Here is a 72089-nt window from a genome sequence, read left to right as displayed (position 1 = left end):
GTTTAATGCTTGAATTGTGGTGCCAATGAGGGCATATTGGTTAGGCACTTAGGTTGGATGTTTTTAGTTTATTTTGGCATGTCTCAATGTGTTTTGAATAAGTAAAAATGAATGGAAATGGTATGGTTTGGAATCTAAGAAATGGTAGATGAAATGGCTTGGTTTTGAAATTATTTAAGGTGCACATGGTCTAGCACACGATTGTGTGCCACACATGGTCACCCTACACGGTTATGTGGCCTATTTGATTTTTGGTGCAGTATTGCCCGCATGGCCTCAGAGTGTTACACGGCCTAGTGACACGGTCGTGTGACCCTAAGTTACACGGACTCAGGTTGTTACACGGCTTGACCACATGGTCATGTTTTTGAGACACATGGTCTGGGCTCTGTCACATGGCCTAGCCACAAGACCGTATGACCCATATTATCTAGTGTTTCTACATTTTTATGTTTTGTTTCAAATTAGTCCCTATTTGTTTCCAAACTGATTTTAGGGTTATGTAAGCTCAATTTAAGACCCATATTTGTATATATGTTATGAATAATGATTAGTTATGAATATTTGATATTTAAATTCATATATGATTTTTTTATATTGTTAATGAATTCGTTATCTATCGTAATACTCTATAACCCTAATCTGACTTTAGAGACGGGTTAGGGGTGTTACATTTATAACACGTTATCAACATAATTATCTTCTTTGATTGGTATTAGGATAAATAGAAAATAAAGCTTAATCCTATGTACAATTAACAACAAATCTGAAATGTGCCTCCTAAACTATAAAGACCTATCAAACACCAATAGGTTTTTATTTTTGTATTAAACAACAGAAAAAGAACAAAGCTGATCAAATTTCTGTTCTTGTTTTATCCTTAAATTTCTATATTATATTTGATCATCTTATTAATAATAACTATTATGTTTATATTTTTAAATGCCAAAGCTTTATAAATATAATGTATTTACTTCTTTTTATTTCTCCTGTCTGTGATTATTATGATTTTTTTATATACATGTTTTATTGTAAATTATAAAAATTCACTAACTAAAAATTTATTTACTTCAATATTCTTAATATTGCATAGTTCTTTAAATATGTATGCAATTAATTTTATTAATCCAATACACTTATTGAGGCTCTACTAATTATGTGATGTTTTATATTTTAATTATCATTGTAATTATGTGATGTTTTATATTTTAATTATCATTGTTTTTTGCTAGCTTATATAATGTCAAATCTTGCAAAACTCGAATTTGCATATATTAAGCAAAAACTATTTGTTATGGATGCTAAATGCTGAAATTCACTTAGACGCTAAAGGTATTGGGAATACAATTATCTAAGGTATTGAGACATCTAAATAGGATAAAGCCCAAGCTATGTAATAGGCCAATTTAGCCCGGGTTCACAAAAAAATAATAAACCCAAAATAACAAAACAAAGTCCAAGTCCAGTATAAAATTATATAATTAGCCTGATCAGAATGACCCATTTCTTGAAAAGGTTGAATGTCCATCTACAAGCTTATGGAAACATAATCTTCAAGGATATGCAATCTTAGATATGATATATACAATCTTAGATATGATATGCAATCTTAGAAGATATGATTTTGTAATCTTAGAGATTTAATTTGTAGATACCCGTTAATCTTAGCCGTTGATGTAATTGATCTGTACCGTTGGATTTGGGGAGGCTCAACTATAAATAGAAGGCTCTCCCTTCATTGTAAAAGACGGGAGTTGGAAGTAATAATAATTCTTAATAGTATTCACTCAAATTTCTCTATCTTGCGTTCTTATTTTCTGTGGTTTGTTCTTATTTTGTTGATCTGTGTATAATTTATTTATTGATTTGTATATTGTTGATTTGAAATCTCTTTTTCCCTTATTATTCATTTTCAAATTCGTTATTTTCAAATTTGTTTACATTTTATTTTGCCTTATATTTTTTTATACTCTTTGTTTTAAATTCATTGGTCTTCGATTATTAATGCTATTTAATCCTCTATTTGTTATTTTAGTTTTTTTATTATTAAATTAATTATTTTAATATTATTAATACTATTATGTGGCATCATTAATCTTGTATCATTATTATTTACTTTTTATGCCTTTAAATTTCAAATTTTGTTATATATGCAAGTATACATAAATACGTTTTATAATATATACATATACGTACACATTTTTTAATTTTTATAAATATATATACACATACTTTTATATATTTTCTATGTTTCATAATTTTATATACATACATATATATATTTTTACATATTAAAATATGTATATTTATATGTATATTTTTTATTTTTTATAATTCACATACATATATATTTTTCTTATAAGTACATATATATATTTTTATATTTTATAGTTTTTATCTATTTTCTTTGTTATTATTATTGCTTTACTTGATGTTTAGTTATTTATTTATTCACATGATCATTATTATCATTATTATATTCTTTAAATGCTTCGGTTTTATTTGTTTATTTACTTGATATTGTATATACATGATTGATTTGTTTTTTATTTATTTATCTTTTCATTATTATTATTATTATTGTTGTTCTTGATCATGCTATTTATATTTACATTATCACAATTGTTACTCCATTATATAATTTTTACCCAAATTCGTATAAAGAGAAAATTTTAAAAAATAAGGGTAATACTAGGTATTTGGAATCTTCGAAAGGATTGAGCCCTAATGTATTGGGTTCCAATTCTTTCGTTGAATCTGAATAATCGAGAATGCTCTTTAATTAAAACATAAATAAAAATCTCATTATCGGGAATTCAATACGTTGTGTCCTAACGCATTGGATGTGACACGTTGATTTCTCGAGATGAAGATTTTTCTAAAAAATAATAAAGGCAATATTCAATGTTTAGAATATTGAGAAATTGTGCTGTAATATATTGGACTTTGATTTCTTCATCTGACTTAAACAATTGAATATCCTTTTAAATTTTATTGCACGAGTCTTTTGAACAAGTTTATTTTTGAGGAGGTGAAATATCATGCCCTAACGCATTGGGTGTGACATTTTCTCTCTCCGAAATGAGAGAGTCTTAATGAGTAACTTGTTTTATATAAGTTTTCACAAAGGATTGTATTTTAAATCTCTTCAAAATTTTCAATTCTCGACATTAAGACACTAATTAATCAACTAGGTACCAATTTTTGGGCGTTACGAGGGTGCTAATCCTTCCTCGTACGTAACCGACTCCCGAACCTATTTTTTCTAAATTTCACAGACCAAAAACATTGTTTTAATAAATCTAAATCATTTATTAAAAACAATCATTTTACGAGGTGACCCGATCACACCTCATCAAAAAAAGATTGGTGGTGACTCCCACATTCGTTTTCATTTTTCAAAACCCAAGTCGACCCTGTTTTATCAAAAAATGGTTTCGACAGCTTGGCGACTCCACTGGGGACTGGTTAGAGAGTTGAGCCGTAAATTGATTAATTTTTATCTTTCGGTCGAGAAATAAAAATTTGTTTTAAAATCACGATTCCCCTTTATGCATTATTTTCATGATTTTGATCATGGTATGTTTGTTTGGTTGGTCCAAATATGTTAATGTGTATTTTCATTTTGCATTGCATGGGTTGGTCAATTTTACCCCTCTAAGTGGGAGCAAGAAACTAGTCCTTCGTGAGGTTTTGACCTCCGTGTAGGATAGTGGACCGTTTTTGGGATACATCCGTACCTATGTCTTTGTGAGATTTTCATCTCCGTGCAATCATAGGGAAATGTATTCCCTTGAACTGAACTCGGTTCATATGCGCTTATAATGGGTGAGGATCGAGGAATCTGCTGGTTCGGGTACCTTTGCTCTAGAAGCCAAACCTCATATAGTGAACCTTAGAAACTCACCCTAGGTAGAACTACACTGAACCCTAGTAGATACCCGAATAGGTGTTTTATTATTTCTTGATTGTATTGGATTCTATGTTTATTCCTGATACTAACTTGTTGTGTTTTGTTTTGGCTGCATGACATTTTGACTGCATGACATTTCATCATAGAAAAGAGGTGTTGATTCATGTTTGGTTGCTAAATAGAGTGTTTGACATGGAAAATGGATTTCTTGATAAAGTGGAGGTCAATACGGTTGTTCGAATATAGTCCAAGAAAACGTGATGCGAGAAGTGTAACAAGAGGAGTATACGACCTTGCTGCGTTGCCTGAAGATTCAAGCTAGAAAAGATTCTTCAAGATTTGTCAAACATCCCAACCTTTTTAAAGAAGCTCAGGAGCATGAGTGAGCAAGGAGTTGCGACTTGGATCAAGCAAAAGGAGCTAGTAGATGTCTATTGAAAAATTCGCGAGATGCATCTTAATATCTGGATGATCGAGGGCGAAGCTGTATATGTATCCACTTTATGTAAATAGATCTGTTTTCTAGTAAAGTTGTTCTAGTAAAGAATTGAACCAGAATCAACGTCTCTTTTTGCCTTCATTTCATGCATTTGCACTACATTACTTCATATGCATTAAAATCTATTAAAAGAGTCTAATTGATTAAAGTTATTTCAGTTAATCTGGAAAGCCAACACCCTTACGGTACCCAAGCAAAGACTAAGGGAATGGACCAAAAGTTGGAGAAATTAGAGTGAACATAAATACAGATGCAGGAGCAACTGACCAAATTTTAACAGGAAATGAGAGATATGATGATAGAATTACAGAGAACTATGACGAGGCAGTTAACCCGATTGCTAGCTGGAGAGTTAGAAAAAGAGAAAAACCCAGTGGTCCACTTTGGGGATGATAATGAATACCCTGCTTATCCCTTAAGTTTTACTCCAATAAGTGTCCAGGTTCAGCCAGATGCACGTCCACAAGGGGCACTCTTTAATATCAGGCCTCAACAATATCAAACTGGTACATTGACCTCGACGAATTACTTGACAGGCCCAGGTTCTAATCTAAGAGGCAATCTAACCAATCCTGTTGCCCTTGATGATCCAGCAGAAACAAAACAGACAAGAATAGAGCACATAGATACTGTAAAAGCCCTAAGAAAGAAGGGGAATAAGGTGGATAATGCAGGTAGGTACAACAGGGGCTACTCAAAACCAATCACTGTGGGGTAGCCAAAGACAAAAACTACCAGCCATCAGGACCCTTTAAAGTAATAGCCTTACATGAGGACAAATATAGGAAAGCTTCAGTTCAAGCCTATACCGATGTCATATAGAGAGCTATATCAAGGCTTATTTGATGCACATGTGGTATCCCTTTTCTACTTGAAACCAATGTAGCCCCCATTTCCTAAAGGATACGATGCAAATGCCCAATGCGAATATCATGCAGGAATAACGGGGCATTCGATAGAAAATTGCACCACTTTTAAAAAGCTAGTTGAAAAGCTCATCAATAGGGGTATCATCAAGTTCGATGACTCATCTAATCTGCTACCCAATCATGTTGATAGTGGGGTAAACGTGAGGGCAAAAAGGGGATTGATTATTTCTGATTCAGAAGGAAACCATGGAAGGACAAGGAACCATTGTGAGTTTCATCACGAGAAGGGGCACGAGACCCAAGAGTGCGTGGAATTCAGGACCTTGGTTCAGGGCAGGACGGACGAAAAAGAGATAGAGTTCTGTGAGGAAATCAAAGAAGAGAGAAATATACACTTGAAATGTTGGGAAATGTTCACATCAATGCCATATATGAAGACACACTTGAAAAGGGACCTTGATAGATATCCATCCTTATAAACTTGGGAGTGTTCTAAATAATCGGATTGTAGAAGAAATCTCTGTAGCATCTAGAGCTTACTTAGAGTAATGTTCAGAACACACTTGTTGCTTTTAGCCTAGAGGCAATAAAAAATCCTTTATGAAATAGGCTTATGTCTGAACGTTGTTATTCTAATAAAATACATCTTTGCATTTATTTTTGAGCCAATATTCTTTCATTCTTTTCGAATAATTATTCTTTCATTCTTTTGGATTTTCTTCCACATCATACATTCTTTCGTATATATTTTTTGGTACTTACTATAGGTCCCCATATATCAATGACATGAGTGGCGCTGCTACAGACTCAGAATTTTTGTTTTGAGTGAGGCATGTGTTTAGAGGGATCTCAAGACTTTGAAAATGACATAGATTGTAGCCTATCTCCGGACTTGTTGAGGATGGTAGAGCAGGAAGGAAATTTTACCTCTTGAGGAGACAATGGAGATTGTGACCTTAAGGGAACATGCATAACCGGAGAAACAAAACAAGACCTTGTTGAGTTACCTCAAGAGTTCAAAGATGTCTTCACATGGGCATACCAAGATATGCCCAGGTTAAGCACTGACATTGTAATCTGAACAGCAGTACGACATCAGAAATTTGCAATATGATGTAGTGAAAATTCTTTGCCGGGGCAATGCCTTCTCTTTGACTTATCATAGCTTTGCCCATTGAAGTCGAGTTTCCATCTCTTTGCATTTTTGTTGGATCTTATCCTAATTTAAGAAAAAGATCCCAAGATTTTCGTCATAGTTAAATTTCACCCCAAAAGGCTCTGTGAGGAAAACCTGATACCAAAGAAGATCTTTTGCATATAAGATTAAAGTGGAAGATCTTATGTGGAAGAATTTAGAAAAATATTAATTTTGATCGAAAGGGATAACAAGGACTTGCCTAATCCTATGAGTTTCAAAAAATAAAAAAATTTTAAAAATCAAAATAAAAAAATGAAAAATGGAAAAGAAAGAAAAAGAACAGAAAAATGAGAGGCCAAGGTGAAAACCCGCAAAGGGCGCTTTTCATTATTATTATTATTATTATTATTGTTCTTGATCATTCTATTTATATTTACATTATCACAATTGTTACTCCATTATATAATTTTTACCCAAATTCGTATAAAGAGAAAATTTTGAAAAATAAGGGCAATACTAGGTATTTGGAATCTTCGAAAGGATTGAGCCCTAACGTATTGAGTTCCAACTCTTTCGTTGAATCTGAATAATCGAGAATGCTCTTTAATCAAAACATAAATAAAAAGCTCATTATCGGGAATTCAATACGTTGTGTCCTAACGTATTGGATGTGACACGTTGATTTCTCGAGATGAAGATTTTTTTAAAAAATAATAAAGGCAATATTCAATGTTTAGAATATTAAGAAATTGTGCCCTAATGTATTAGACTGCGATTTCTTCATCTGACTTAAATAATTGGATATCCTTTTAAATTTTATTGCATGAGTCTTTTGGACAAGTTCATTTTTGAGGAGGTGAAATATCATGCCCTAACTCATTGGGTGTGACATTTTCTCTCTCCGAAATGAGAGAGTCTTAATGGGTAACTTGTTTTATATAAGTTTTCATAAAGGATCGTATTTTAAATCTCTTCAAAATTTTCAATTCTAGACATTAAGACACTAATTAATCAACTAGGTACCAATTTTTAGGCGTTACGAGGGTGCTAATCATTCCTCAAACGTAACCGACTCCTGAACCTATTTTTCTAAATTTCGCAGACCAAAATCATTGTTTTAATAAATCTAAATTGTTTATTAAAAACAACCGTTTTACGAGGTGGCCCGATCACACCTCATCAAAAAAAGATTGGTGGTGACTCCCACATTCGTTTTCATTTTTCAAAACCCAAGTCGACCCCGTTTTATCAAAAATGGTTTCGACACTATGACTTTCCTCTGCCATCATCTTCATGAAGGGTTGAAAACAAAATATTTGACTATAAAAGATCCACTTGAATTGTGGAATAGTTTAAAGGAATATATGACCATAAAAAATAATAATTTTACCAAAAGCTCGTTATGATTGGATGATTGAAGGTTGCAAGATTATAAAATAGTGTGTGAGTATAATTCTACAATCTATAAGATAATGTAACACCTCGATACCAGACCCGATTGTCAGGTCCGAGTTACGATATGTCCCGTTTGTTGTCGAAACAACTATGATCAATCACAGTCAATTTATACCATTAACGCTTAAATTCAACCAAAATAAACATTTCAATTCTATACATAATTATACACTAGGAATTTAACACCTATAAACTAAACATTTATGATATACTATAGTTAGATTCTATGCAAACATACCATTTCATCCCACCACATTCACATTGCCTCCCTTTACAACCTTTTAAAACATATAAACAAATATTTTATAACACCTTTAATCATTTGGCCAAATATCACCATAAGGTACCAATTTCAAAAGAAACATTGACTTAGAAAGCAAACCAAAATTTGACTCAACTAGGTACATGCCATTTCACTAACAAAAGAGATTCATCAAATTTGTTGAGTCTAGGATTCTAATTGGATGTTGAATTTGATACTCAAGATCTCGAATTGTACCTAACTTGCACACGGAAAACAAAACTATACACTAAGCAATGAAGCTCAGTGGTATTTCTATAACTCAATCGATAAAATACAAGTTAAGTGAATAGAAAACATGTAATTAATATACAATTCAAAATGAGTAATAAATATCATGTTATAATGTGTCATCATACAATACAATTCACTTATATAATTTTTCAATTGACTAACATAGGATACATCATATAACAAGTGATTTTTCGAATCAAATTGAGTAATTCATCCTATTTTTTCATATCAATTCTTCGGATTTATAATTTCAATTCACATAATTTTTCAAAATAGTAATTCAATTTACATTCCATTATCAACTTTGCATTTCAATTCCCTATTAACCTGACTCTGACTTGAACGGATACACGGATCCAACCAACACACTAATTTGGCACCTAATGTCTCATCGGACAATCTGAAGTAATTAGATTACGCCCAACGCTCATCAGTATAACCAAAGTAAAAATTGTGTCAAACCCTCATCAAATTGTAGTTGAAGTAATCCGTAATCTATCTATCCTATGTCTTGCCAATTATATCTGACTCTTCCCGAACAATTAATGGTGTAACCAATTATCCAATTCTGAATATAGCTCAATTCCACAATTCATTATTTTCAATTCATCAACCAAATCATCAATTCATATGTATCATAGCATGAACCAACCCAATTCAAAGTCAATTTCATATTTTCATCAAGTTACAATATTTTTAATTCTATTCAATTTAGTCCTCTATCTCAATAATCAATGAAAATCGTATCAATTCAATTCAATCATTCAATTTCAACTCACCTTATAATCTTACCATGCAAAACATAATAAATATGCAACAATTGAAGTGATTTGAATTATAGAAATACAAACCGAAAATTTCAAGCTATTCATCGACGACTTTAGATTTTCCTTTCTTTTTTGAGGAATTTAATTCGACGTGAGCTAAAGATTAACATAAACATATATCACCATCAATATTCAATCGAATTTAGAATAAATTTTCATTTTATACTTATTTTTCAATTTATTCAATTTAGCCCCTAAAATTGGGACTAACATAACTTTCAATTTAAAACTCCAATTTGAAATCTGATTTCACTATTTTTCATTTGGGACTTCCAATTTCTTTTTTCTACAATAAAATTGACATTTTATTTAGTTTAATCCCAATCGTACGGAGCTATCAATTAAGCTTTATGATTTAGTCCTTTTTAATATCTAAGCTTAAAATCTATCAATTTAACACCTAAAAAATCAAGAAAACAACAATGGAAACTTTCTAGAACTTTAAAATTTTTACAAACTGGTACATGGACTAGCTAAATCAAGCTCCAAATACCTCAAAAACATAAAAATTACAATAAAATGACTAAATTGTGCATACCAAATTAATGCTGAAAGCTTGAACTTTTTCCTTAGGTTTTTCTTTCTTTTGCTTTGGGTAGATGAAGAAAATGATGGAAAAGATGTTCTTTCCATCCACTAATTTATATATATAGCCTAATTAGTTTAATTAACTATGTAATTAACTTTAATTTAAACTTAAAATTCTTTATTTAATTAAACTAATAACCACAGGTTTATACCGTCCAATCATCCATGTATATACTTGGTTTAATTACTATTTTATACCTGTGGTTAATTGCAATTTAAGTCTTCAATTCATTTTGAATTAAAAATTCTTAGTCATTGAATTTTACAATATAGTGCCTAGGCCCTAATTAAACACAATTTCAACTAAATTACTTATCCAAAATTCATTTCACTTATATAATAACTCTGTAAAATAATAATATTTATATGCTCGATTTAGGAAAATGGGGTCCCAAAACCATTTTTTTTGACACCACTGGAAATCGGGTCGTTACATATAAGTTCTCAATTAAAAATATGGGGGGAGAAAATAATTGATGAGGACTTATTGAAGAAAACTTTCTCAACATTTCATACATCTAATGTGCTCCTGTAGTAGTAATACCATGAAAAAGGTTCTAAGAAATACTCTGAATTAATCTCATGCCTTTTGGTGGCAAAGCAAGATAATGAGTTATTAATGAAAAATCGCAGTCGTGGCCATAGCCATGGATTTGATAACAATTATTATGACCACAAAAGAGAAATAAAATAGAAAAGAAGGAGAACGATGATAGTCCAAGCAATCCTTTAAAAGACACTAAAAGTTTGTGCCATCAATGTGGTATAAGTGGGTGTTGGTCGCGTACCTGTCGTATGCCTAAAGATCTTGTAAATCTTTATCAAGCCTCTATCCAAAGGAAAATGAAAGAATATTAAAACAAATTTGGCTTATGAAAATGATAATATAGAGGCTAATTTTGCTCACAATGATGGCATTTTTAAAAACTTTGTTGATATGACCCGTCTTGATGTAGATGATTTTTTTGAGGCTAGAAATCACGAGTTTTAAAATGTATAATAATATTTTATATTTCTTTGATGATTTTAGAATTATTATTTTCATATTTGTGTGACTTTAGTATGCTTTTAGTATGTTTTTTTTTATAATTTTTGAGTGTTCACAATATCTTTTATGATGTGTTTTGTTTTAATGAAGAATATAGATCTTTTGGTTGAAACCAATATCAAGAATGAAGGCACGTGTCTTGTAGACAGTGTTAAAACACATACTATACTTAAAGATGGGAAATATTTTTCTCATTTAATTGCAAGCAATGGAAATGTCAACACAATATCTGATAACACAAAATTAATCGAAGGCTTTGGAAGAACTACGATATTATTATCCTAAGAGACAATGTTTATTATGACTGATGCACTATTTTAATCAAAATCCTGGAGAAATTTGTTAATTTTCAAAGATATCCACGGAAATAGATACCATATTGAGAGTACAAATGAGAAAAATATTGAGTATTTGCAAATTATAATAGTTACATTAGGAAATAAATGTGTTTTAGAGAAATTACTTGCCTTAACTTCAAGCTTATATTATACAAATATTAGTACAATTGAAACATGTGTTATAGATAGCCAGAAGTTTACTGATTCAAATACATTTGCTATTTGACATGATCAATTAGGCCATCTAGGATCATCAATGATACGAAAAATAATTGAGAATTTACATAGTCATCTTTTGAAGAACTAGAAGATTCTTCAATTCAAGGAATTCTCACGTGCTACTTATTCTCAAGGTGAATTAGTTACTAGATTGTCACCATTTAAGATTGGGATAGAATCCCTTACCTTTCTGGTTAGCATTCGAGGTGATATATGTGGGATCATTCATCCACCATGTGGACCATTTAGATATTTTATGGTTTTGATAAGTTCATCTATTAGATAGTCACATGTGCGTTTATTATCAACTCGCAACCTAGCCATTTTTTAGGTTACTTGCACAAATAATTAAATTAAGGACACAATTTCTAGATCATTCAATTAAGACAATTCATCTTGATAATGCTGGTGAGTTTACTCTCAGGCTTTCAATGACTATTGTATGTTTATTGGAATAACAATTGAAAGACTTTTTTCTCATGTTCATACACAAAATGGTCTAGCTAAATCATTTATTAAACGCCTCCAATTAATTATTAAATCATTACTTATTATAACAAAACTTTCTGTTTCAGCATGGGGATATGTTATTTTGCATGCCGCAACACTTGCTAGCATTAGACCAACAAGTTATCATAAATTCTCCCCGTTGCAATTGGCTTTTGGTAAGGAGCCAAATATTTCTAATCTTAGAAATTTTTGATGTGCGATATATGTTCCAATTGCCCTACTGCAATACACAAACAATATTTAAGTACCTTGAACCAATGACAGGAAATCTATTTACGAAACAGTTTGTTGATTGTCATTTTGATGAAACAATATTCCCAACTTTAGGGGAGAAAGAAAATAATTGGTAAACGAAATTACTTGGGATGCAACATTATTATCTCATTTAGATATTCGAACAAATTAATTTAAACAAGAAGTTCACAAGATAATACATTTGCAAAATATTGCAAATCAGTTGCTAGATGCATTTACTGACCTAAAAAGAGTTAATAAATCTCCTATGCCAGGTAAAAGTGCTCCAATAAGAATTGATGTCCCTATCTACTAGTGCAAATGAAAGCACGCCCCACTTGAAGTGTGGTAGACCAATCAGTTCCAAAGATAAAAATCATCATAAAAAGAAATGAGTAAATACTCTAAATAGTCTTATTATAAATGCGAGTGACCAAGACGAGACCAAAGACATAACTGATCTAAAAACCCTAGAAGAGGTTCAGATACCTGAAAATAGTAATAATGAAGAGATCTCGATAATTTATGCCATTATAGGAAAAAGATAGAACTAAAAAGATATAGTTGTTGACAATATTTTTGCTTATAATATTGTTGTTGAAATAACAATAAAAAATGAGGATCTTGAACTTACATTTGTTGAGGAATGTAGAAATAGGAAAGATTGACAAAATTTGAAAGATGCAATCGTAATTAAATTCTCTTGCTAATCGTGAGGTTTTGGGCCAATAGTCCAAGCACTTAAAGATATAAAGTCAGTGGGTACAAATGAGTATTTGTGCGAAATCGAAATGAGAAAAATGAAGTTATTAGATATAAAGTACGACTTGTAGGACAAGGATTTTCGCAAAGGCCCGACATTGATTATGAAGAGACATATTCTCCTGTGGTGGATGCAATCACATTTAGATATCTTATAAGCCTGACAATACATGAAAAACTTGATATTTGTCTAATAGATATTGTTACAGCCTATTTATAGGCTTATTGGATAGTGAAATTTATATGAAAATCCTCGAAGGATTTAGTATCCCAGAAGGTTACAAAGTTTTCTGAGAAGATTATTTAATCAAATTAAGGAAATCCATATATCGATTAAAACAATTAGGATGAATATGGTACAATCATCTTAGTGAATATTTGTTGAAAGAAGGTTATACAAATAACCTAATTTGCCCATATATTTTTATAAAAAAGATTTGGATAAGAAATTGTGATAATTGTAGTTTATGTTGATAATTTAAATATTATTGGAACTCTTGTAGAGCTTTAAAATGCAGTAAATTGTTTAAAGAAATAACTTGAGATGAAAGATCTTGGAAAAACAAATTTTTTTCTCGGCCTGAAGGTTGAGCATTTAAAGGATGAAATCCATGTCCACCATTCATTTCATACAGAAAAAGAACTTAAAGAAATTTTACATGGATAAAGCTTATCCATTGAGTAGCCCGAGGGTTGTAAGATCATTGGACGTCAATAAAGACCCATTTTTTTCTTATGAGGATGGTGAAGAGCTACTTAGTCATGAAATATCATATCTTAGTGTTGTAGGGGCATTAATGTATTTAGAAAACAACACACGACCTAATACAATATTTTTTGTAAGTTTGTTAGCAAGATCTTGCTCTTCTCCAACATGTAGACAGTGGAATGACATTGAGCATATATTTAGATATCTCAAAGGAATAACTGATTTGGGGTTATTTTATTCAAATCATTTAAATTCTCAATTAGTTGGCTATGTAAATGTTGGATATTTATTGGATCCTTATCGAGGTCAATGCTAAACCAGATATATATTTACCTGTGGAGGTACAACCATGTAATGGATTTCAACAAAACAAATATTAGTTGTTATCTCTTCAAATAATGCAGAAATAATTGCAATGTATGAGGCTAGTCGAGTGTGTGTTTGGCTAAGGCTAATGACTCAACATATCCAAAAGATGTGTAATTTACCTCTGCAGGAAAAAGGCGTAATTATCTTATACGAAGATAATGCAGCGTGCATAGCTCAATTAAAAAGAGGATACATTAAAGGAGATAGAATAAAATATATTTTACCGAAATTATTCTTCACTCATGATCTTGAGAAGAAATGTGATCTTTAAGTTCAACAAGTTCCTTCCAGTGATAATTTAGCAGATTTGTTTACCAAGACATTAGTAACCACAACATTTGAAAGGCCGGTGTACAAAATTGAAATGCGTTGACTCAAAAATGATAAATGACATAATCATTAGGCAAGTCCAAAATATGTTGCACTGTTTTTCTTTAACCAATGTTTTGTCCAATTGAGTTTTCCTGGTAAAAGTTTTTAACGAGACAAAATGCGATGAGATGCTTCTATTCCTTTAATGAGGCACATAATTCTTTAATGAACATCCAAATGGAATGTTATAAATCACTTAAATATCGATATTCATTACTCTTAAACCCTCTTTGTGCTTAATTGAATGCAAAAAAAACTTATAAATTGCACCATTGTAAGTGAATAAAGATATACGAGAGAAAATTTTCTATGTCTTTCACTTATTATTTACTTGTTAGTTTTCTTTTTATTTTATTATTTAATAACAAATATTTAATTTCCAATGCAAAAAGAATTATTGAAGGCAAAAACTAAATGAAATTACTTAATATTTGTGTTTTTAGTTTAGATTTCGTTTTTCTCTTCATATTTTTTTGTAAGTTATTTTATAAGAAAATATATTTAAAAAATTACTATAATGGATTCTGTCTCTTCTTTGCTAATTATACTTACACAGATAAAATACATATACAGTAAAAAGGTGCTCATATATTATGTTCTTTTGTCAACATTTGGTAATTTTAAAAACTTATAATAATATTTTAGACCTCAACATTGCAATTTATCATTTTGATCTTTACTCATTAAAAGTATATAAAAATTCTTTAAAAATAAAAAAAATGTTTTTCATACTTTCACTAAAAATCCTTTATTTTTTTTAAATATTCATACATTTTAAACTGATTTTCATTATATATAAAAAACTTTATTATCTTTTTTAATTATTATCTTTTTTAAAGAAATATGTTATTTTTTGAAATTTTGATTTTTTTAAAAAGTTTTCAATTTTTTGAATTTTTATAAAATTTATAATTTATGAAAGTTTACATTATTTGTTAACATCACGTATAAGATAAAATAATGCCATGTTAGCAATCTCAAGCAAGCATTTGTTTATTTGATCAACCTTCGACAACTATCATGAAAACATAGCAGCGAGACAGTGACCTATGGAATAATGTGATGGAAGACCGTGATGTTAGACAAATTGAGTTTCTTTTGAATCTGTTTTATTCGCCAACAAAATATCATATTAACAATAAAGTACACATGAATTGTCACATAGGATGCTATGCTAGTGTCTAGCATCTCGCATTATAAATTTAACGATTTTGTTACAATTTTGTCATAATGTGCCCAATTTAATAAGAACTTTTTTACACAATGTATTCAATTTAATATTGTTGATACATGATATCAACGAGGTTGGAGAAAAAAGAGGGGTGTGGTGGTGTTGATGGACCGAGAGTCAAAAAAGTCAAAGAGTGTTAAGGTGAATAGAGAGAGGAGAAATGGAAGATGAGGGTTTAGCCTATTGGGATTCGTTGGGGGGAAAGGAGAGAAAAGGCCCCCATTTCTATGTTGTGCTTTGGGGGTAATTATAGGTGGGTGAGTGTTGTCGGGTGGTCCTTTTGAGAAGAGTGCACCCGTTAGTAACAGATGGCTTAACAAATGATCTGATAGGGTGGCTAAGGACGGAGGAATCACCCGTGAAGGTGTACAAGGCACGTGGATAGTCAACCACTGAGTAACCATCTGGATGGTACAAGGTGAGGGTCGTCTACAGGTCCCTATGGTTGGTTCTCGTGCTGCCACATGCCCCAATCGGAGTAGGGATATAACAATAGTCCTCCAGTCGAGAGGTAGGTTATACCATGGATGTGTTGTATATATATCATGGATACGACTATTGGAAATGTAAAGTAGAGGAGGTTTAAGTCATCTTTGGCAGTATAAAATATAATAGGTCTGCTAATTTTTTATTGGTGATATAAAATGCACAAACTATTGTTAGTGATATAAAATGTAAAATGTGAAAACTATTCATTAAAATATGAATAGGAGGACTATCCGTCATTATAAATAATGTAGCGAGTATAACTTTTGGCTTGAGCTTTTTACGAGTAAAAATTGAATTAGTGTTGAGTGTGTATGCTCATAGTTATAAAATTTGTTTTTTAACCCAATTTTGAGGTCGATCACTGCTCTCGTACATGGGGGAAGTGTAACAGCCCCAACCTGTATCCCTCGCTGAAACCGGGTTACGGAGCATTACCAGAGTTTACAGATCAAACATAAAGAAATTTCAAACATTTCATATCATCAAAACAAGTCATCAAAGCATCATTTTAATCCAAATTATAAACATATCAAATTCAAGTCAATTTTGCCTAGTTCATGAGCACTTAAACATAGAATTAAATTCACGTGCACCTATCTAGATTTAATTCAATTTATCATGCCATAATATGGCTTCAAAAGCCAACGCATATTTATATATAAAAAACCAACCAAAAATAAACTTATAACCTCATTTACAATCAAACCACAAAATAACTATTATTTAGGCAACCTAGGTACATACCGACACAAAGGATAAACATCACCACATTTGAGTTCGAGATCGTTGTTGGATGCTGAATCAGTGATCAAAAGTTAAGTACCTAACCTGTGCACGGGAAACAAAACCGTACGCTGAGTATAAACTTAGTGGTATTTCTAAAATCTGAATATTTAAAGATAATAAATTACAAATATACAATTGAAAGATAAACACATATTAATATTTAATTATTACAACAACCATATCATATTTCATTTGTTTCACAAATATCTCAATTCTCATACTTTCTATATAAATAGCTTTTCACAATTTATTTCACATTTCATTATACAATTGCAATATCCATTCCATAGTCATTTCATGAGTATATAACTCATATATTCCATATATTTGCAACATATTTCACATTCTATTTTCAATCCACTATTTCACTTTTAATTCTCATACCATACCGTTTCAAGATCAATTATAAAACTTTATTATTCATTTAGCCCTATTAACACTACTCGAACTCAAACGGAAACACGGATCCAACCAAAACACACCAATTTGGCATCCAGTGCCTCATTGGATAATTCAAAGTAATAAATTGACACCCAGTGTCTCATCGGCTAAACCGAAGTAAATTGGCACCTAGTGCCTCATCGAATTAAACCGAAGTAGTAAATTGACACCTAGTGTCTCATCAAATTGAAGTCGAAGAAATCCCTGAGCTCTTCCAATCCTATGGCATGCCATCTATATCCGACTCAATCCGATACAGTTAATAGGGTTTCAATTCACTTTTTCAAACACAACCAATATTCAATTAAATTCAAATAATCAATATATATTCAATATATATACCGATTCAATCAATATAAATTCAATAAATTTATCACATACTAAATCAATCCATTTCAATTGCAAAACACAATAATTCTCACCTCAACACCTACGATATACATTAAATTGAATTATAACAACTAAATTCGGATTATAGAAATACAAATCAGAAATTCCGAGCTATTCCTCGTCGACTTTATCTTTTCCCTTTTTAGTCAAGGATTCCGGTACAACGTTAGCTATGGAATTAAAACAATTAAAATTCATCAATACAATAAAATTCAATTTCATATTGCATATTTCAATTTTTACTCAACATTTGTCTAAATTCTAATTTAGCCCCTAAACCGAGACTAATTTTATTTCTTCACAATCAATTTTATATTTTCATTTAATTTCCACTTTAAACTAGATTTAACTCTCTAATTTCACTTAAATCCATAAATTTCAAAATTTTCACAATTTAGTCCCTATTACTCAAAATTTAAAATTTATTCTACAATTCAATCCTTTTTCACTCCTAACTTAAAAATCTATCAATTTAATCCGTAATACTAAAATTATTCAACATTAACAACATTTAAAAACTCAATAATTTCTAAAATTTTGACATGGGTCGGGTAGTATTTAATACCGAGATTCCAAAAACATAAAAATTAAAAAAGGGACTAAATTAACTAACCAATTGAGCTTTGAACGATTGAAACCCTTAGCTTTTCTTTCTCCTTTTTTCTTTCTTTTTCCCTTCTGTTTCGTTTCACTTTCTATTTCTATTTCTTTTTCTTTCATTTATTTGTTTTATTATACATTATTATATTATTATTTTGTTTTAATATAATATAATATAATATAATATAATATAATATAATATAATATAATATACTTAATACTTAAGTAAATATTATAATATATATTAACTTAAAGTTTTATAATGATTTCACAAAAAAAATCTACCTTATGCCGCCTCATAAAGAAACAATTGCATAATTTCTTCTTTAGTCCTTTTAGTTTTTCTTTAATTTATAATTCAACTTTCACCCTATATGTAATTTAGTCCTTATACCTAATTTACTTTTAATTCAAGTAAATTCACTTAACCAAAACCTAATTAACTACACAACAAGCTTCGTAAATATTTTTAATAAATATTTACAAGTTTGATTTACGGGAATAGAGTCTCGGGAATGCACTTTTTTTTAATTTTACGGGAATAGAGTCTCGGGAATGCACTTTTTTTAATTTGGTCCTTTTTAATTAATTAACCATCGAAACGTTAAAATTTCTTAACGAAACTTTAATATCACCTTAATGACACTCCGTAAATATTTATAAAAATATTTACGGCTTAGTTTATAAAAATAAGGTCTCGATACCTCATTTTTCAAAACCACTTGAACTTAATAAATCACTTATATAACATAAATTATCAAATCAAAAACCTTTTTAAAAATAACATTTGACTCGTAAATATTGAATAATAATATTTATGAACTTACTCGTCGGATTTGGTGGCCCCGAAACCATTGTTTCTAACACCACTAAAAAACGGGCTATTACAAGAGGGCTTACAAGGGCCTGCTCCAACACATGGAGGGATGCTTACGAAAGATACCATACATTGAGTGCACAACCGCTAAATCTCATAGACCAAAGTTTCATGGAGAGTAACAAATGTCTTGCTCTCGCACATCGGGAGAGGCTTGCAGGAGGTCTTGCTCTCGCATATGGGTTGAGGCTTACGGGAGGTCCTGCTCCCACACGTGGGAGGAGGCTCATGGGGATTTTTCTCCGCACAATGGGGAGGCTTACGAGAGGTATCATATGCTAGTCACACTATTGTTGGCTCTCACAAACTAGGTTACTCGAAGAGTAACAACTGTCCTATTCCCACACACAGGGGCAGGGTTATGGAAGGTTCTGCTCTCGCACATAAGGAAGGCTTATGGGAGGTATCATATGCCGGTCACACTATCGTTGGTTCTTGGAAATCAGAATTATTTGGAAAGTAATAAATGTCCTGCTTACACACATGGAGAGAGGGTTACGAGAGGTATCAGATGTTAATCGCATTATCGCTGGCTCTCGTAGATCGAAATTACATGGAGAGTAACGAGGGAGGCTTATGAGAAGTATCATATGTCGCTTGCACTACTGTTGGCTCTCGCTGATCGAAATCATGTGAAGAGCAAAGAATGTCCTACTTTTGCACATGGTGGAGGCTTATGGGAGGTATCTGTTGGAAAATCGGGTTCAGAAAATGCAATAGAAAATAGATTTGAGGGAAAACCAGAGTTTTAAATGTTTTTCAAAACTAGAACTTAGTTGTGTTATCTAAAGTAATAAACACTTAATCAAAATTGTACCTTTTCGATTTGTTTAGGATGAACGCTTTGACCGAGTAGCCCCCTTAGAGTGTAGACTCACTTCGAATCAGAAATTTTCCACAAAATTACCAGTGCGGTAATTTCACAATTTCTCTAAACTTTTGGGCCAATTTTTAAATAACAAAAATATCTTCGGAAATATTCTAAAACAATTTTTTAGAGAATTTTCACTCTATAAATTTCTCTTGAATTCAAATCTGTGAAAAATAATGATCCAAGACTCTCTTTATATAGGGAGAGTTTAGAGAGTTTAACTATAATTAAACTTAATCACTTTAATATTAAATTAATATAATACTTATCAAGATAAATATTAGATTAAATTTAATATTAAATCTATTAAATTAATAAAATATATTAAATTAAATTTAATATTAAGATAACCACTTTAATATTAACTAAACAAAATACAATTAAGATAAGTAATAAATTAAATTTAATATTAAATCTATTAAAATAATATCATTTATGGAATATTTAATTGAAATGAAAATCTTTGGCATAGTCTAGTAGGATTGTAATTCTTCCGTTGCTAAACCACCAAAGACCCACACAGTTGACCATTCATCGGCCACCGGAATGCTGTCATTGCAGTCATCGGTATCACTGTGTCCAGTGGTGCCATCTAGGTACGACACCCTCACAGCACCCTGAGCCGGTTTGGTATTACTGATTTGGTCCAGGCTAATGACAATCCAACCGGTTCGGGCCATCCACTAGTTGGATCGTCGGCTTAGTTCGACCAAATTTTTGGGTCTCGGTATTAGTTTTGGGTTTTTGGGCCTAATTTTTTATTTCGGATCTAATTTTCAAGTTCAATTGCCCATTGAGCCAATTTTCTGACTTGAAAATTAATTTCTAAAAATATCATACAAATTTTAATTAATTTGATTAATTTAATTTTACTTGATCAAAATTAATTGTCCCAAAATCACTTAGATTTTCCAAATTAATTTTTTAAGAAAATTGTTTAATCAGATTCTCTAGTTGAATAATTCTCACGATTACCTAATTTAATTCCAGATTGAATAAATTGACTCAATTAAATCATTTCCAAAGTCGTAGAATTTTCTTCTAATTCAAATGCAATTTGATCGAGCTTTTGTTGGGATAGAGGGGGACCAATCGGACATATAAAATTAGGCTCGAGTAATTACAATTATGTCCAGAAGCATCTTTCTGATAATTCAGAATTTATTTAATCATGGAGTTAGTCCACAAGAAGTACCATGATTGAAAACTCCTTATTGTATACTATTTATGAAAGCAATTCATCCAACTGCTTTGTCCATTGACCTCGTCATGTGTGTGTTACCCTTTTATAATATCCTTGCTTCCTTTGAGTTAAATTCGTTCACTCAAAACAATCTTATTTTACTCATTGTCACCATTTTGTCTTCTTAATGATTAATATGACCACTGTCAACAAATGACTGTGATAAATTGCTCATTCGAGAATAAGCAACTTGTGGTCACGTTCTATATTTATCAATCCACACAATGCTAATGAGAGAATATCGTTAACTCTTTAATCAAGTTACAAATTCTATTTTTGCTAGTAAAGTCATGCCATACACAAGTCATATACCCAACATACCAGCTATGGTCTCGATCATCTTTAGAGCATAAGCCTCCATTTATATCAAAGCATATGAGTTACGTACGCATGGTTAGTGACTAACTCAAGATTTAGGCAAATCACACCATGAACGTCAAAAGTGAATGAATTCATAAACGGATTCAGAATTAATTCATATTGGGTCCAGTCCAATGTTTCATTCTTCCAATGCGTACATTTATGTCTCTACCCTTTGGAGTCAACTACTCTGATAACCAAGACTAACCATCTCCCCAATTGGAATTGTAGACGACATAATAATCCTTCTAAGTATTTGAATCAAATGCTCACTTTGATTCTTTTAAGAGATTACATACTCATTCAGATTATCTACTGAAGTAAGTTGTCTTTCTTGCAATATAAAAGTTCTTACAGTGCCATTTATCATCAGTTTGAACTTAGACAATCAATGAGCTAATATTTTCTTGTCACGATTTCGTTATGATGCAAAACATGAAAGATAGAAACACAAAAGACATAATAGTGAAATGTGAAATTAACTTTATTTATTAATCGTTCAAATACATAGAAAATAATTATATGTTTACTACAATATGGGCACATTTCCCAATAGTATCATATGTCGATCGCACTACTGTTGGCTTTTATAGACCAAAATTATGTGAAAAGTAACGAATGTTTTGCTCCCGCACATGGGGGGAGGCTTATAGAGGTTTTGTTCCCATACATGGGTAGAGGCTTACAATGTCGCGTCGAATCACAATTTTCAACCAAGTCTACTCGGTTTGGATTTATTTGATGAAAACTATGTCAAATTACTACCATTGGCCAAGACTATTTATTTCAGATTTGCGTGAGGAATGAATGTTGAACTTTCCCATAGTGCATAGAATAGGTATAATCATTGTTGGAGTATAACCGTTTGTAGGGATTAGTATGAGCCTCTTGTGGGCCTTTTATTTTTTCTCTTGTCAATACATACATCTTGGGGTTCATTATGAATTCGATTTTTTAAGCACGCAATACAATATATATGTATAAGGTTTAAACTCCAACAAGACTCATATAACCCCAACCTTTGTGGAATATCACTCATACGCATGGAAAGTGGGTGTTACACCTTATAAATTTCATGGCACCACTCTTTTTTTTAATATATAAAGTAACGTACATGGAGTGTTGAACACCCTCAGGTTCACACCCCACTCGTATACATATTATATGCCAGCTTACTTTACTAATTTTCTTTTAAATAAACATAAGATAAGCATAAGGGATTGCACATTGTAGAGTCACCTTAATTGGGACTTACATTTACTGTTTTTAAGCTTATAATATATTTATATATATGTACATCAAGAGGTACCTTCATGGGGCTTCCTTGTTGTCGTTCTTCTTCAATTCACACATTCTTTAAAAAAATAAAAAATAAAAAATGTAGGCATACATTTGGGAAGGGTAACACCCTTTGCCTGGTCCGGTTGTCGAACTTTAGTTACAGGAGGTTACCACGCAAAACTCATATAACATTTACATTCATTAAACATTACATGGTAGACCATACTTGACTACCTCTCCCCTACTATTGCGAACGGGGGAGAGAAATCAATAAATAAAGACAATAATCGAATAGAACTAATACATACAGTGTCTATAAGTGTGACATGTCAATTGTAATATAATTGTACAACGGGGTACGAAGTACTCCGAGGATCAAACCCAAGAGAGTTAGTGATTGAACAATTTGTACTAATGAACATGAAAAATAAAGAGTCTAACCAACTAATCGCTAAACATTATAGTACAAAAAATCATAAAGTCAAGAATAATGACGCTAATATACAAGTTAGCTACCGAGGATTAAATTGTAAAATATGCAAAATTACGAATTAACTAATAGGTAACAAATGGTGGTTAATTGATTTTGATATGGTTCATCCATCCTCGAATTAGGGTTTTAATTTGCTTAAACCCCTAAAATGGTTCCATTTTACCTTTCGGTCACAATTTTACCAAATTAGACAAGTTAAGTAAATTTATCTCTCGATCTCATCGGCTAAATCGGGACTAACGAATCAATGCTCAATAAGATTTCCTCTCGATCGATGTACGACGCATCACTATAAACCACAAACTCTCGACCTGATTCAGGTTGAACCAAAATAGGAGCTTGTGTCAGAACTGACTTGAGCTTTTCGAAGTTTGACTACTGCTCATTAGACCACACAAACGGGGTGTTCTTACGCAATAGCTTTGTCAAAAGAGACGCAATAAAAGAAAATCCTTCATCAAACCTCCGATAGTAACCTGCTAAACCCAGAAAACTCCAAAGCTTAGGCACATTATTTGGTTGTTTCCACTCAACTACAACCTCAATTTTCTTGGGATCAACTTGAATCCCCTCGACAGTTACTACTTTCCCTAGAAAGGAAACCTCCTGCAACCAGAATTCACTCTTGCTAAACTTAGCATATAGCTGATTCCCATGGAGTATCTGCAGGACAGTACGAAGGTGTTTGTCATGCTCAGACTCAGTCGTGGAATAAATCAAAATATCGTCAATAAAAATTATAAGAAACTAATCTAAATACGGTTGGAACACTCAATTTATTAAATCTATAAATGCAGCCGGAGCATTTTTCAAATTGAAAGGCATAACTAGGAACTTGTAATGTCCGTAACGAGTCTAGAAGGCAGTCTTGTACACATCAATCTCTTTAACCTTGAGTTGGTGGTAACCGAAACGAAGTTCAATTTTAGAGAACATAGATGCTTCTCAGAACTGGTCAAATAAATTATCGATCCTTAGTAGCAGATACGTATTCTTTACTGTCAACTTGTTCAGCTAACGGTAATCTATACACATTCTCATTGATCCGTCTTTCTTCTTAACAAATAGGACTAGTGCTCCCCACAGAGATACACTTGGTCTAATGAACCCTCAATTGAAAAGTTCTTGGAGCTGAACTTTTAACTCCGCAAGTTCTTTCGGTGCCATGCGATAGGATGCAATGGACATAGGAGCAGTACTTGGTAATAAATTCATACTGAGCTCAACTTTCCTATCTAGAGGTGCTTCTGGAAACTTCTCGAGAAATACATCTAGGAAGTCCCTTATAGTACGAATATCTTTCATAGAAAACTTCACATGTATAGAATCAAACACAATAGCAAGGTATGCCTTGCTACCTTTCTAAACTAGCTTTTCAGCTACAATGGTAAAGATTACATTGGAGAGGTAATCTTGACGGTCACCAATAATAACAATCTCACTATTCTCATCAGTTCTTAGAGTAACTTTCTTAGAGGCATAGTCTAGACTGACTCGATGTTTAACGAGCCAATCTATTCCGAGAATCAGATCAAACTTGCCAAAAGGTAACTCCATTAAGTCAGTCAAAAATACCACACTCTGAGTCTCTAACGGAACCTGTCTATATACCTTATCAACTTAGATCGGCTGGCCTAGAGGACTAATCACAGAAAACTCCCTAGTAGTATTCTCAACAAATATATCCAGATTTATAAAAATAGTACTAGCTATGTATAAGTGAGTAGATCTAATATCAATCAAAGCAAAATATGGAACATAATGAATAAAGAATGTACCCGCTATAACGTCGGTGTCGTCTCTATCTTCACGGCGTCTCACCGCATAGACTAGTGTAGGCTATCTTGCCTTAGTCTAACTTGCACCTCTACCCAGTTTTCTTTGACCCCTACTAGAACCATTACCACCCCTGACCATTCCATGGCCCCTAGGGGGTTGTTGAGCGACTCTCGGAGGCTAAACGGGACTCGAAGCTGGATTTTGTGCTGCAATAGGCACCTGATCCGATCGACGAGGGTAATCTTGAACACGGTGCTCCATCGACCCACAACAGAGGCAAGCTCCCAATTTCCTCCAACACTCGCCCTGATGGCACCTCCCGCAGTCATTACAAAGCTGAATCTTAGTCAGTGCAGCTGATAATACTCTAAAATGATATACTTTTATGTGTTAATTAAATATATATTTTGAGTATGATCCTAATAATTTGGGCTATTTATGGTTTTTTATCTTGTAGAGACTAAATTGAAGGCAAAAGGAAATTTAGGGGCAAAAAGTGTAAATTTAAAGACAAATTGGTTCAACATGCAAAATAGGGAAGAAGTGGTGCCGGAAATACAAGTATGAAAGACTTGGGACAAAAATTCAAAGAAGAGATGCAATAGCCTAATTTTTAATGGTGTTGGAAACATTGGTTCGAGATCACTAAATCCAGCGAGTGAGCTCGTAAATTTTATTATTTAATATTTATGAGTCAAATATGGTTTTAAAAAAAATTTTGAATTAATAATTTATGTCTTATAATGAATTATTACATTTGAGTGATAAAACCTTGGTTCAAGTGGTTTTAAAAAATAAAGTAATAGGACCTCAATTCTATAAACCAAGCTGTAAATATTTTTATAAATATTTATGAAGTGTCATTAAGGTAGTATTAAAGTTTGAAAAATTTTAACGTTTTGACAGTTAATTAATTAAAAAGAACTAAATTGAAAAAGGTACAAAACTTACTAATTATAATAAAGTGACTAAATGGCTTAATTAATAAATGAGGGAGGAATTAAGAAATAATTACGCCAAAATTAAAAGGGTGAGGCGGCATAAGGATGGAAAATAATAAAAAAATGGCATTCAATGGCAAAATGGTAAATAAGTTGAAATTAAAAGTAAACAAATTAGATTTAAAGGTTTTCTAGACATATCTTTCTCAATTTCGGTTCAAAAATAGACATGGGAGAGCTCCTTGAGCTGGTTCTTCAATTTTACTTCATGTGAGTTCAATTCTTACCCGTGTCTTGTAATTTTTATGTTTTTGAGATTGTTACAATTAAGTCCAACTAAACCTTACCTTTGTTTTTGATTTTGTTAAAGATTTTGGATGTTTCCATTGATGAAAATATATGATTCTTGATGTTAAATTATGAAATTGAGATATTATTTTTTAATTAAAAGTATTTTATTAAGTGATTTTTGATAAATTTCTCGATTAGGGACTAAATTATTGAAATGGTAAAAATACAAGAGTTTGTTTTGAAATTATTGAAAAAATGGGCTGTATTGAATGCCATGAATATTTTTCTAGCTTTAATTTGTATTAAAAATGGTTAATTTGCATGTTTTGTGTTCAAAGACTAAATTGAATAAAAGTAAAACTTTAGGGGTAGTTTTGTAAAAATGTCAAAAATGACCAAATTGTATGAAATGAATTTTTTTCTTGTATAAATTAATAAATTGAATAAAATTATTAATTTATATCAAAATTAGGTGGAAAATCGAGGAAAATAGAAAATTACCAAAATTCCCCTAAATCTTGGTATTTCTACAATTTAGCCAGGTAAGTTCGTGTAACTAAATTTTGTATATTTATATGTTTGAATTGAATGTTGTATTTGTGAATTTGTGTAAATGTCATATGTATGAAATTGATCACATATCCGATAATGTCTGATAAATATAAAGTTCCGTTTGAACAAATGAAATTCGATGGATATTGGGTTCCCGAATTGGTTGTGGTCCTGCATATGTTGCGGACACACCACAGCTCGAAAGAGCATCCCGATATTTTCCCTCTCGAGCTTCCCGTTGATAGCTCTTCGGAGCATCCCGATCGGTTGTGATCCTGTATGTGTTGTGGACACACCGTAGCTCTTATGAGCGTCTCGTTATATGGCTCTTCACGAGCTTCCCAATTAAAGGCTCTTTGTGAGCTTTCTGATTAATGGCTTTCCGAAGCTTCCCGATATGGCTTGCTTTAACTTCCCGATATGTGGTTATCTGGAGCTTCCCGTCAATGGCTCTTCGGAGCTACCCGTTATTGGCTCGCACGAGCTTCCCAAACACATCTTCAAGTAATCCTTTTGGTTGTACTGAAGACTTGTCAGCGAATTGTAGTGTGATATGTGTGTTTTTAGGTTCCTCTAACCCGAGTTTCTTGTATATAAATAAAGACATCAAATTTATACTGGCTCCTAGATCACATAGAGCCTTACTAAAGTGAATATCCCTTATCTCTATAGGAATTACAAAATTCCCCGGGTCTTTCAGTTTTTAGGGCATTTGTTTAGAAATTATCGCACTATGAGATGCGTCTATAGTAACTTGCTCTCATGTTTTAATTTTCCTATGCCTAGACATGATTTCATTTAAATAATTGGTGTATTTAAGAACATTTTCAATTAATTCGATTAGAGGCAAGTTAACATTAAGTGACTTGAATAAGTTTAGAAAACTTACAAAATTTGCTTCACCTCATTTCCACTTATCCTCTAATTATGAGGGGAATAGTACATTTGTTAGTGCGGGTTCTTGTAAACTCTAAACTATATAGAGTTTTTATAGTTGTTTATGACACCTTTTACTTAAAAAATTATGTTAATACCAAATATGTGATAGCTTTTCTGTATTAAATTTATGCATAATTTAATTATTTCATGCTACATAATAATTTCTTGTATTTAATTGTTGTAGTAGGACCATGAAATTAATAATTTGTGAACCTTATTTTAATTTTTCTTGGACATAAGCTTTATTTTACCTTAGTTGGATGACAAAGGCATGCAAATTGGGTCAAGAGGAAATCACTTTGATCCAATTAAAGATGATTTAATTGAAGGACAAGTCTGACAACTTAAAGGGTCACAAAACTGTCCGAGCAAGAAGGAAAAAAGTCAAACTCGGTAAGGGAATCTGAGTAGCCCAAAATATACTTTTGGGAGATTTATTCAGAGGTCTCTACACTTTCTACAATTCATGCCTAAAATCAAGCATGAATCAAGCATGAATGAAGCAACCAACAACCTCTCTTTTCTACAATTCATGGCCGGCCAAGAGTGAGAGAAACCTAAGGGAATTTGAAACTATTTTTAGTAAACCTGTTAGCCATCCCTCTATTACAATACCACCATTTATTTCCCATTCGTTCATCCCTCATCATTCAATAATCTCTCAATCCCTCACTTCACATCTTTCCTTTCCTTCTCACACATAAACTATCTCATTTCCGTTAGCTAGCAATTTCTTAAGAAAATTCTCTCTTGGCTGGCCACATTGAGGAGCATAGTACGAAAGAGTAATTACAAGGATCGAAAGAAGCCATCACGACCAATTTCCGGAGGACTGTTGAAATTTCTTCAAAGTTTCTTCTTCCTTAATCTTTATTATTGTTCAACATGTTTGCAATTTGCTTTGATTTTTTTTCATTAACAATGATTGCTTAATTTTGTTTAGCTAGAATGATTACATTAATTTGATGAAGTTCATTTGAATTATGTTCATAATGTTCTGTACGTCAATCGATCATGCTTTCAATTAAAATCATACACGTATTTCATTCATTAAGATGTGATTGAATGTATTAGAATTAGTTGGTCAATCCTAGCTAGATGATGATTAATAGATGCAATAATTGAAAGGTGCATGCTTAATTTAGATCCTAGCCTGATTAAATTAAAGGTTCGTAATAACTCGAGAGATCTCTATTACCTTGCATAACTTTTAGATTTGAGTGATTAAATTGTTTCAAACCTAATCTGTCCCTGTTACTTCACATAAAATCTAAGAAACCCTTACTTAAATATGATCATGATAGTATGCATGTTTTTCTAAGTACAAGATTCTGAAAGGACTTAATACTAGTTTCAAAAAGTTCATGAAAGAGTTGAGTTGACATGGAATATTTTCTGGAACGGTGACCATGATAAGAATGAACCAAGTCAAATGATGTAATTACTTTAGCCTATTCATGTTATCATTGTTGAAATCTTGTGAGTTCTGATGCTAAATCCATCTAATCCATTTTAATTAATTACACTTAGGTAAATTTGCATTAAGGATCATTTTGCATCTATTTATTTATTTTTACATCCAACAAACAAAATTATTATGTTTTATTACCAAATTATAAAACATTAATTATGCAAAATATTGATTAACATATACAGTCCCTGTAGAGACGATAACTCTTATACTTGATAACGACTATGTACACTTGCATAAACCCAATGCTACAGTTCTCTGTTTGGCTTAACTACCGACTCAGCTGTCGACTCGGCTACCTACTCTGGTTCATGTTCGACATCCTTGTGTCGAAGAGCTTTTTCTTGAAGATCATCGACATCCTTCTTGTCCTCCTTGTAATGCCTTCAAAATTTGATTGTTGGCTGTAGAATTTTGTCGTAGTCAAGTCTCTATATATGTAGTTAAGTGCTTCATTTATGTGTTCGAGGTTAAGGGTTTTAGTTGCTCTGTTGAAAGATCCTACTATTTTATTTTGATTGAATCCCTATCCCTGATCTATCAACTTAAGTTTAATTCTGTGTAAATCTGTGTCAAGAATGAGTCTGCTGGTTCTACAGTTAAGCTTCTATATTCTATCCAGTCCTATGTTCGAGTTGCAGAGTGTGCTAGAAGAAATATTTTACTAACCATCAGAATTTTCGTTATTAGTTTTAGAAAACGTTAGTTACATTCCCCTTTAATTTTTTTCTTCTTTCCTTCTTCCTTCTTCTTTTTATTGTTCTCTATTTCTATTTTTCTTTTTCTTCCGTTTGGCTTTGATAAGTTGTAACTGTGTGTGATTGAGGGTCCACACTGTTTTCTGCTTCGATTGGAAAGTAATTGAGTAAGTTTTGTCATCATTCCTTTCTATTTCGTGAAATGTCTGTTGGTTTCGTTCATGTGTTAAAAATTGGATATTTTTCTATTGTTGCACTTGAATTCTTTGTTAAGTAATCGTTGGTTTTCTTTTAGGCATAAATACCAAAGATAGATTTCTCCCACGTGTTAATTCAAGTTAACTCCATTGATTCTTCGGTAAGCGTTAGTTTCATTAAAATTTTCATGTCGAGGTTTTCGATATAGATTTTTAAGTGGAACTGTGTGAAAATTTTCAATTAAGTCTTTTAATTGGACATTGCATGGTCATTTTAGGTTACGAGACTTTTTCGCGTTATTCCGCCGTCAAAACTACAACAGGTGCGTTCTAAAAACCCAACTTTTTGTGAAATTTGAACTCTAAAAAACATGGCTTCAATGCCACAAAGCTATGTGCCAGGCCATGTGAGCCATACAGCCGTGTGAGCCATACAATCGTGTGCTAGGCCATGTGGCAGACCATGTAACTCACTGTTCAAAAATTAGAGACACACGGACTAAGGACATGGGCGTGTGTCTAGACCGTGTATGGGTATGTTTTGTCCAGGGTTCACATGAGCCAAGGACACAGGCGTGTGTCCAAGCCATGTAACACACTGTTTGTTCATTAGGGCCACACAGGCAAGTGACATGGGCATGTGTCATTTCGTTCGAGGCACATGGGCGAACACACGACCGTGTGCCAGACTGTGTGAAACCACAAGGGCTAGTTATTCATGTCGTGTGAAACCACACGGGCGTGTGAACCAATATTTAGAATTTTTCCTCAAGCCACAAGCGTCATCTAACACGAATGTAGGCCTCTTATGAGTCTGTATGAACTAAATTAAACTTTATAAACTGTTATTCTGTGATCTAAGATTGAGTACTAAAAAACTGTATGTGTATTGCGTGTGAAAACCATTAATGATATTGAGTTATTATGTACGAGTATGAATTGTATCTGAATGGTCGTATAGGCCTCTATATTTTTAATTATTTGGAATCTGCATCTGCATTGGGTGGAAAATTGAGCAAAGAAGGAAGTAATATATTTTGAGAAAATGGATAAATCACTGGTATTTGTACTCTGATCCGGCAGCCAGTCTACTATTATCGAAACGTGTCATACTGATGCTGTGTGGTGTGTTGGGTTGGATGGGTATTCAATACCCTATTTGGTGTGTTGGGTTAGCCGAAGATGGTGTGTAGCGAGTGGGGAATAGGAAAACAACATCCATTTTAATCTATTCTGTGTCTGAGAATAATCTGACTTACTGTCTGTCTGAACTATTCTGATATGATAAACTAAATGATTCACCTTCTGGGTCTATTTCCGTTCTGAACTTGAATTTGGGACTTTATTGGTTCTAACCTAAACCTATTTGAACATATAGTTATTTCATTATAGGATCATTAATTCAATTTTTCTGTTGACTGAATTATAGGTAAACCATAGACTTGACCGGGTCGGCAGATCAGGAACTCAGTCATACTACTTATTAGCTTTAATATTATTATTACTATCATTGACTCATTTCCAGTAGTTTCAAGACATATGATGTTTAAGATACGAGATTATGTACTACATGTTCTGCTTGTTAAATTCTAGGTTGTTTGGAAAGATTGCTAAACTAAGATTTAGAAGTTATGTTTTAAGTGATTTTCGATGTAACTCTCCAAACTTGGCTTTGTCATCTAGGCCGGGTGTGGGATGTTACACTCCTCTTGAGTTGGGTTCTTTGGGCTACTCAGTACTTTACTCGAACAGAGCATAATTGCTTTAACATGCTCATTCTCTTCTTTTTGAGGATTATTCTCGATATTATTTGGGATCCCGATGCCAATTTGCCTTCTGATATCTCCTATCATGCTCATCAATTGGCTTATATGATCTTTGAGTTTTGTCAATGTCTTTGTTGTTTGGGTGCACTTAGACTGCACTTGTTTTACTTTATTTGCATTGACTGCATTTCTCCCTTGATTCGATCTAGTCTTTGACCATATATAGTATGGTCATTTGGGTTGGCCCTTTCTTAAGGCTTCTGTAGATATATAGGTTGGTAAGTAGCGTTTTGTTTAACAGGGTTAGAATTATTACCTCCTCCTTGATTTCTGCCCCATTTCAGATTCGGGTGATCTCTTTTAACGGGGTTGTAAGTGTTTGAATAAGGATTTCCACCCCTATTTCCAATATAATTCAAATTCTCGGTTAGGTTTTCAAAATAATGGCTAAGAGGTTTATCTCTGCCAAATATTGAAGATCTACTATATGTTGAATCTATCCGGTTAAGTCTGTCCAAAATTTGTTGATACTTGTCATCCTCCTTAACAGCTTTTACTACAGATGATCTATAACACCCCTTACAAGAGACCGTTTCCGGAGTTGAGCACGAGGCGTTATCTGATTTAACTTACCAGTTCGGAGCATAAAAATTTTCTTTTAAAATTAATTTGCTCATGTTTAATCAATATGTCCCTAAAAATGACCCTCGAGACCCTAAAACATGCCACGGAAATGATTTGAGTCCAAAATGAAAACAATAAAAATTTTTCGAATACTTAAACAAATAAAAAATAACTTATATTACTATTCACAGTAAAGCTGTCCACTCGCGCGACAGTCACTAATTTAATTATAACTCAAGTTAAGAAACTCAAAATTTAGATATGTAAATTTTTCCTGAAACTAGACTCAAATATATTATTACTATAAAATTTCCAGAATTTTTAGGTTAGCCAATTAGTACAATTTATTAGTTAAAGTCTCCCCTATTTCTCTATTTGACATTTCTGACCTCTCTGTACTAAAAATCATTTTTCTCATTGTAAAAAATTCATATAATGTTCTAGTTTATTTCTTTTGAAAATAGACTCACTAAGGATTCTATAAATATAAATTATGAATCATAATTATTTCTGTACAATTTTTAATGATTTTATAAATTTAGAAAAGGCAACTTCAAAAACAACTCTGACCATGTCTCACTAAAATTCAAATATCTCCTAATATAAAATTCCTTTGCCTACACCATTTCTTTCGTGTGAAAATAGACTCGATAAGATTTAATTCTATATCTCATTAACTCTATACTTTCATTTCTACTATCCTTGGTAATTTTTCAAAATCACGTCACTGTAGCTGTCCAAAAACTGTTCCATTGCAAATTTTTACTCTTTTATAATTTCTTTGTATTTACTATCATTTAGGCGTCCATAACACCAAACATGTTCTTAATTAGCCATTTCAATAGCTAACCATTAGCCATATCATATAAACACACTCAAAATGACTAAGTCTCTATACATGCCATAGCTTTACACGTTTCGAAATCACATAATACCGAGATGTTTGTAGATAGTGTGAGACGAACTTCGACGTCCTTGTGATCCTCGAACTGACTTGGCGATACTATAAAAATAAGAAAAATAAAGAAAGTAAGCATAAAGCTTAGTAAGTTTACAAGTAAATAAATAACAACATTTATCATAAATAATCATACTCAAAAATTTCATCAAACATTAGAATCTTTACTCGCTTCTTTACTTACTCACTTACTTATTTACTTACTTGCTTACTTAAATAACTCATGATTATAACTTACTCCTTCCTTGCTGAAATTTCTTTCTCAACTGATAACTGAGATATTCTCAATCCTTATAACTCACCTGAATTTGTTATTATGCTTTTATCTAAACTTTCATGTAACATGGTCTATTTACTATCCCGTTGAATCACTTGGAATACTAAGGATACTCGGGTCTCCTGTCTGATAATACATGCCAAAGCTATGTCCCAGACATAGTCTTACATGGGATGTTTTCTATACTGCCAATGCCATATCCCAGATATGGTCTTACATGGGATTTCTCATATCGGTACCCATGCCATGTCCTAGACATGGTCTTACGGGGGACCTCTTATCTCGGTGCCAGCGCCATGTCCCAGACATGGTCTTACATGGGACCTCTCATCTACGTGCCAACGCCATGTGCCAGACATGGTCTTACATGAGACCTCTCATAATCTCATTGATGCCAATGCCATGTCCCAGACATGGTCTTACATGGGATCTCATTCCCTTAATGTCATGACATTTGTATCCAATACATTCCCAATGTTTCAACGGGGCTTTTATCACTGATTCTCTGTCATCTCATACTTAAGTCAACATTAGATATTTTCATGAAATAAATACATAATTGCTGAAAAATAATAGCATTAATAATAGTTATCAAAATATTGCATTTATTTACCGTAAACTTACCTCGGTACAAAATATGATCAAATCTAGCACTTTAGTCTTCAACCTTTTTCTTTCCCCGACTAACTACGGATTTCGTTCTTCTTGATTATGGAGCTTGGAAGCTTGAAAACCCTAACTATGGCTTCCCCCTTGCTCAATTCGGCCAAATGAAGAAGATGAGCATATTTTGCCATCTTTTCCCCTTTTTAATTCTTTTTTATTACTAAATGACTAAAATACCCTTCACTTAAAAATATCCTATTTCACTTATCTCATGTCCATTTTTGTCCACAATTTAACCAATAGTCTAATTTCCATTTAAGGACCTCCAATTTAAAATTCATAACAATTGGACACCTCTAACGTGTAGAACTCAACTTTTTCACTTTTTACAATTTAGTCCTTTTGACTAAATTGAGTGCCCAAACGTCAAAATTTTTGAATGAAATTTTCACAAAATCATTCTGTGAAATTGTAGACCATAAAAATATAATAAAATAAATTTTTTCCTAATTGAATTTGTGGTCCCGAAACTACTGTTCCGACTAGGCCCGAAATCGGGATGTTACATGATCTCTGGCCATAAGTAAATCTTTTGGTTGGCCACTGGTAGGAATTCATTGCCATGTTCTCTATAAGATCATATAGATCCTCGTATTTCCAGCTCATTAAAGCTTCTTTTGCGACTCCATCTAGCCCTGGTCGTGCATGTGCATCCAACTTGTTATAGAACATTTGCAACCGCAACCATTTAGGTAGACCATGGTGCGAACATCTTTGGATCAACATCTTAAATCGCTCTTAAGCTTTGTGAAAATTTTCTCCTTCCAGTTGTTTAAATATGGAAATCTCCCTCCTGAGTTGGACAGTCTTGCTAATGGGAAAAAAACTTGTGTAGAAACTTTTTCACAAGTTCGTTCCATGTCGTAATAGATCCTGGTGCCTGTAAGTCTAATCAAAAGAAAGCATTATCGATTAAGAAGAAGGGGAACAACCAAAGACAAATAGCATCATCTATGACCTTGTTAAATTTAAACGTATCACAAAGTTGGAGAAATCGTTTTTAAGTATTGATTTGGGTCCTCCGCCATTGTTCTTCTAAATTGAAAATTATTTTGGATAATCTGGATCATAGCTAGTTTGATCTCGAAATTATTTGTTGTAATGGTTGGCCTTTCTATGCTACCTTGTACCATCTCCTGATTTGGTAGGGCATAATCTCTTAATGTCGTTTCTTCTTGTGCCATTTATGGGTTTAACGGTAGTTGTGGTGGTGGTGGTGGTGGTAAGTCTGATATGTTAGCTTCGTCAGGTTCGTTGAACAACACATTTTCTCGTGGTGAGTTACCCACAGCAAGTGGGTTATTTTGCATCTGTTGTTGTTGTTGTTGCCGAAGATTTTTTTTAAAAAAATTTTGATCAGTGGGTGTCTCTATAGGTGTGCCCCTACTGTGAGTCATACACTGAAACAACAAAGAAAAATAAAAACGTTAGTGAAGAAAAATAAAATAAAAATTGTATCTATAATTTACAATTATTCTATTAAACGTAAAAATTAAAATTAATCTAGTGGAGCTGCCTCTCCGGCAACGGCGCCAAAAACTTGACCGCTTTCGGACGTACTAACGTTTAGAGTAAATTTCTTGCAACCAAAAATATGAAAGTTAGGCGGTTTCCGCAAGTATACAGGTCAGGTTGTAATATAGTTTTTACAATAAAGTATGGAAGAACTTCAAGGATGTACCTAAGGGAGGCGAGCACTAAATTAATACTAACTTAAACGATAATAGATCTAATTAGTATTTTACTTAAATTATATTACGATAAAACATAAAGTGAAAACAATTTGTTTTATAGGAAAATAAATAAATAGCATAGAAGAATAAAAATGAAAAACTAAATTGTCGACTCAATCAAATCTAAGCATGGGAGACTAACTCGCTTCAATGGTCCTAACTAATTCCTATTTTGGGGTCTAGTCAATCAACTAGTCGTTAACCTAACAACATCTCTCGATCTTCCAATAAACTAACTAGTTGACAAGAACTACTTATCCTCGACCTTACAGTCCAGACTGGATCGGGGTAAGGGGTTCACAGATAGGCAATACCAATTTTGGGTTTATTCCCACCTAAATGACTTACTAGGGTTTTCAGGCCTAGGGTTTAAGTTCTTACTATCCGAACTAGTTGATCCGCTAAGAAACCCTACATAGAAATTAATTACTCCCACGTCCACTCGTTAATCCCCCATAAGAGGATTAGTTTCTTTTGGATCCCATAAACAACATAAACTTGATAAAAGAAATAAACATGAAAAGTAGATCAAGAATAAGAGTTTAAGAGAAAACCTGAATTGTATTGATGATTGAAAGCACAGAAATCCACAAGAGTTTGATGAGTCCACAAATTAGATTCTCTACGAACAAAAGTGCGAAATAGAACTGAAATAAAATCCTAAACACTAAAACTAAAAACTAAAATAAAAGTTGTAACCTAAAATAAAAGAAAAGTTCTAAGATAAGGAAAATATGATTCTCAAGTGTTTAATGAGGCCTATTTATAACTTTAGGTTTGGTCTTCATCCCTAGCCTAGTTCGACTGACTTTTTTACATTAAAGTTCATTGTATAGACCAAAATGCCTTTAGCTCGTTAATTCTTCAAGTACATGGCCAGTGGTTGCAACATCCTTTGCCTTATGTTGCGACACTAATGGCAGTTTACTTCGCTCAGGCTTGGATTCAGGGCTGTGTTGCAACATCCTTTGGCTATGTCGCGACACCGAAGGCGATCTTGCTATTTTGGTGTCCTGCTCATTATGTTGCGACGTCGAACCTCTGTGTTGGCAACATAACGACTAGTCTCATGTTCTCATGCCTTTGAATGATGTGCTGCACACTCACCACACATGTTAGCCTTCCTTTAGGCCTACTTTGGCCCCTAAGGTCATATAAACTGCTCAAATCACACTTTTTATTAATAGAGAACTAAAATCGAAAAACTAAGTAAAGCATAATAAAATTGCTTATATTCAAGCTCCTTAAGCACGAAAACTAGTTTAATTTTCGACAAAAAATTGCAACAAATCAACATGTATATATATTATATTCAATGATCTTGAATCATAAAAGCACAAACTAAATTTCTCTCATCATTCGTCAACGACTCTTGTTTTTCTATTCTCTCGCATCAGCCTAACATTGTCTTTAGCTACGTTCAATAATTCAAAAGTAGAAACAATATTAGTTTACATTCAGCTAACATTCAAATACAAAACTAAACATATTTTTATTTTATTCAATTTAGTCCCTATACTAAGGATATGCATATTTTTCGATATCTAGCATCATATCAAAATCCAATTTCACATTCTTTCATTAGAGGCCTTATACTTCCATTCATAGCATGATGTAATGACAAGTTTTCAATTTATTCAATTTAGTCTCTAATATTTCAAAGATATCTAACAAGCTTAATAGCCTTTGCAATTTAGTCCTTATCATGATCTAATCTTATTAACTATCAAATTCAAGCCTAATTAATCAATTTATCTATAATGGTAACTAGATAAAAAACTTAAAAATTGAAATAATTGATACATAAGGTATCTAAATCAAGCTCCTATAACTCAATTTCCATAAAACCAAAGAAAAATTACCTAAGGACTTACTTGAATAGATGGTCGAATGTTTGAATGAAACCTAAGGTTTCTTGAAGATGTTGAAAGCTTGAAGATGATGACAAATTGGTTGTCATCTCACTCACTTAATATTTATACTTAGTTTAACATTTTTTTAGTTTAATTAATCATATTTAACTAATTAATTAAACGATTATTAAGCATAATTTAAATCACAATTTAATCTAAATGGAATTAGTAATCACCATCCACTATCTCATGGTTAAAAATGATTAAATAACCATTTTGGTCCTTTAGGCAATTTCAATATAGGTCCTCAAGCAATTTATGAATTAAAACTCAACAGCGATTGGACTTTTACAATTTAGTCCCTAAGCTTTAATTAACTAATTTTTCGGTTAAATCACTTAACCAAACTTCAATATATTTTCATAATAAGTCTATAAATATACTTATTTTATATTTATGAACTCATTTTACGAAAATGAGGTTCCAAAATCGTATTTTTGACACTACTGAAATTCAGGTCATTATAAGAAAAAGGGAGACGAAAAGGGGGAGAGGAAAACTTAGCGATTAGCATGCACTAGTAACCATGAAAGAGATCAAAGAAAGTGTTCATAAGGATGAAATTTCCACGCTCACTGCACCATTATTGATACTCAATATCAACAAGGTTAGAGAAAAAGGAAGGGATGTGATGATGTTGGTGGAGGTCGATTCGCCCATGTTGGGGCCAAGAGCCGGAAAAGTCAAAGAGTGTTGAGGTGAATGCAAAGGGAGAGATGAGAGATGAGGGTTTAACCTTTTGGGATTTTTGGAAGAAAAAGAGAGAAAGGCATCCTTCTATGTTGTGTTTTAGGTGTATTTATAGGCTGGTGAGAGTTCTCGGGTGGTCCCCTTGAGAAGAGTGCATCCATTAGTAATAGATGGCTTAAAAAAGGATTTGATTGGGTGGTTAAGGATGAACGATCCACCTGTGAGGGGGTATGAGGCATGCCGATAGTCTATCACTAAGTGACCATCCGAATGATAAAAGGTGAGGGTTGCCTACGAATCTCTTTGGTTGGTTCTCGTTTTGCTACATGCCCCAATCGAGGTAGGGATATAACAAATACATACCAAATGATAACTTGTTTTTTTTTATACAACCAAATGAATAACTTAATTTTGGAGTGACATGTATATCATTCAATAAGCAAATAATATTTTTAAAACTTTTTTAAATTTTTTTATATTTTTATAATTTTTGAAATAAATTTGTTTAGTTTTTTTTTATTTTTGAAGTTTAAATATTTTTTAGTCTTTCATAACTTTTTTAAAAATAAATTATATCTTTAGGAATTTTTATGAAAATCTTTTAAAACTTTCTTACAAAGTACTAAATTAGTAAAAATGTAAATATTGGGAGCTAATTTATTTTAGAGATAAATCTTAAAATTATACATGGTGTAACATCTGCATTAGGCCTTGGAGCCGAGTACAGAGAGGAATTGGGTCAGGGTTTAGTTGGAAATTTTCAAAAAGGGCAAAATAAGAATTTAAAGTGATGATTTAGAAAATAGTTAGAACCGATAGTGATTCTGTAACACCCCCTACCCATATCTGTTGTCGAAATAGGGCACGAGGCATTACCGGAGTTTACTGAACATTTTCAATAATTCTGAATCATTTATTATTCATATTCTGAAAATAATCATAACGTCCCTCTATTGGGCTCTCGAAGCCCAAAACATTTATTAGGAACCTACTGGGATTAAATCGAAATCATAGGGAATTTTTCGCAGAATCCTAAATATATATATAGATTTTAAATTTTTTTTATTTCCGAATTAGGTGCAGGGTTCATACGGGCGTATCACATAACAAATCTTTTCATAAGAAATTGCATAACTGAAACCTTTCCACTCTTTCATAAGCTCAATTATATTTTCATCTAAGCACTTACCATTCCAATGCACCCTATAATTAAACATATTACCATTCAACAGTAATTTGGCACTTGCCTAAACTTCAAGCAACAACATTGGTTAGCGCACTTTAATATTGAGAAACTTATTTTCTCGCCATGTCTCACTTAAATTTATTACTCGTCTTAATACACATAATTTTCCTTATATCAACGTATCAAAGATAGTCTCATATTTACATGTCATGATACATATCATTTTCTTGTTGTTTCTTCTTAAATATAAATTATTCAATTCATTATGACAATATTTCATGTACCATAATTTTTTTATAAGTTCAATGTATATTTATTCCAGTAGCAGTTCATAATATTGAATATGCATAATTATCAAGCAAGTTTCACATACATGTATTTTCCATGTCATATTTTAGTATATCAAATAATTATCATTTCTATGTATTTCAAGTTTAATTTCATGATTTTATGTACTTATCATTTTCTATTTTTATCCCGTTGAATTTCTCAGAATTTCGATGGATTTTCAAGGGTACACTTTAGTGTACAAATTTGGGTCCGTCAATTCATATTCATGTGCGCACATTTTTCAATTCAGAGAGCACACTCCCGCGAACCTCATTTCTTACAGCGGGATTACCAGTCCAAGCTAAATCCCCTGCAAGAGAGCACACTTCCGCGAACCTCATTTCTTACAGCGGGATTACCAGTCCAGGCTAAATCCCCAGTAATATAAACTCATAGAGTATTGTCGGGATTACCATTCCAGGCCTAATCCCCTGCAACGACAATTACTCTAATGAGCTTGGATCTGAATTACCAGTCCAGGCTAAATTCAGACCCTAATTCGGATTACCCGTCCGGGCTAAATCCATTTTCCACATATTCTTCAGGAGGGCTATATCAAGATCACCCATCCGGGCTAGATTTTTTTCACACATATTCTTCGGGAGGGCTATATCAGGATAAGATCACTCGTCCGGGCTAGATCATTTTTACCGTCAATTCCTTTTCAGAGATTCATCGAATTTTCCTTCCATTGAACCAGGATTTTTTTATTTTTATCAAATATATCAATGTTTCGTCAATAACATACATTTCAAGCATCTAAGAATATAATTCAAGTTACACAAACTTATCGGGCTAAATTGCAGAAATATCAAAATTTAGGGACATTTTGGTAATTTTCCATTTTTCTCGAATTTCCACCCAAATCTTGATCTAAATTAATATTTCATTCAATTTATTAATTTAAATGATAAAAAAATTCATTTCATGCAATTTGGTCATTTTGGCATTTTTACAAAATTACCCTTAAAATTTTACTTTTATTCAATTTAGTCCCTAAACCTAAAACATGTAAATTAGCTATTTTAAAATAAACTCATATTAGCTGAATATTCACATATATTATTTTTTCTCCTCCTCCACTTCATTCCACATCCTTGATATATATATTGCCATTATTTACTTGTTTACTCATAACAAGTTGTTCACTTGAGTTATAGTCACTAAATTAATTATATCTTAAGCTAAAGAAATCTGAATTGAGATCCGTAAATTTTCTCTGAAACTAGACTCACATATATTCTTACCATAAAATTTTCATAATTTTTGGTTCATCCAATAATTACATTTTATTCTTTAAAGTCATCTCTGTTCTGCTGTCTACCAGTTTTGACCCTTCTTCACTAAAAATTAATTATCTCCTTGTACAGAATTCAGATGATGTTCTTGTTTGTTCCTTTTTAAAATATACTTTTTAAGGATTCTAATCATATAAATTATAAATCATAATAATTTTTTTACAATATAGAATGATTTTCCAAAGTCAGAACAGGGGAACCCGAATTCATTTTGCCCTTGTCTCACAAAATTTATTATACCTCATAATTTACAATTTCATTGATTACACCGTTTCTTCTATGAGAAACTAGACTCAATAAGATTTAATTTCATATTTTTTTCATCCTCTAATTCAATTTCCATGATTTATGGTAAATTTTCAAATTTAACCTACTGTTTCTGTCCAAAACTATTTTAGTGCAAAATGTTGATTACTAAATTTATAACACCCTTATTCCCTTTCTCTATAGTATTTCCCATCGCTTTCTCTTATTTTTCTTCACTAAAATATCAAGAACATAGAACCTTATATAATAAAACCCTACATTAACATCAATTTCATACTTTTTCAATAATATCAAACTCAAAAATATATTGAAATCTTGATGTTCTTACCTTGCTCTATTGATTTCAATCTTTAACTTGATTTTCTCTCTCCTCCAGCCTCTATTTCTTGAATCTAACTTGATATTCTAGCTCCCCATAGTCTTCTTATCAATTTTCTCTCTTGGTGGCTATGGAAATTTCTTTGAATTCTAAGTGAAAATGATGAATTTTTGGTGTGAGGACCAAATTGTAAATAAAGAAAATCTTTCTTTCTTTCTTTCTCTCTTCTTCTCACGTTGATGCATGGAAAAATGGTGGGATGATGGCTTCCATCTTTCTTTCCACATATATATATACACTAAATATTTATTTATTTATTTAATCTAAAATATCTCCAACATCATCATTATTTTCTAGATTTCTCTCTCTTCTTATTGACCATTTTTCCCTTTAGATCTTCTAAAATTCCATCCTTGAGTCATTACTTAATTTGGTAAAATTACAATTTGGTCCCTCATAATTCTTCATCTATTCAATTTGGTCCCAATTCATCCATTTTCCTTAGGTTCTAAATTATTCCACCATTAAAATATTTACACTACTGATCCTTCAAATTTTTCATATTTACATTTTAACCCCTCAAATTTTGAGTATTTACTATTGGGTAACAAAACTTTTCTCACTTTTACAATTTAATCCTTTCTTGAATTAATATGTCATAATATACTTCCCAATGTTTTCATAACTCAAAATTCTCCTTTTTGTCACTTTATTTCCTTACTATATCAAAAATAATATCTTACTGTAAAAATTTTCGGGGTATTACAGATTCAGAAAATGCTTTCTAGATTAGAAAAATTGATTTAGATTATGGGTTAAATTGTAGTAGAATAGAAATTGTTGTGGCTAAAGTAGGAAAAAGAAAAGTTAGTAGATTCGTAGTTTTAGTAGAAAGGAAGGAATGATTAAAGCGAAATTTTACCAAAAGATATTTATGAGTCATCTATGGGATTATTAAAGATGATGAGAGATAAAATGGTACTTAGCTAAGTAGATATTATTAGACATAATGATTAGGGGTTAAAGTGTAAAGACGTATGGCAAGGTGACTAGTTAGCAATTTGACCATTTTTAGGTAAAAATCATGAGATTTTTGTTGGAATTGTGTAGAAAAGTGAAGAAAAGATGAGAACTCTCCATATTTTCTTGAAAGCCACCGTTTCCCCTTTTTCTCCATCCATCTATCTTTTGCTTTTATTCCATTTTGGTCCTTCCACCATTTTTGATCAAATCCAAGCTTCAAATCTTCTATTTCTTTGATGTTACCTTAGTAAAAACACTAGAGAAGACTAGTAAACACCTTAGTTTCATGCGAAAAGCTTCCATAGAGGTGTAGAAGGAGAGAGAAAATAAGGTTAGATTATAAAATCAAAAGTTAAGGTAAGTGATGGTGAAATCATCATGTCATACATGTTTGTTTTCATTATCTAGCATAGTAAAGTTATATGATTGTTGTTTTGAATTGTAAATATTATATGTTTGATATGAAATTGAAGAAAAAGAAAAGGAAGTAAAGGACCCAATTAAAGGAAAAGGAAAATAGAAGGCCAATGAGTGAAGGAAGAAGAAAATACATCATTTCAACCATTTTATTGTAAGTACTATAAGAATTGCCATTATTTTTCTCTAAATGTTCATGCTATAATATTTTAGTTTACTAGGATAGTTAGGTAGGAAATTATGTAACACCCCTAACCCTTAATCCATATCAGTCGCCGGAACAGGGTTACTGAGTATTACCGGAGTTTACGGACCAAATATTCGGACACCTCATATCATATAACATTCATGTCAAAAACCAATCAAAATCAATTATATTGTCCCTTATACGAGTCCTCGAGACTCAAAATACACATCGGAAATAAGTCGGGACTAAATCGGGTACTTAAAGAATTTTTTTTAAAAACATCAAAAAATTTCAAAGGTGCAGGGGACACACGCCCGTGTGGTCAAGTCGTGTGGCTCACACGATCAAGGGACACACCCATGTCTTAGGCTGTGTAGGCATTCGAAATAAGGGCAAACAGCCGTGTCCCAGCCCATGTCCAAACTTGTGAGCTCTCTGACTTGGGTCACACGGCCAATCCACACGCCCATGTGCTAGGCCGTGTGAGCATTCTGTTTTGTGCAAATTAAAGATACAGGGGACACACGCCCATGTCTCTGCCCGTGTGGACAAAAATTAGGCCATTTTCCTAGCCATATTCCTCACCCAATTTGTCATCAACCTAAATCAACATTTTGGACATCAAGAAGCCATAACAAGGCATTCAAATCAAGCCAAAATCAATTCTTAAACATGTAATACTATCACATACCAACAATATGCCCTTAGGCTCTTTAAATGACAACATAACTCATATCAATCAAATAACCAATTTCACCTACATGACCAAATACATGTATGCATAATTTACCAAATATACCTATTCAACCCAACTATCAATATACTTATAAGATTTCTATCATTCAACCATTTCAAACACACATCAAACATGATAAGACCACTTACATACACGTTAAAATTTATTCATCACAAGCCATTCAAATGGCTAGTTCCAACAAAACATTTATATGCCATCATTAGCCAAATTAACCTATACATGCCATTATAACCAAAATTAATTTACTAATTATACCGAAAAGGCTGATAGATAGTGTGAAGTTACTATAAAACATGGAAAATAACACAGAGTAAGCATTTAAGTTTAGTAAGTTTGTATAACAAGGAAATTAACTTACCATTTAATCACACTTAAGGTAAGCATGTTAATATAACCAAACTAATTTGGCCAAAAGCCTAAACACATATCCTCAACATGTTAGCCATGTAACACTTTCCATAACTAATAAACATGGATGTACATAATCACTAGGTAAGATTCGCATACATGTATCATCCATCTCATATTTCAATATATCATGTAATATCATTTCCATGTAATTCAAGTATATACCCGTAATTGTTCATTTCGAACTCATATTGTTTCATATCAGAACTTTGCCCGTTGAACCATTTAAAATATCATTGGATACACAGGTAGTACACATGAAGTGTACAAATTTGTAATCCATCAATTCATTTACTTGTATGCTTATACAAGCATGTAAACGGGAAGCTCTTTCGAGCCATATAATGGGAAGCTCATGTGAGCTAAGTAACGGGAAGCTCATACGAGCTGTATATCAGGAAGCTCTTGCGAGCCAAGTATCAGGAAGCTCAAGAGAGCTGTGGTGTGTCTGCAACACATGCAGGATCACAACTATATCGGGAACCCTAATGACATGTCATTTGTATCCTTCAAATTTCTAAGGTTCAAAAGCGACTCGATAATTATCAGATATGTTATCATAATTATACATGGCAATTTGTACAAATAAATATACAATTTAGTTACACGAACTTACCTCGATAAGTTTTCGTAGATACGAAGGCTACTAGTCCGATACTTTTTCTTTGCCTCGATCTAACTCCGTATTAGGTCTATCTGAATCTATACGAATGAATTTAACTCAATTTAATATAATTCATATTCAATTTAATCCAACACACATCTTTGGAAAAATTATTATTTTGCCCTTATACTTTTAATTAATTATAATTTAGTCCCTAAGCTTGAAAAATGAAATTGATACAATTTAATCCTTATTCAAGCCTAGTTTATTTTCATACATATCAATAGCAGCCCATGTATTTCACAAAATTTAGAATTTTTCCATAAATTTTTCTTCTTTTCAATTTAGTCCCTAATTGATAATTTTATCAAAATTCTCTTTACAAAAGTTGTTTATCTAACAACAACCTTTCATTTTCTATCATAAAAATTCAAAATTCAATTATACTCATCCATGGAAAAACCCTATTACTTTAACAGTTTTGTAAATTAATCCCCAAGATAGCTAGATTAAGCTATTACGATCTCGGAAACATAAAAATTATTAAAAACGAGACTAAAATACATACCTAATTAAGCCAAATAAGTTTGCTAGAACTCAAGCTTCCATGGCTAGGGTTTCCATATTTTTTATGAAAGATATGAGAATGAATGATAATAATAATTATTTAATTCATTTATCCTCATTATTTTATTAACTTTCCAAAATTAACCTTACTAATTTATTAAATTTCCAATGATGAATAATCATTCTTATCTACTAACTACTCTAAATGGTCTATTTTATATATAAGGACCTCCATTTTTAAATTTCATAGCTATTTGATACTTTTAACTACTAGAATTCAATTTTCATACTTTATGCAATGTAGTCCTTTTTATCAAGCTAGGCTTGTAAACGGTAAAATTTCTTAACGAAATTTTCATACGATATTTCTATCATACTATAGACCATAAAATAATATTAAAATAAAATTTTTTCCAACCTCGTATTTGTGGTCCCAAAACCACTGTTCCGATTTCACTAAAAACGAGCTCTTACAAATTATGCAAATAAAATGACTAAATCGTAATACTATGAAATTTATTAAGGGAATTATAAGTGTAAAATATAAAATGGTGCATTTGGTTGAATGTTAATATTTATGTTGAGAAAAAGAAATGTGCATGGAAAATAATGTTATGCATGCAATTTATTAATTAGGAGTTAAATTGTGAAATATGGAAAAATGTGGAATATTTTCAAAATTTTGTTATAATATGAACATTTGTATAAATTATGTTAAAATCCTAAGTAGACAGAATTAGAACTATTAGGATACTAGTGGCATGCCATTAAGGATCCTTAGCGCGCTCTTTATTTTTTAGCACATTAGTGCTCTCTGTTTAGCACGCTTGTGCTCTTCGTATAGCACCTTGGTGCTCTCCGTTTACTTGTGCATATAGTTGCACCCCTGTACTTGATCTGTATATCCTGAATTGTTCTAAATAGTCTACTATGGGAAAATGTGTGAATGTAAGAAATACGAGTATTTAAAGTATCAAGGTAAGTATGGAAATTACTCAAGGTAAGTAAATTTGTTGAAATAAAATGTCTAGTCATAAAGATATTCATGTGTGGAAATATAATATATATTAGTAACATTTTAATTATATGTTATATTCATTTATTCTTTTAGTGCTTACTAAGCCTTCACTAGGTTAACGTGTTTATTTCAACGCATAGGTACAATTAAATCCGACGAGCTAGAGTCGAGGTTGTCAACTGCTCATCTCATCACATCGCCAAGCCCGAAAAGTGTATGTATTGATTTTTTATTTAGAATGACATGTACATAGGTGGTGTGGTATGGAACTTGGTAAAAAGAGGATATTTTGTAAACTTTAAAAGTTTTACTTATTCTGGGTAAATTAATTAAATACTTTAGCATTATTGAAAAAGAATTAATAAGAGTTTAAATGTATGTATGCATATGTGGTATGATTATTGGTTAAGTATGGTTGATTTAGAATTGCTTTAAATTGGTTTTTAAGTGTTGAATTGGTTCAAACTCTTTCCAAGGGGTTTTTAGCAAATTTTCCAAATATTTTTGAGCAAATTTTGTAATACCCTGAAAATTACTATAGTAAGAAAGTAAGATATTATCCTCAATATCTTAGAAACCAATCAAAATCATACATATCGTCTCTTAAACGAGCCCTTGAGGCCCAAATTATGCATTAGAAACAAAGTCAAAAACTCATAAAATTTTTCGAAAATATTTAAAATTTTCAACACTGTAGGGGTCACACGGTCATGTGACTCACACGGTGTTTGGAGACACGTCCATGTCTCAGGCTATGTGGGCATTCGAAATAGGGACACATGGTCGTGTCTCAGCCTATGTGAGTATACTGACTTGGGTCACACGGCCAAGTCACACACCCATGTGCTAGACCGTGTGAGCATTCTGTTTTGTGCAAATTTAAGATATATGGGACATACGGCCGTGTCACCTGGTCATGTGTCACACACGGTTGAGGCACACACCTGTGTCTCTGCCCGTTTGGACGAAAATAGGTCATTTTAAAAGCCATAATTAGACATCCAAAACAAGCCAAAATAAGTGGCTAAACCCAATAAATTACATATAGGTCATCATTAAACAAAATATCTATACATGCCATTATAACCAAAATCAAAACGTTCGAAGTACCGATAGAACCGATGGATAGTGTGATACAACTCCGACAAGCTTCTAACCCAATTGAGCTTCCGATAATCTGAAAAGTAAAGGAAAACAAATACATAAGCAATGAATGCTTAGTAAGCTCGTATAACCTTTAATCGTAATACTTCTTTTCAAATATGAAATTTAAACATATCAAGCATAATCCAATATTGATACAACAATACTCATGAAGTTATATTTAACAACTCACTAAGTGAATACATCTACAGTATCACTTATACATATTATTCTTAGCATAGTAGGATTTTAAACAACTTTAACTCTTCCAAATTTCTTTATTTTCATTTGCATTTCTTTACTTTCCACATTCATTCCGTATGCATAACACATCAATCATAAACATATCATTCCATCATAGTTACAAGCTAGTGCATTTAAACATAGACCTTTTTCGAATTAATCACATGATAAATCATTTCATAAGAAATTGCATAACTTAAACCTTACCACTCTTTCATAAGTACAAGCATATTTTCATCTGAACACTTACCATTTCAATGCATCTTATAATTTAAACATATTACCATTCAACCAGTAGTTTAGCACTTGCCTAAGTATCAAACAACAGCACTTGTTAGCGTACTTGAACATATTTCATTTAATTTCAACATTAATAACCTTATTATCTCAACATGTCACACTTGAGTTTATTATTCATCTCAACTTACATAATTTTCATGTTTCAACATATCAAGATATTGATATATATACTCATTACATGATACATATCATCTTTTACTGTTTTTTCATATACATATATCATCCAAGACAACTCCCAATAACTTACCATTCAAAGAACGACTTACGGATATGAGTACAATCGTTTTTAGAAGCCTGAAGGCTAAACTGAAGCACATAAGTGCTAATTAGAAACCCGTAAGGGTTGAACGAAAGCTCATAGGAGATGAACGAAAACCCATAAGGGTTAAATTGAACCTTAAAAGAGCTGAATGGAAACCCATAAGGGCTAAAGTGAAGCTCAAAAGAGTTGAACGGAAACCCATAAGGGTTAAACTGAAGTTCAAAAAAGCTTAATGGAAACCCATAAGGGTTGAACGGAAACTCATATGAGTTAATGGAAGCTCATGAGAGCTAAACAGAAAGTAAACACGAAAGTTCACAACAAATGCTGAACCTCGGTTTACTTGGGTAATTTGCCATTAATTCATCCTTTGCTTTTACCGTCAATTCTTCCTTTGCATGTACCGTCAATTCATCCTTTGCCACAGAACGATTATACTCAATCCCACATTCCACTCGTTTTGAACATTCAATTCAATTTCATAATTTAACAATATTCCATTTTTCAACAACATGCTAAATACATGATAATTTAACAATGTTCTATTTTTCAACAATATACTAAATACAAAATATCATTCATCATTTCAATATAATTATTAAACTTTAACCCCATGAACTTACCTGAATTGAGTTGTAATAATTGTAGGAGTTTAGGGACTATTTCGTTATTTTTCCTTTTTCATGAGTATCTACGAAATTTTGATCTAAAATATAAAATTTATCATTAATTAGCATATATTTAAGTTCCAATTCATTTCACAATTTATACCCTTCAATTTTTCAAATTTACACAATTACCCCAGCTTTTACAACTTTTACAATTTAGTCCCTTAACTAGTTAATCTATCAAATCAACTAATTTTCCTCAATTAATAATTTATCCAAATATTCTAGGCTATCATATAAACCTTAATAAAATATAAATTTAATACCAAACCCTAATATTTTAACCATTTTCGCAATTTGATCCTAACATCAATATTTAACAAAATCACTTTATAATATCACCATACAACAAATTTAAATCTCTAAACCCACTTGATATTAATACTTTATTTCAATATATTAATTTATACAATAAAAAAACTCATTTCATGCAATTCGGTCATTTTTGACATTTCTACAAAATTGCCCTTTAAAATTTTACTTGTATTCAATTTAGTCCCTTAGCCTAAAACATGCAAATTAGCTATTTTTAATGTAAACTCATGCTAGCTGAATATTCATATATTTTCCTCCTCCTCTCCATTCCACATCCTTAATGTATATAACATGCTTATATGTAACATTATCTATAATTCCACTATTAACTTATATGTTCATATCAAAGTTGTCCACTTGAATCATAGTCACTAAATTATTTATATCTTAAGCTACAGAATTCTAAATTAAGATATTCTTGATGATTTTGAAACTAGACTCAAATATATTTCTACCATAAAAATTTCAGAATTTATAATTTAGCCAATAAGTACAGTAAAATCTTCAAATTTATCCCTGTTCTGTTGTTTCACAGCTTTGCCTTTCTTTACTAAAAATTAATTATCTCTTAGTACGGTGTTTGGATGATGTTTCTGTTTGTTTCTATTGAAAATAGGCTCATTAAGAATTTAAATATATAAATTTAAACCCATAATTATTTTTTTTATAATTTTTGATGATTTTCCAAATTCAGAACAGGGGAACCCAAAATCAATCTGACATTGTCTTACAAAAATTCATATATCTCATAATATGAAATTCTTTTGCTTACAACGTTTCTTCTATGTAAAACTAGACTCGATAGACTTTAATTTAATACTTTAATTAACCTCTAGTTAAATTTCTACAATTTTTGGTGAATTTTCAAATTCAGACTACTGCTGCTATTCAAAACTGTTTTAGTGCACAATGTTGATAACCAAGTTTATAACACCCTCCTATCCTTTCTCTACAATATTTCCCATCACTTCCTCTTATTTCCCTTCACTAACATATCAAGAACATAGAACCTTATATAAGAAAACTCTACTTTAACATCATTTTCATGTTTTTTCAATAATATCAAACTTAAAAATATATTGAAATCTTGATGTTCTTACCTTGTCCTATTGATTTAAATCTTTAACTTGATTTTCTCTCTCCTCTAGCTTCTATTTCTTGAATCTAACTTGATATTCTAGCTCCCATAGTCTCCTTATTATTTTTCTCTCTTGGTAGCTATGGAAATTCTTTTGATTTCTAAGTGAAAATGGTGAATTTTTGGTAAAATGACCAAATTATAAAGAAAAGAAAATTTCTTTCTTTCTTTTCTCTTCTCACATTGGTAGCATGGAAAGATGAAGAGAATTCTTCATCTTTCTTTTCTTATATACTAAATATAATTAAAAATCAAATCAAAATATTAATAAACTAATATTTATTTAATTAATCTAAAATATCACCAACATCATCATTACTCTTCAAAATTATCTTCCTTGCTAAATGACCATTTTGCCCCTTATTATTCTTTAAAATTCCTCTATTGACTCATCATTCACTTTGGTAAAATTGTGATTTAACCCCTCATACTTTTTCCACTTATTTAATTTGGTCCTAATTCATCCATTTTCCTTAATTTCTAGATCATTCTACCCTTAAAATATTTGAACTATTGGTCTTTCAACTTTTTCATATTTACACTTTAACCCCTCAAATTTTGAGTATTTACTCTTGGGCCATAAAACTTTTCTCACTTTTACGATTTAATCCTTTATTGAATTAATATATCATTATATACTTCCCAATGTTAACAAATTTGACCCAAAGTATCGATACCAGGGGTCAGGAATCGATACTTGGTGTTTGGAATTGAGTTTTTCAAAAATAGAATGCTAATTTGGTATCGATACCTACATGAAATTTTTGAAATTTTGAGTTCCAAAATGCCATTTTGGTATCAACAGTGGTCAGGGGTACAGATACCTTGTTAAGGTATCGATACCCTATGTTTTGGTACTAATACTTGCCCCCTGTTTTTCTTAAAAAAATCATTTTTAAATCACTTTTTAACGTAAACGATTGACCAATGATGACCCCAAACATTTAAGATAATAATTAAGGACTTAAATAAGTTAAAATGCTATAATTAATGTTTGAAATTACTTACTGTTTAGTCAAGATCACTTTAGCACCAAATGTAATAGCCTTATACCAGGTCCCGAAGGTCGGAACTAGTATAGTGGTGTTACACATGAACTTTGATTTGGTACAATTATATATGTGGAACTTTGATTGTGGTTCAAATGTATACATGAAACTTTAATTTTGATTCAATCATACACATTTAAATAAATACATCGATATATTTTTATATGGATAAATATAAGTATTTGTGTATGAAATATATATAAACATAAAATGAAGCTATATTAGTAATTATGTTAATAATTTATGAGAATTGAATCAAATAAAAAATTCATGTTTAAAATTACATAAAATCAAATTTTATGTATAAAATTATAAATTAAACCAAAATTATATATAATTCTAATATTTATCCTTTATTTTATAATAAAGTAACTAGGTAATTTTAGATAATATTAAAAAATATTAAATCATTTGAGACTCAATACTATACGGACTAAAGTTTACATTTTTCAAAAGTATAAAGACCTCTCACATATTTAAACCTTTGCCTATCCAATCATAGCGTAGGATAATAATATTGGAACGGTATTTGCCTGAAATCATATCAAGAACGAAGGGCAAAGGGGGTGGCGGCTTCAGTCGGAGTAGTTGCTTATCTGTGCCTGAGTTTTCTCGACACACCACCAACATCACAACGTGCCATGGGTTTACTATCCCTCTCATCTTCTCTAACCCCTTCCTTCCCCTCTCTTCATCTCAAACCTAAACATAAACTCTCTCTTACTTTCCCAAACCCTTCCTTTGTGTGCTCCGCACCCACATCCACGCCCCTCTCCTCATCTCTCAAACTGAAACCTACTGCGAATTCCCTCAAATTGTCAGCCCCTCAGAGCCCCGCCACCGCCATGCGAGGGGCCGAGGCCGACGCTATGGGGTTGTTGCTCAGGGAGCGAATCGTTTTTCTAGGTAACAACATTGATGACTTTGTGGCTGATGCCATTATAAGTCAGTTGCTGCTTTTGGACGCTCAGGACCCCACTAAAGATATCAGACTCTTCATTAATTCCCCTGGTGGTTCTTTGAGGTATCCCCCTTTTTTTTTCTAGGATTTTATATTTTTTCTGCTGCCCTGTAACCCTAGGCAAAGATAATAATGCAAAGAACACATTGTTGCTACAACTTCTGCTCTGTTCCGTGAAATTGTTTTCTCTCTGGGAAAGAAAGAACATTTTAGTCTGCGTGTGAATCTTGGAAATTCATATCCGATGATTTTATCAATGGGCATTTTCTTAATTAAGATTATTTTTCTATGAATCTTGAACTGACAAGTCATGACTTGGGTGAGTTACTTTATTGGAAAAACTCTGACTGAAGGTACCATTTCTCAAATCTTGATCGCTTTAATATTCCCCTAACAAACTGAATAATGAATTCTCTGTTTGTTCTTCAACTAGGACACATCATTGTTTAGGTTCTTGGAAACGAAATGGAAATTTTTATTTGATTGGAGTGGTATTCTCCTTGGATATGGATTCTCATTGTTTCCTGATATTTCTTATTGAAGGAGCATGATAGCAATGATTTAAAGATCTATCTTGTTTGTAAACCCCATTTAATAGAGTAGCATCTCTAAAGTACTTATAGAATGCTTCCGAACCTTCGTGCTTGATAAGCTAGCAAGTCTAAGCACTAAAAATAACTCAAGTAGCCTAAAATGGATATTGGGTCATGGCTGAGCCTATGGTATAAATGTCCAGCAAGCTACAACTCTTGGTTTGCAGCATCAGCTCGAGGATGGAAACTTTATTGCTTCGTCCAAGCATAAAGAGTCTTGCTTCATCATTAAATTAGCATGTGTGGTAGTTCACAATCTTATTGTTCAATTGTGTGTGATTATTTATTCTTTTTTTCTTCTAATGACCAAGGTCAAGTTTCTTAGTGTGCTTTATTTTTTTTCAATTCCTTAAAATGGGCAAATTATGCGCAATAGATGTTTCCTGGATTAGGAGTCAGCTCTGATCCTTCTGTTTATGCAATCTTTGGGTATAACTTAGGTTGTTGCAGGGCCAGTTGGAAGTGTTCATATTCTTCAATCTTTAGGAGCTTAGAGCAGTTGGCATTATATGCAGTTTAGGTCATCAATTTATGTTTGAAAACATGTATGCAATCTTACATGTTATGTTTCCATTGAGGCTTGAAGCAAAGGGTACCCACTTTTGCAAGGGAAACGTTTCACTTGATGGGGAAGGAATGGAAGATTTTGGTGAACGGTTCCTCATAATTTGTCTAATGTACTGACATAATCACTTTGCACGTGTGCGCACACACAAGAAGAAAGAAAACCACTAAATATATGAAGACTATAACTGCTAGTAAACATGATAAATTTCCATTTCCTACCCTTTCCACTCAACCAAATAAGACTGCTTGCCCAACCTTCCTTTGTTTTTATCTTTGTGCAATCCAAATAAGGCTAATAATTAAATTACTCTTTTCTTTCTGTTTTTCTTTAAAAAAATTTATTTTCCTTCCCATTGGTGATGTACAAAAGAATAGAAACTTCCCCGTTATGGTTCCATTTTAACATTTTGTCTTCTATTTGATTTCTGATTGTATCACCTTGCTTGCCTATCCTTTCCTTTTGCTGATCTGCTGTTTTTTCTATTTGTATCAGTGCTACAATGGCCATATATGATGTAGTGCAGCTTGTCCGGGCTGATGTTTCCACAGTTGGAATCGGCATTGCAGCATCAACAGCTTCTATCATCCTTGGTGGTGGCACCAAAGGCAAGCGCTTTGCAATGCCAAACACACGAATAATGATTCATCAACCTCTAGGAGGTGCTAGTGGCCAAGCTATAGATGTGGAAATCCAAGCACGGGAAATTATGCATAACAAGAACAACGTGACAAGAATAATTTCTGCTTCTACTGGGCGTCCATTTGAACAAGTGCTGAAGGATATTGATAGGGATCGGTATATGTCTCCAATAGAAGCTGTGGAATACGGAATAATAGATGGTGTTATCGATAGAGATAGCATCATTCCATTGGAACCAGTGCCGGAAAGAGTGAAGGCAAGCTTAAACTACGAGGAAATTAGCAAAGATCCCAGGAAATTCTTGACCCCTGATATTCCAGATGATGAGATATACTAGATTGGCTTGGTTCAGGGCATGCAATGCCAGGAGGCACAATGTTTTAATGGGGCTCGTCTTTCATTTTGGTCTTGTTAAGTAGAACTTTGTATCGAAAATGTAGTTGCTGCATACAAACACAAATATGAACATCTTGGTAGCTGCATACATGCATAAATTGAGAATGTAGTTGTGGTCCAAGCAAAATAGAGTAATGTGTTTTAGGAAGAATTTGAATATCGTGAAAACGGAGGCTACAAACGTTTGATTCATTTTCAGTTTCTCTACAAGTGTGTAGACGACTATGGTGCTTTTCTATGAAATCTACACTTCCCAGTATAAATACAAGGTGTATAATTTGGTAACAAGCCTTTACTTGGAATTCTTAAATTAGCATATTCCACCAGAAACATCTATTCAAAGCAGTTTGGATGGGCAATAGAGTACGATGCGTTTAATTTACCTTTTATATCATGTTATAATATTGTTATAGTATTTAAACTCATTGATACACTAATAGCAAATAAGTTCACCCAAACCCACCCTTAATTAAGCATTTTTTTTCTTCCTTTTTTAATTAATGAAAACTAAAAAGTAGCTGTGGGAAGTGTATAAGCAACGTTTTCCTATCCTCTTTTATATGTAATCTAAGTTTGGGCCTATAAATTAATGGACTAGCTAGCTGACATAGCCTAGTGAAGAACCCACCATATCTGAGAATTAGCTTCAGCAATTTGCACCTGTGAACACAATAGAATTGGAGTTTCCAAGCGCTGGGAAACGGAACAAGGACTTAGGGACCTCCATGGTTCCACAACCACAGTGATGGGTAAAACACCCAAGCTTGGACGACTCAGTTTCAGAAGAAGATCAGCCCATCAGGTAGACCTTGACAAAGTTAAAGTTGCTTGGCGAAAGGGCTGAGAAAACCCTAAATAAAGGAAGACGGATTGGTAGATTAAGCAGAGCAGGATGTTAGGGAGCGGGCAGTGGGGGCAGGAGGAGACTCGGGAGCTGATCTTCATACGGGGTGAGCTTGAGAGGGACTTCACCGCCGCCAAGCACAACAAGACCCTTTGGGAGATTGTGAGTGCTAGAATGAAGGATAGAGGCTATACCCGAACCCCTGATCAGTGCAAGTCCAAATGGAAAAATCTTCTCAATCGATACAAGGTCCTTTCATTCTTCTTTCCCCTTTCCCCCTCTTTACTTACTCTCCAACTGCAACATTCTTCTTTCCCCTTTCCCCCTCTTTACTTACTCTCCAACTGCAACATTTGTAGAATTCAAGGATGAATATAAAATATCCGAGCTCAATCATAGTTTCCTGATTTGTCATCTACTCATAATATATTTATTTTTGTTCCCTGTCATTCCTCCCAACCTGTCTTAACTTCCTATTGAGTAATGTCACTGCATTGGATGCATCCAGGCAAACAACCCCTTTTGCTATCATCAATATTGTACATTGCATGCAATCTTTCCAAATTGCTTTCAAAATGAATGGTTTAGTTGTCTAGACTCTCGAGAGTAATATGCTAAATTGTTCTTTCTTCTTCCTTTTATTTTATTATTATTTTAAAAATATGAAGGTATGTTTGTATAAATCAGTGTTACCTGAAACGGTTCGAATGAGAAACAAAACCCAGAATGCAATTCGATAATGGTGATCTTCTTCAGTTTGTTTAGTAAATGAAATACAGATGTTTTTCTTCGGACTTATATATACTATAGTTTTTGTGATAGACAAATTTTGAAGTTTGTGACTTGCTTGCTTTACTCAAATAATTTTATAATAAATTATATGCTAATGGGATGTTAGTTTTACTGAATCGGATCCCTAGTGTTCGTGATTGGAAACGTGCTTTGTCATCTTGATCTTTATGCAGGGGAAAATTGATAGGGAAATAGTGATTTATGGTAATAGAAGTGTAAGTGTTGCTTTGTCATCTTGATCTTTATGCAGGGGAAATAGCAGTTTTTGGTAACATAGGTGTAAATGTTGCTTTGTCATCTTTATGTCATCTTTATGCAGGGGAAGGAGACATCTGATCCTGAGAATGGCTGCCAATTTCCTTTCTTTGAGGAACTACATGCAGTATTCACCGAAAGAGCCAAGACTATGCAGCGCCGCCTACTTGAACCCGAAGCAGGTTCCGGTTCCACCCAGGCAAAGAAAAAGGTGAAGAGAACAACCACGGAAAGATCCTCAGATGAATTCTCTGAAGGCGAGGACGAAGATGAAAGTGAAGAAGAAAAGCCAGCTCGAGGCATTTCACACAAGAGGAAAAAATCTGACAGTACTGTATTGGATAAATCTCCTAGACCAAATTCTGGCACTAGTACAGGCCTTCAGGAAATGCTTAGAGAATTTTTTGATCAGCAACTAAGGATGGAAGTGCAGTGGAGGGAGATGATGGAGAAGCGTGCCCAGGAGAGACAGTTGTTTGAGCAAGAATGGCAGCATTGGATGGAGAAGCTCGAGAGGGAAAGGTTGATGGTGGAAAAGGCTTGGAGGGAGAGGGAGGAGGAGATGAGGAGAAGAGAAGAGAGCCGAGCTGAGAGAAGGGATTCCTTGTTAACCACACTCTTGAACAAACTCATAAACGATAATAATTAATAACCTCTGACCTAGAATCTATATATACATAGGCATATGTTGTTCGGATATTAGAAAGAAAGGTGTTTTATTTTGAATAATGTGGTTTTAGTTTACTGATTGGTGAATAGATTTACTTTAAGTTACTCGGATTCGTACGTGAGTGTCGAATTTGGGCATGATTAAATTTTTCAAAGTTTTTTCATGTATTTGGAGTGGAGAATCTTTGGAGGTCATATAATCATGTATACGAGCAACATAGGATATATTGTGAATGATAATTTCATTGTTCAAACGCTTTCCATTTGCCTAACATTTGTGCACGTCACTGCTAACATTTCTTTTATGGTTTCACAGCTTTCAGTTAATGGTGAATTAATAGTCGCTGCCGATCCAATGCTGTCCCCTGCTATAGCAATGACTGCTCAGAATGTAATAGCCGACACTTCAACTCCCCTGCACTAGAATTTGAAGGAAAAAAAAAAAAGCAAAGAGAGCGTTAACTGCAATAGGTTTTCTATTTCCCCCTTTGGTTTCTAATTACTTGTCAATTGTAAAAGCAATACCCCATTTCATTGTCCATGATATGGCTTTTTTAAGGTTTTCCTCTTTCAATTTTTCTTCATGCGAATAAGTCACTTGCATTATTCTCAACCATTGTTATCCGCCTAGTGGTGTCCCATATTCTCAGTTGTAATTTTGAGGCCATAAAATACTGCACACGACATGAATGGCTCCACTTGTAAGCATGGAAACCGGGTTCTAGCAAGTGAACAGGGCCACAGGCCCAATACTACTGACTTGGGCCTTGAGATAAGAGCCCAAACCCAAGAAACAGACTAAAAACCCAAACTCAAGTCTCATGCCTCGACCCAAACTCTTGGCTTGCATCTTAGACCTTAGACCACAAATCTAAAACCTCAAAATTAAGACCCTAAATCTAGGTTTGAGGATCTCGTAAATTAGAACTTGAGCCTTAGGACCTTAGATCTTGGACACTTGGTTTAGGACATCAAGCCCCAAACCCTATACCATGATAAAGAACTCTAGAAACCAAACCTTAGATCTCATACCCTAAAGGCAAGAATCTAAACCCTAAATTCGAAGCCCTAACCTCAAACCAAGCCTTTAAGCTTTAACCTCTGACTTGGTTTTGGACTTCAACCTTAAACTATAGACCTCAAATGTAATTTAATTTAGAGATCACATACCAACCTTCAAATCCATAGTTTTCACTCCCCAACAATTGTGGTAGACATATGTCTGACAATGTCACAATCTTACTAAGCTTGCGCTTTCCTTTGCCAAGCTTGTCGATTAAGGACATGTGATGGATGAAGGGAAATAAAAAGTTTTAAGACTAAAAAGATAGCTAGTATATACTTTCAAATAAGAGTCCAATTGGAGAAGGCCAATCTAATACTTGAAATATCCAATAATAAATCTTAACTAAAAAACAGAAAAATCCCTAAATATATACTAGAATAACTCTCCTAATTATAAGGCTAAAATAAAGGAGTGCTACTTGTACTCACACTTTCCACAACTTAGGAACGTGGCCTCTTTTTCTAATTGACAAAATGAGTAATGCAATCCCAATAACAGTTTAATTGCCCTCTCTTCTCTATCACATGTCCTATTTTTTCTCCTTTAATAAACACGTAGGGGTGGTTTGCTATCAACATGATAATTAATCAATCCCCAAGCGTTCTTGAACCCAAAGTCAGCCTCTAAGTAAGGAATAATCTCAATCATCTCACTCATTGTCATTGTCCTTTCTATCATAGTGTCACAGGCCACAGATTAAAACCCGTGATCGTTGTGAAAAAAATATCCCATAGAGGTCAATTTACTAAATGGGGTTTATTTGATCCGTTTGAACTGGCCTGACTTGTGCAACATATGGAGAAGCTCATCAACTTGAAGCCTTGGTGGCCCAGAGAAACAGTCTAATAAAACTAGAGTTACCAGGGTAGTTAACAAAAATCAAAAGGGATAAAAATGTATAAAGTTTAAATCCTTTAAGACTAACATCTTGTAGATAGGCACAAATCTCGACCGTTGATGTAACTTAATCTATACTATTGGTTTTGAGGGAGCTTAACTATAAATAGAGTCTTTCCCCCTCATTTGTATTCATTCAGCTAGGAGTGAACGTTCTATCGAATCGAATGAAAAAACTTTGAGTTAATCGAATTTTCGAATCCTATTTTATCATCATAACTCGATTTGCAATTTTCTCGAATCAAGCTGAGTGAGATAGAATTCGAATCGAATCGAATCGAATATATTTATTTGAGTTAAATTAAAAAAATGACTTTGGTAGGGATTTTAATTTAGGGGTTGAATGAAATAATGAAGAAGAAGAAGAAGAATGGAGGGTTTAATTTAGGGATTTTTGAAGAAGAAAAATGGATTTGGGGGTTTAATTTAAGGATTTTTGAAGAAGAAACATAAATTTAGGGGTTTGGATAGACAATTTTATTTGGGGGAAATTGGGAAAATGGTGGGGTTGGTTGGTTGGGGGTAGACAGGCTTAGAGGGGGATGGGGTTTGGGCTTTGGGGGAAAATAGAGTAAAAAGGTTTGGGCTTTGAAGGGAAATAAGGTAAAAGGGTTTGGGTTGGTATAATATAAATTTAAATTTTAAATTAATATAGATTAATATTTGGTTTATTCGAGTTATTCAAATTTGAAAATTTAATTTGATTCGAACTCGAAATTTGAAAAAAGATTTGAGTTGATTCGATTAACTTGATTCGAATAATTTGAACTTTTTTTCGAGTCGAATCGAATTTTGCTCACCCCTTCGCTCAACTGTAAACGTCCAAAGTAATAGATTACTTTTGAGAGCATTTACTCAAACATTGGTGTGCACTATTTTTTCGTGGATTTTTGTTAGTTCGTAACTTTTTTTATCGCTTTTCAAGAGTAGGTTGACTTAGGCAAGATTTGAACCCAAGAAATAGCCTAAGGCCGTGCATTTTGCCAAAATAAAGTTCTAGCCCTGTGACAGTTGGTATTAGAGCTAAGGTTCGAAGGTGTCATTCGAGATGACAAAAGGAGAAGATAAACAAAATGTCTCGATGGAGACTCATAGGAGGTCTAGGAAAAATAGTAGATTGAAGGATATATTGTCGGCTTTAGAATGTCGAGTGACCAATCTTGAGAAATCCATGGGTGGTGCAAAGGAAACACTTGAGGTAGTTGAGTGACGTACTGATGAGTTAGACTCAATGAGAGTGCAACTCAGGAACTATGTAGCGGAGGCTTTCATTTCCAGTTGGGATGCGATGTGAGAGGCCTTCAATGTTGGCATGGATGATCAAACCAAGAAGTTGACAAAGAAGAATGATGCTCTTGAAGCCATGGTAACGACTTTGAAGGAACAAGTTGCAGAGCTTAAGGGGGAGCTCATTATCTGTAAAGTTGCTCTGGGTAATGGGATGTTGGCTTCAGGACTGAAGCAACATAGAATGGATGTTCTTAAATCAAAATAGTTCAAGGGGACGAGGTTCGCAAGAGAGGTGGACAATTTCCTCTAGGGGATGGAACAATATTTACGTGTGATAGGCATCGAGGATGATGCCACTAAGGTAAGCAATGTTACAGTTTATTTTACTGATGTCGCTATTTTATGGTGGCGTCATAGGTCCACAGATGAGAGACGAGTTGGCACCTCAATAGGAACTTAGAAGGATTTTTAGAAGGAACTGAAAAAGCAGTTTTACCCATAGTACACCGAGAAGGAGGCTTAGGCTAAGTTGCGTTTAATTACGCAACAAGGCACTGTTCGAGAGTATATTCGAGAGTTCAGTGAGTTGATGCTTCAAATCTCTTACTTGAGTGAGAAAAAAATTTTCTACTAGTTTAAAGATGGGTTGAAGCCTTGGTCGAAACAAGAGTTGTGTCGACAAGATATCATTGAGCTTACTATAGCCATAGTCAAAGCGGAATCTTTTGTCGAGCTTGGCCCAAGGAAAGACAAGTTTTAGTCTTCCAAGCCCAAAGATAGGGGCAATGGTGAGGGAGACCATGAGGAAGATGGAAATGACAACAATGGCAATAGTAACAATGGTGGCAATGAGAAACCACCTAATGGGAAGGGGAAGCCCAACAATAGACCGAATGGGCTAGTGAAATGCTTCATTTGTGATGGTCCGCATATGGTGAGGGTCTATCTAAATAAATCTGAGCTTTTTGCCATTGAAGGGGGTGATGAACAAGAAAAAGTATTAATGAGACTTGGTTCAATTGTGCATTCTGTCGAAGCCAAAAGAGTCAAAAAGAATGAGAAGAAGTCAGTAAAGTGCTTCTTGTGTTGTGGTTCGCATAAGATGTGGGACTGTTTAGAGCGACCAAAGATGTTCACGATCAATAAAGAGAATGAAGTATAGCCTATTGAGAGTGAGTGTAACACCCCATACCCAGTCCGATGGCTGGACCCTAACTACGAGATGCTACGAATAATTCTGGAACAATCACGTGCAATTTAAAACATTGAATGGTCATATTTATACACATTAATTATTAAAAATGCAAATGGGACTAAATCGAGATTTTAAATACAATAGATTAGATTCGAGAATGAAAAAAGATCAAACTGTATTATTTTTTCAAAACTTTAAACTAAGTATCAATACTAAAGAAACAAGTATCGATATTTTGTAATAGGATACCAAATTCGATATTGATACCATTTTGGCATTCTGTAATATGAAAACACTGTTCATTTGGTCAAGTATTGATACATTGGTCCTTGGTATCGATACTTTTATTCATATGGTACAAAAATTACAAGTTGAAAATTCATTTCATGCTCAAACCTATATCTTAATTCATAAATGTAAATAGAAACACATATGACCTGCATAAAACTCATTCAATCCATTACAAACATGCTATGATTCAACCATGATCTATTAATCATCTTATCTATTATAATTAATATCTAAGTATGCAAAGGCACCATTATCCTAATACTAACCAATATATCATTTGGCACCATCACAAACAAATTTAAATATAAACTCAATTATACATACAAGTAATTTAACTAAAAATGCAATCATTATATGAAACTTATTTCATCATCAATAAGGTTTCAAATACCGATTATCAAAATCACTCATTCATGCTACTTAACAAAGGCAAATATACTCACTTCCATAACCACAAGTTACCAATACTAAATGACCATTTCCATATCAATTCACAAGATATCAAAACCAAAACATGCCTACCATTCAAATGACACAAAAAACACTCAAACCAATGAGATCAACATGATAATTCTACTATTTACTCCACATTCATCACAAGATCAACATGAAACACAAGTTTACATTATGTACCAACATTCACTTATTTTACATATTTAACTAAAACTTTAAATTTGACAATTTCAAAACCCTATATACATGCCACAAACCGAAATAACCAAGTCAAAAATACCGAAACAAAAGCTTGATAGTGTGAGCCTTGAAGTTGATTCGTCCGACCAGTTTCACAAAACAAAAACTAAAGAAAATAGTAAATATAACAGAGTAAACTTATATAGCTTAGTAAGTTCATACTTACTTAAACAAAATTCTTACCTCAATTTACAATTAAGTAAAAAAATATAACTAATTTAATATGTATTTCCCGTCAAGAAATTTACAACAATAAGGTGAGTGCTTCACATATCATTTGTATAACCTCTCAATCATTCAATACAACATATTTTCGTATCATTCAATTAGGAAAGAATCAACATATAAATCGTATTAACCAATTGATCATGTCAATTCATATTCATATTCCATTTCTTTTATACATACACAGCATGTCAATAGTGGCTTCTAAGTCTCCATTATTAGCCATGTAGACATCCAGAACAGAGTCATTGGACAAACCGGGGAACATCATGCGAAGAAACTCCAAATCCATGTCGAATTCCTCATCCATAATCTGCTCGCCACTCATTTCACCCTGATTTTGCATCAAAGAACCATGACCAGGGTCGCTTTTCAGTGCAACCAGGTGGTTTCCAATGCCAGGGATTGCAGATTCAAGTGAAGCATTGCTACGTGAGGAAGGATCAAACCAAGCAGACTCATTTCCAGCCTTAATATCTTTAGCTATGGAACCCTCCCTTTTGGCAAGTGGTATGTATGATGCTGCACAGGGATTCAACGAAGAAACCTCTGGCTTCATTCTCTTTGCTGGAGAAGAATACTAATCATTTTAGCCCCCCATAACATAAAAACACAAATTAAATTAGATTACTAGGCAAAATCATTCATTTTTTAAAAGAACAATCCAGAAAAATGAAAATCTAATAGCAAAAACAACATACTGAATGAAAATGAATATGAGCAAGTCTAATCCTAACAAGATAAAAACACACATAGAAAAGAAAAAAATGATTGTAAATTGGAATAAACTGTGACTTTTCTTGCATTGATAGGATCATTCTGGATTTCTGTTTAACATGCAACTAAGCATCGAAAACCTGTCACGCAATTAGAACAAAATAAACTCCATGTACACAAGTTGCTGTTCTTCAAATAATCATAACAATAATCATCTAATAACGAAGTAGATAACTCAATTATTCAAAAAGAATTAAGAAGTGGAAAATTACCAATCACAAGGTGGAAAAAATTATTGGAATGTTTTAAATTGAATTTTATCAAGAAAGTAAGGAAAATTCCCTTTAAACTTTCAGGTCTTTGATTCCATGAGGGCCGTAAAGATCAACCAATGAGAAAACAACCAAAATCAAAGATTAGTAAGAAATTTTTACCGAAAATTAAAGCAAAAACTCCAGCAAAGAGAAGAAGAAACAAAAGATTCCGTGTTTCGATGAAGTTTATATGATCAGGCCCTGAAAGTGCAATGAAGAAGACACTAACAAGACAGCCATTAAAACTCAGTACAGAGAGAAGAAGAGAGTTAGAACAATTACAGGATAATTGAGAGCAAAAGAGAGTTAGAAACCTCTACCTTTCAGTAGCAGTAACCTGGAAACCCATCAATTGAGAGCAATCGAAGGAGTGACACAGAGAAAAAGAAAAGAAAAAGGTCGACTGGTTGAGATGGCAAAACGAAAGAGTGACTGGTTGTAAAGAAAAAGAAAAGAAGAGGTTGAGAGACAGAGGAAGAGGCGAAGGAATGGGGAAGCCAATCGGGAGGCAAAGGTAGAACGAAGGTAGAACGAAGGAAGAGGCGACGGAATGGGGAAGCCAATTAGGAGGGTAAAACAGGGAGGGATTTGGATGCAGCACCTAATCTGAGCAAAAGGGCTGTATTACAAATCGGTGGTTTTCACCGATTAGATCTGTATTGTATTACACGGGTATTAGAAGCACATTCAACCAAACGAAGGACTAAAGATGTATTAGGTGGGGCCCACCGATTAGGGGTGTATTGGCATAGCCAATACACCTAACCAAACATTTAAGTGTTTCATACATAAAACTATAAACTTTAAGTCGTTTTAATATAATTTCGAACAACTCTTAAACACCTAATCATTAATTATTCAATTTCATCACTTAACATTTCAATATTCATATAAACATATCATCTCCAAATAATTCATGAATTCAATACATTTACATATTTTCAACATATGGCCCGATGAACTATAATAAACAAATACAAATACATGGGTAACTACACCACATCGAAATGCTCGTAAGAGCTCAAACTACAACACACCAGAGCACCGAAGTGCAGAGCCCGTAGGCATCATATAATCAGTATCAATACATCCCTCCACCACACCAGTATAACTTGGTAATTTGTAAAAAATGCTAGATTCTGGTATAATCAGTAATATCTTCGTACCATCACATATAACCCGTACAGTGCTCAAATATCTCTATTGGCAAGTCAATCGTATCCTAAAAGTTTACTATGTTTAAATGGGCATTTAATCTGAATCCATCACATTAACAAAATTAGAGACACTTCCACATTATCTGTACACATACCATATATTTATTTTATCCATTTCGAGAAAATTTCATTCATATTTCACAACTATTTCTCAACTTCCAAATAGTACACTTTTACTTTACACTCAATTATAGACAATTCACAAATAAATTTTCATTACTAAATATTATTTTTTCTTCCATTTACACTTAATTGAAACATATAATAATATATGTACAAACTAATGAAATTTCACATTTGTGCAATTAACTAGTGAACAATAATAAAATTATAAAGAAATACACATATAAATACTATGAACTTACCTAAATTATACTTTCGCTCAACTCGTAAGGACGAATCCACAACTTTCTCTTTTCCTCGGTTAACCTCCGTACGATTAAATTCTTGATCTATATAATGATTAAATTCAATATATCAAATTAAAATACATATTCCAACTCATTTTATGCATATGACCCTTAAATTATTATTTACATATTTTTCTTGAACTTTTATGTTTCACTCAATTTAGTCCTTAAACACGAAACTCCAAATCTAACAAAATTTCTCAAATACCCATGCTAGACAAATTTATTTCTATTTTAGTACAATCCAAAATTATTCAAAATTCACAAGAATTCCATGTCAATTTTAATATTTTATCAAATTAGTCCTTTAGCTAAAAACTGACTAAAATCACTTAACAAAATATTTGTGTTTAACAACCATGCTTAATAACCTATCAATTAAATACACAAAAAAAATTAAACCATTCATGGTGAGCCCCTAAATTTTTAAAAATTTTACAAATTAACCCCCAAACTAACTAGATTAAACTAATACAATAACAAAAACATAAAAATTACTAAAAACTAAGCTTAAAAATGTAACCAAGCACTAAGGAGAGCTTGGTCGAACCTTTCACCTTCAACAATTGTGATATTCGGCTAGAGAAGAGCATAAAAGTAGAAATTTTTATCTTTCTTTTTGTTTAATATAACATAATATACTTTTACTTTATTATTTTATTAAATTATAACATATTAATTAATTAAAATGGGTCCAACCGTGCAAACTATTTCCTATGATGGTATTATTGTCACATAAACCCCAAAGACTATCTTTATTTAACTATTTAACACCTTTAACTAATAAACATCAATTTTTTCATCTTTTACAATTTAGTCATTATCAATTAATTAACTATTTAAACGTTAAAATTTTGTAATCAAAATTTTAATATAACCCTAATAACACTCTAGAAATATTTAATAAAATATTTACGGACTCGATTTATAGAAACAAGATCCTCATACCTCATTTCCTAAAACTACTTGACTTTAAAGGCAACCATTTATACTTTACCTTTTGTTCAATTAGCAAAATTTAACCAAATAAAAATTTATTATATTTATATTTGACCCACATAAATAAAAAAAAATAAAATAAAGTAATAAAAATTCTCAGACTCAAAATTCAGATTTGTGGTTCCAAAACCACTATTTCTGACACCACTGAAAACGGGTTGCTACAATGAGGCTTTAAAACTTGGGCCAATGATACTCAATTTTGAGAAGGCAAAGAGGAATTGCAAGTAGAAAGGGTTGATGTATGTGGAAATCAACATCGCAGGTAAAAAAAGAGTGATTTTATTGATACGGGGGCATCTGACTTGTTCATATCGGAGAAAGATGAGGGTAAACTTGGTCTTTTGGTTAGCAAATCAACCAAGAGAATCAAGATTGTAAATTTAAGAGAGGTCCCAACTGTAGAAGTAGCATAAGAAATTGAGCTATAGATTAGTCAATGAAAAAGCAAGAAAGATGTAACACCTCTTACCCGTCTCCATCACCAGATTAGGGTTACAAGATGCTACCAAACAAAACCAAACAGAAACAAGCTATTATAGTTCAATTTTCTTTAAAGATAATTTAATAATCAAACATATAAACAAAATCATGATAATCATGCATTATAAAGTTTAATTTGAGCTTATGGAAGTCCTAAAACAATTCAAAATGAACTAGAGACTAATTTGAAACATTTAAGAAAAACATGGCAAGAATACAAAACAAAGGTCACACAACTGTGTGACAGCCTGAGTCCGTATGGTTTGTCATGCACCCAAATTGAACAGACTACACGGTTGTGTCCTGCACCTGTGTATGACCATGTGTGCCTAAAATACCTTCAACAATAAGCCAAATTTGACCAAAGATCTCTTAAACCACAAATGAATGCATTAGACCCTTGAACAACATGATACAAGACACCAAAACATACCAAATTCAACTTAATTCACTTAACCTAAGTTCCTAACCAATATGTCTCAATTGGCACCACAGTTCAATCATGAAACAACAACCATTCATTACCATTCATGCCAAGATTTTTCATGACTAAACATACTAATACAATCATCATTTCTTTTACTAAGATATCAATAAGTAAAGTTCAATAAATGACCTAAAACATAAGAATCTATTTTCACAATTTAAACATACCTTATTTAACCATGCCTTTAACCATTTCATACCATTAAAGCCATTCCCTCCAAACATCAACAATTACCAACATTCAATATCAAGTCATGCTATTACCTAAACATACACATAATGTCATTCTAATATTGGCTAACATCATTAACTTACTAAGTGTCAATTAGGTACCAAGCACTTAATACATCAAGGTTACTTATAATCTTATTTATAATCAAAGTACCAAAACATGATCATTAATATTGCAAAGTGAACATCCTATATACATGTCAAAATATCATGTATCTCCCTTTCAACCAACTAATCTAACTTTCCACCATTTAGCATTAAAACATTTCAAATTTACTTAAATAAACTCAACCTCATCAACCAAGTTCTTTATCCATACCATGACATCATATTACCTATGTAATTGTATATTCAAAATGTCATTTCAAATAACAAATGCACAATTCAATCCATCCTTTATATGCATATGTTTTCAACTAAGCATATTCCTTGTCATACCTAAACCGATAAGATTTTCAAGTCATATCAATACACTAGTGAACCAAAACAACTACTAAGTACATACTGCACATAATCGAACCTTAGTACGATCAAAAGACTACCAAACCAATGTTGGGATAATGTGAGCTTCTCGACGATCCACCTAACATGTTCCGCAAGTTGACCAACTACAGGGAAAAGGAAAATAAGGGAGTAAGCATTACAAATGCTTAGTCAGTTCACAGGTATTTAAAATTAAAAAACTTACCTCAGGTTATAATTATACCCTACATGTTACTTAGCTTGGTAAAGTTTGCCTATTATGACAATTCAAATATAAAAAAAGGTGAGTTCAACATTTATCATACTATATAGTAACTTAATCATATAAAAATTCAATTTAACACTCCCTTATCATTCATAAACAAATAATCATCTAATCAATTCACTATCTTAATCATACCATACAATTTATTTACTTGTAATACATCTCATTTCAAATAATTGTCAAACATTATTTTCATTTCATAATTTAAATTCTCAAACCAAATCATGTTAAACCATATGAACTTCATTCTCTTTTCATAGCAATTCATCTTTGAATCATATATATATATATATATATATATATAAATTGTCAATTACTACTTCGTTTCATAATACGAATTTCTACTCACATTCATTGATTTGTCACGTTTCCATTTTGGCTCCCTGGGCTTATATAATCAATTCTCAATATGTATATGCACCATCTAATCATTGTATCAAATCAATTTGAAGACCATTTATTCAAATTACATTTTACATATTCCTATTAACCTGACTTGGACTCGGATAGATACATGGATTCAACCAACACACCAATTTGGCTCCCAATGTCTGACGGATAAATATGTAATAATGAATTGCGCCCTGCGCTAATCGATAAAACTGACAAATAACTGTTCCCAGCACTGGTTGGTATAACCAATAAATGTGGTGCCCAGCACTCCCTGGCATGTAATCGTATAACTCTGAACTCTTTCTATAATATGGCATGCTAATTATACCCGACCTTGCCTAAACAGTTAATAGGGTAACAAGTTTCTAATATTCATTTTAAACCAATTCTCAATTTCAATATCGTAATCTAAATCAAACAAATCAAGAATTCCACATATATATTTATCATAGCTCATCACCACATTAGTATAATCTCACATTTCAAATAATATTTAATATTTTCAATTGAAATCAATTCAATTCTTTTCAAGTACAACCAATTTAAATCGAATCAATTCAGCTTATTTTGATCAAATCATCACTTTATCACATAACATATCCTATTTCAGTCCAATTAAAAGTCAATTCCTTAATTTATCGAATTATACTATCTTCAATTATGTTCAATTTTAATATTTTATCTCACCTTTTTGTACTGAATTGTAAACAATCAGAATTTCAATTAAACATGTTTAAAATAATGATTTTAAATGCATAACAATTTAACACAAACATATCGTACGAACTTACCAAGGCTAAACAGTAAAAACTACAATGTTAGGGACTAATAAGAAATTCTCTTTTTCACGATTATCTATTGACTCTTGATCTAAATAGTAATTTATTTCAATTATTAGCTCAAATACTTTATAATAATCCATTTAATGCATATGACTAGACCTGTTCATGGGTCGAGCCACCCGGACCGACTCGAAGGCCCGCCCGAAATGTGAGAGGGTTTGGGCAAAAAAATAGGCCCAAAAAATGGGCTTGGATAAAAAATAAGTCCCGTTTGGCCTTGGGTAAGGCATTTTTGGCCTGGGCTTGGCCCATTTAAAAATTTGCTCTTTTTAATGTTGTTTTCTTGTTATTTTCTCCCTATTTTGCTACCATTTTACTATTATGTTGCTACTATTTTGTTATTATTGTTTGGATATTGTATAAAACTTGTTTTATTGTTAATTTTGTTATTATTTTAGAGGTATTTATTAATTTTGTTATTATTTTAGAGTCATTTTGCTTGTTAAGTTGCATCTATTTTAGTGTTATTTAAGTATACATATTTTTTAAAATCTATTTTCAATTTGTTGGGAAATATTTATTTTGATGTTTTTAGTATTTTTGATGTATTTTATATATATAAAAATTATATAAAAATTAATACGGGCCGGGTTTTAGCATTTTTATATCCGGGCCGAGTTTGGGCAAAATTTTAGACCTATGTTTTAGGCGGGGCCTAACAAACGGGTCTAGATTTTTAGTTGGGCCCGACCCCAACCCAGCCCGGCCCATGAGCACCTCTACATATAACTTTTCTATTGACATATTTTAAACCTAAACTTTTACTTTTTATTCAATTTAGTCTTTAATATCAAAACAAGTTTATTTTTACAATTAACCCATAGAGCCGAATTCTTAAACATCCATAATTAGCCCTCTAATGCTGAAATTTTACAAGAAAATCATGCCAAATTCAATATATTTTCAATTTAGTCCTTAAGCTTAAAAACTATACAAAATCACTTTACAAAATAGTCTTATTTCAACATCAAGCTTCAAACTAAACCATTAACAACTAAAAAGCTTCAAAAATATCAATGGAAAATTTTCCAAACTTTGAAAGAATCACAAATTAGTCCCTGAGCTAGATAGATTAAGTTAAAATAATCTAAAAATATAAAATTTACGAGAAACGGATAAAAAATAGACTTACATGCAATTAAATAAGTAAGGCCAAAGCTTCCTTAGGTTCAACAATGGTTTATAGTTGAAAAATAAAAAGAGAATAAGAAGATGACATTCCCTTCCTTTTTGTTTTATTAATATTATTACTTTAATAATTAAATTAAAACATATAACATATAAAATATAATATAAACTAATGTTCAACCGTCCATTAATTTTATTATGGTCTATTTGCAACATAAAACCTCCCACTTTTATTTTTTAAACCATTTAATTAATAAAACAATAGCAATTAAGTTTTATATCGTTTATGATTTAGTCCTTTTTCCTTAATTAACTATTCTATCACTAAAACTTTTGGACCAAGCTTCTATTCACCAATATAATAGC

General features: G+C 32.5%; 3 protein-coding genes and 1 non-coding gene across 5 annotated transcripts; 3 read left to right on the top strand and 1 right to left on the bottom strand.

The window, feature by feature from the left end:
• Positions 1 to 35300: 35300 nt before the first annotated feature.
• Positions 35301 to 35407, top strand: LOC121220524 (small nucleolar RNA R71). The gene has a single exon (XR_005917733.1). It is a non-coding gene; the product is annotated as a small nucleolar RNA R71 (small nucleolar RNA).
• A 17501-nt stretch (positions 35408 to 52908) lies between these two features.
• On the top strand, positions 52909 to 55790 carry LOC107900718 (ATP-dependent Clp protease proteolytic subunit 4, chloroplastic). The gene is made up of 2 exons (XM_016826417.2): positions 52909 to 53465; positions 55056 to 55790. Exons 1-2 carry the CDS (start codon positions 53083 to 53085, stop codon positions 55537 to 55539), a joined length of 867 nt encoding a protein of 288 aa, XP_016681906.1. The 5' UTR covers positions 52909 to 53082; the 3' UTR covers positions 55540 to 55790.
• A 466-nt stretch (positions 55791 to 56256) lies between these two features.
• Positions 56257 to 58686, top strand: LOC107900719 (trihelix transcription factor GT-3b-like). Of its 2 annotated transcripts, none has more exons than NM_001326890.2 (2): positions 56257 to 56691; positions 57554 to 58686. In NM_001326890.2, exons 1-2 carry the CDS (start codon positions 56491 to 56493, stop codon positions 58136 to 58138), a joined length of 786 nt encoding a protein of 261 aa, NP_001313819.2. In that variant the 5' UTR covers positions 56257 to 56490; the 3' UTR covers positions 58139 to 58686. The 2 variants fall into 2 exon arrangements, with proteins under 2 accessions (NP_001313819.2, XP_040954038.1); XM_041098104.1 differs by lacking the exon at positions 56257 to 56691 and adding an exon at positions 56698 to 57449 and having other exon boundaries at positions 57554 to 58412.
• A 5226-nt stretch (positions 58687 to 63912) lies between these two features.
• On the bottom strand, positions 63913 to 65094 carry LOC107899883 (polyadenylate-binding protein-interacting protein 6-like). Its single transcript, XM_016825625.2, has 2 exons — positions 64907 to 65094; positions 63913 to 64322 (listed from the first exon to the last, which is right to left on the bottom strand). The coding sequence occupies exon 2, from the start codon at positions 64312 to 64314 to the stop codon at positions 63913 to 63915; it is 402 nt and encodes a 133-aa protein (XP_016681114.2). The 5' UTR covers positions 64315 to 64322; positions 64907 to 65094.
• Positions 65095 to 72089: the final 6995 nt, after the last annotated feature.

Source organism: Gossypium hirsutum, chromosome D08 (genome assembly GCF_007990345.1).
Source record: "Gossypium hirsutum isolate 1008001.06 chromosome D08, Gossypium_hirsutum_v2.1, whole genome shotgun sequence".
NCBI lineage: Eukaryota > Viridiplantae > Streptophyta > Magnoliopsida > Malvales > Malvaceae > Gossypium > Gossypium hirsutum.
Note: the sequence above shows the minus strand (reverse complement) of the source record. Positions and strands in the feature narration are given on the sequence as shown.

Excerpts from the sequence above, each read along its gene's own strand:
- LOC107899883 (XM_016825625.2), bottom strand. The coding sequence starts at position 64,314 with ATGAAGCCAGAGGTTTCTTCGTTGAATCCCTGTGCAGCATCATACATA.
- LOC107900718 (XM_016826417.2), top strand. The coding sequence starts at position 53,083 with ATGGGTTTACTATCCCTCTCATCTTCTCTAACCCCTTCCTTCCCCTCT. Across the intron at positions 53,466-55,055 it reads TCCCCTGGTGGTTCTTTGAG|TGCTACAATGGCCATATATG; the intron begins GTATCCCCCTTT and ends TATTTGTATCAG.
- LOC107900719 (NM_001326890.2), top strand. The coding sequence starts at position 56,491 with ATGTTAGGGAGCGGGCAGTGGGGGCAGGAGGAGACTCGGGAGCTGATC. Across the intron at positions 56,692-57,553 it reads ATCTTCTCAATCGATACAAG|GGGAAGGAGACATCTGATCC; the intron begins GTCCTTTCATTC and ends ATCTTTATGCAG.